Here is a 71085-nt window from a genome sequence, read left to right as displayed (position 1 = left end):
GTTGCTGTAGGTGTTTCATACTGATTGGATACCGTGACCCCTAGGGGACACATAATTTTTGTTATCTCTATTTTAAGAGGAGAAAACTGAGGCAAAGAAATGTTGAAGTTGCTTGAGTTCCCAGAGCAATTAAGGGGCAGGGGTGAGATTTGAAAAAATAAGAATTAACTTGACAATAGTTTGCAACTCAGTATATTTTTCTTAACGTCAGGGAATAGGTAGCTTGTCCCAAGTAGACAGGGGAGTGCCAGTGAGTGTTATCCAGGCCAAAGCCTGGTCATCCCATGATATGTCATATAGTCTTTGGCGCTTTGGAGTAACTTACCATTCACCAGGAGCAGAGGAAATGCAGTCCTTGGATCCTAAAGGCGATCAGATGTGAGGGACCACATAGGTGTGGAGACTGTAATTAAAGAGAGGAAAGGTCTTTGTCTTCAACTGGCTCAGATGGGTTTGAGCACTTGTACATACTTTATAGTTCAGATTCTTGAATCTTTCCCTTCACTAAGCACTTGTGCCTGGTCTTTGGTGAGCAAAGAGAGAACAGCTGAGGAGGGCAAAATTGGTTAGAGTGGAAATGATGAGATGCTAGGTTTTTCCACTAAAATATAAGACCCATCAAATTAGGAAAGTGAGAGTAGATAATATCCTATAAGGAATTAAAAAAAAATGACCCCAACTTATACATAAAAGCACATCTGCAGAAGTAGGAAGAAAATCAGGAAAAAGAACAACCTCTCAAACCAAAGAAAGAAAAAGGAGGAGAAGGAGGGCGGTTAGTTCACTCTTCCTTTCTAGGTCACAGGATGCTGGCCGGACGAGTGTTCGGCACAGGGGAGTCCTCTTTCCACTGTGCTCTGTTTGCGTAGAGCTGCTTTTAAGGGAGCTGTGCATCAGCCAGCAGGTGCTGGGAGCACCATGTCCCCTTGGATGTTCAGAGGTCGTCATTTCAGGACACGCAGCTCTGGGCTGTGGGCTGAGAACTGCTGGTAGCCTTGAGCCTTGTTCTCCGCCTGAGCCCCAGTTGACTCCCCGGAGTTTGCACTCTGTGGTTCTTTCTTTTCTTTTTAATATGTATTTGGCTGTGCCAGGTCTTAGTTACAGCATGTGGGATCTTTGATCTTCAGTGCTGCAGGTGGGGTCTAGTTCCCTGACCAGGGATCAAACCTGGGCCCCCTGCACTGGGAACATGGAGTCTGAGCCACTGAACCATCAGGGAAGTCCCCAGTCTGTGATTCTTCAGCGTCTGAGTGCCCTGATGCAGAAGAACACAATGGGTCTCTGTCTGGAGCCAGTCTGGTGGTAGGAGAAATGGAGTTGTGCTAACACACGCGGAGCTAAAATTACCCTGCCCTTATTTCTGCAGCTGAAAGACACATACTGTGAAAGTCATGGGTATTATGCTGTCAGTCCGTGGATGGCTTCAAGCCCCTTGTCTGAACCCTGGTTTCATCCCAGGGTGGGGGAGCCCAGGCACGCCTCCGTGGAGACGGCAGCTCTTTGGCTCAGGGCTGACAGCTGACATGTCAGTCTCTCCTGCATGCCCCTCCTTGAAGGACACTGTGGGGCCCAGGCCAGGGTTTTCTTTCCACCACCTCCTGGGAGGTGGTGTGGGCAGAAACTCTGTAGTCAGGTTGCATTGATTAGGGAAGAGGCTGGAGTGAAGACACACGAGCAACAGAAATAAAGGGCACAGTAAATGTAATGTGCTTGAATCAACCCCCAATCACCCCCCACCCCTCGCCCCAGTCCATGGAAAGTTGTCTTCCATGAAACCCATCCCTGGTGCCAGAAAGACTGGGGATCCATGCTCCAAGCCAGGTGGGGTTGTCATGTTCTTTTCTTGTTCTTACCAATACTTAGTTTTAGAACGGGATCTGAAACAAATTCACACTGAGATGTATATGACAGACAGTCTAAAGTGTTACCTCTTCAGGGGAATTTGGCTTTGGAAATAAAATACTCCCACATTAATTGTAAGAGTAGAGAAGGCATTTCTGGGGATATCAGGTCTTCCTACCTAGGTGGTTAATTACCTGCTCAATCTTGGTGTTCAAATCTCCACCTGCTCAGCTTAGCAGGTTGCATTGGTTAGCACCAGTTATAAAGAGGAATCAGAGTCTTTATAAGATGTACTTTTGAAAAGTTTCTCAGGGACCCTGGGGCACTGAATCTCCTGTCCTCTCTCCCTCCCTTGCTCCCAAAACTCTTCAGTTATAGGAGAAGCTAGAAAGTAGGTGTCTGCTTTTCCCTTGCTGAGTGATGCTTTACAAGAGGCCTTTCTGGGAAACTCATGCAGGAACTAGAAGGGTTTCCAGTCCTCCTAGATATGGCCTTGTTTTAGAAGGGACTTCACTCTCCACATCTCTGGTCCTTTTATTTATGCTGTCACTTGCTTGTTCATGATGCAAACATTGACTCTTACCTTAGTATTTATTCCATGAATACTAGGGGATAATTTCTAAGGCTTTGGCTTCAAGTCCATCCACATGAATGCAGAATGTCCTAAAGTAGACTTTTTTTAAAAAATTGTGATACAAAGTACGAATATACCTAACATATGTGTCATTTCACATAACAACCCTTACTTCCACTATGTGTAAAAGATGTTATTTGACCTCTGAACCGAGCTCAGTGGTTTCCTAGGTCACCTGCAGTGAGGAGGCACCTGGCTGGCACGTGTACAAGTGAGCCTGTGCTGGATGCCTTGGACCTTGCTGCTGATCGTGACCGGGTAAGCCTGGCCAGAGGTGCCTTCTGAGAGTCCCTCGCTCATCCCTAACAGGGGGCTGCCGTCTCTCCCACAACAGAACACGGACAGCCAGGGTGCTTTCCCAGGAGTGGGGGCAGTGAGGATGGGTCTGGGATTCCCACGTACACACAATCCACTTTACCAGTTCCTCTGGCCATCATGGAAACAGCAGCAAGGGGGTAGAAAGGAATCTGTTTTACTAGGAGAATCTGGGTGAAGGGCTAGTGTTATGGAGTCACAATTTTGTCCCACTTTGCATATGCGTCCAACATGGCTCCTGGCCCTCACTGCGTTTCCCATGTTGGCACACTTTTCTTCCCTGGATGATTGAATTGAGGAAGGCTCCTGCCCCCTGAAGGTGTCTCAGCGGTAAAGAAGCTGCCGGCCAATGTGGGAGATGCAGGTTTGATCCCTGGGTCAGGAAGATGCCCTGGAGAAGGAAATGGCAACTCATTCCAGTATTTTTGCCTGGAAATTCCCATCAACAGAGGGGCCTGTTGGGCTACAGTCCATAGGGTCGCTAAGACTCAGACATAACTTAGTGACTGAGCTCGCACGCCTGTCCTTCGAGGGACAGTGTCACAGATTTCAGGCCTCGGAATGTAAACCAAAAGGAAAGCTGTGACTGTGATGGGCCTGCCAGGAAGCGCCTGGAGTGAGGACAAGTGACACATCGAATGTTTGCTTCCTCAGTGATGAACTCATCAGTAAATTCTGACACGCCGTCTCAAGGGGAAACCTCTCCAACCCATGATTGTGAACGCCCGTGTACCCTGGGAAGTGATTCCTCTGCTGTCTTCTACAGGCCGAAAAACGTGTGTTTTATGCAATCAGAGAAACAAAGAAAATCATAGTATAGTTCCTGGAGGAATCCCTATTTATCTGAGTCTCATTAGATCAAAAGCCATTTAGGGTCTGCTGATAATTTGGGTTAAAATCAGTGCTATTTAGGCTCATATTTAAAGCTGTAGTGAAATCTCAATTGTATGAACACCAAATGTGTATATACCCTTCCTGAGAAGATGGCAAGCTTCTTTAAGGCAGACCCTGTTTCTCACACTTACTTTCTAACTCCTGCAAAGCCAAGAGCTGTGTGCCATCATTTGTGGCTGCTCAATAAATATTTGTTAAATGAACGATGCAATTTATGGCTTAACTCTTACAAATTTTAATCTCAAGCCTGCTTTTCTCAACACTCAGCCCACTCTCTGAACCCCGCCCTGACTTCCCAGTCAATGTGTGCTGAGGAAATGCAAACAAAACGTCATTAGGAAGGTAAACCTACTGCGGAGTGCCCACACACAAACAAATGTAGGCCAAAAGCAAATTTAAATGGTTTTTCCAAATTGCCTGCGTTTATTATCCCTGACCCTGCACTGGCCCAATTTTTACAGATAATCAGGTTAGAGCTGATATTGGTTCTGTATTTCTACTTCAGAACAGAGCGGGAAGGTGGGAGGATGCTGTGAGCATGGATCAGGAGAAAATAAAGTTAGAAAAACCCCAGAGTTGTGTGGAGTCAAAGACACAAAAACGGAAGGGATAGCATTTTTCTTAGCTGAAGTCTATGCCAATTTACATTTCGTCTTCCCCTCCACAGACTCTAATTCTATTTTGTGTCTTATAGGGTTCGCTCAGGGTTGGGGCAGGGGGAGTGGTTGGCAGGTAGGGTTTGTGAGACCAGAGCAGTTTGTTATCCAGACTAGTGTCATCTCCTTTGGGGAAGATAAAACTTCGCCAGCCTCCAGGGAGCAGTTCTGGTTTATGCCTTTGCTATCACCCAAGCATCTCTCACAGAAATTTGGGTTGTAGGACAAAGTGCCCCTCCCCCTTCAGAGGATGCTCTGTAGAGGTTGAAGCCTGGAGGGCAAGGTCAGGGCTCTGACTGGGAATTGGATACTCAGTCTGGACCATTCAGAACCCCTCTATCTTGTCCAGCCTTGCAGAGTGCATGGCACTTGACAGGTACTGACGATGAATGAATGAACAGGTGAGTGCATGAATGAACTTGCTGGAAACAAGTACTCTTGCCCTTTGTCATGGATCTGTACATCTCAATGACCCAGTGCACTCCCATTTAGCACAGGTAACTTACTGGCCATGTACTTGTGCTTAGTGGACTGTGCTCTAATGTTAGCTGGCTGTCTATTTGGTGTAAATCAAGGGACAAAAGTTTTTAATCTCCTTCAAAGTATTGGGTCATCTCCCACTGATCCATTCCTTTGACCTGGTCTGAAATTCCTATCATGATTATCAAAAGGGTTAGGAAACAAAGCTGAAGAGTTGAATTTCTTTAGGAAGTCACTGGAAAACTGTAACATTTATTTAGGAAGACACAGATAATGTAAATATTTTATTTAGGATTGGATTTTTAACTCTCTCCCAGGTTAGCTGGTTGATCCCTTTGCTAACAAGTACATGAGATATAAGGCAAAAGCTTTAAAAGCAGAGAAACCAGCAGTGATCAGGAAGGATGTAAGGACAGAGACAGCTCAAGGGTTTCAGCTCAAAGGTTGACTGGACTCTGAAGGGGAGACCTCTGCCTCTGCCTCTTTAGATAGAGTGTCCTGCTTTCTGATTTTACCCAGACTTTGCCCCCTCCTCAGCTGGAAGTCAAGATCCTTTGTAAGTAACATTCAATTTTCCAGGCTGCTAGACAGGAGGAATGTTTCTAAGAGTATTCTTGAGGTCAACCCTGTAATCTTAGCTCCTCTGAGGAGCACTCCCTCCCTCCAATGTAAGCGTTGCAGGAACCTCTTTTGTGGTACACCCAGACGGGCAAAAAGCTGCATTTGTCGCAAGGGAAGATTGGAAGATGGCCCGAGAGAAGTGATAGCTCAAATTTGCCTTTTCTTCTGACACCTGGGTGAAGTTTTCTAAACGCAGCTGTTATAATATTATAACATAACAGCTCAAAGACATAACATAATTCTGCTCAAAGACACCCAATGTTTGTTTTTGTCAATCAGCTCGAACTCCCACTCTTCTACTCTATGCCTCTAATGTCAAACTTATGTGTCATCTTATTTGGGTTAGAGCAACAGATAGGGGGAAGAAGAGGCCTGAAAGTCATGTGGGATATATTTAATAGATTTTCAAGAAAATTGAGTACATGTACATGACAAATTTCTGACATTCACAGTATTTATTAATTTATTTATTAGAATGGGAAAGATTGGAAAGAATATTTGACTGGGATTGGGGAAACTTGCATATGAATCCCAGCTCTGCTGTATTTCTCAACAAATTCTTAGATAATTTCATTTTCTTCTGGTGTCTCAATTTCTTCAAAGTTATTTACTTAACCTACTGGATTGCTGTAGTGATCACAGAAGATGAGTGAAGAAGAGTCCTTTCAAGTGATAAAATTTCAATTCAAAGTACTTTCAAACACAAAATTACATCAGTTAACAAAAATTAGAGATTTCATTAATTTTTAAGTGGAGTGCTATTGCACTTTTTTTTTGTACTTGATAAAATGAGAAATCAAATAAAAAGTATTCAGTCTTCCTGAGACACCTCTGGATCCAGAAATGCTGCTATTTTATAGAAGCTGGTGGCTCAGACAGTAAAGAATCTGCCTCCAATGAAGAAGACGTGAGTTTGATCCCTGGGTTGGGAAGATCCCCTGGAAAAAGGAATGGCTACCCTCTCCAGTATGCTTGCTTGGGGAATCACATGGACAGAGGAGCCTGGTGGGCTACAGTTTCTGTGGTTCCAAGGAGTTGGACATGAGTGAGTGACCAAACATACACACACATGTGGAACTTAGAGGGTGAGAGAGGCATCTTGGAGCTTCTGTAGGCAGAGTCCACCTGAAGAGGGCCCTGGGGTCTTAGCTAGAATATCGCCCAGGACTGGCACCTCTTTCTCTCAAAAGGGAAGCTGAAAAGAGTGATGCTCTTGGTTACATTTTAGCGCAGAAATGCTAAGGGGTCAGAGATTAGTGTGCTTATTAAAATACACAGGGACAAAGTGACGCGATGATTTGTAGGGTGAGTGTGGGGAGGGGGTTTCGGAGGGTCGGGTTGGGGTGAGTGGTTACATCTGCTTCCTTCCATTTTCCAGGGCAAATGACTTCAGCTGCTGCCCAGCAACAGCCGGTTCATCAAAGCCTTTGAGAACAGCTTTGAAAAATGTGTCAGCCAATAGGCAGGCAGGACCGGCCTGGCAGCTGAGGGACCCCCTCGCTGGAGCAGAGACTTGGGTAGGAGCAGATGGAGGCCTTCCTCCCCTTGGCTGGCTCTCAGGGCATGCAGGCACTCAGAGCTCAGAAGCTCAGACCAGGGCAGATTCTTGCCCTTGGCCCACAGCTCCAGGAGGAGCTTCTCCTAAGCCCCTCTGCAGTTTCCTCGGTGGGTGTGAGGCACCGGATCTTATCCAGGGCAGGCACCCTGCAAAGGTTTGCTCTCCCATTACATTTGCCTCGAGTCCTCTCACGTGTCATTAATCAAGCTGCTGAACCGAGCCGTCACTGCTGGAGCACGGCATTCATTATAGTCCTCAAGGGATTCATTTCTCTAGATTCCAGACCTCATGGCTCTTGGAATAGCGATATCTGTGCTGCCAGGAAGGCCCCAAGTCTGCAGCACACTACAGGCCACTCCAGGGACTTTCCCCGCATCCCCATCCCCAGGTTCTGTGAATCCCCTTCCGATTCTCAGGGTCCTCATGGCAAGGAAGCTGGCTTTGGGAAGTGGCAGCGCAGGGAGAAGGGCCTCCCGCAGGGATCTGTATGGGAGTTTCTGTGGACACAGCCGCATGGCGGAGATCTAGCCTTGTTTTGTAAAAGGTTTTTCGCTTTCCCCTTGTCAAGTGCTGGGACAACACTGTCCTTTTCTTTTTAAGGACTGGTGTGACTTTGAACACTGGAAAAAGAGTCTGCTCAGTTAGCAGACTCACCCTCACCTAAACAATACTGCTGATTCTTTACATCTATAAAAAGGAGATATCTTGGGGAAAGGTATATATGGCTTTAATTTTAGGGAGAAAATAGTTACACATCAGGGAAGGACTTAGGTTTCTTCTTGGACTTTATGGAAATATTTTTTGGCTTTCCAGAGAGAAGGGATCATCTGCTCTTCCAGGAAAATTCAAGGAGATTGTAATAATAATAATAACTTTATCGAGCATCTATGTTCGGCAGGCATTACTGCAAGTGTAACCACTTGTGAGAGCTGTTTTATGGATATAAAAACTGAGGCACAGGGACTTCTCTGGCTGTCCAGTGGCTAGGACTCCATTTTCTCAATACAGGGGGCCCAGGTTCGATTCCTGGTCAGGGAACTAGATCCTGCATGCCACGACTAAGTGTTCTCATGCTGTAGCAATACTGCATGCTGAAAGACCCAGCACAGCCAAATAAATAAATATTTAAAAACAAAAACAACTTGGGCACAGCAGGGTTAAGTCACCTGCCTAAAGTCACACAGCTTTTAATTGGTGGAGCTGGGATGCAAACCAAAGCAGCCTGGCTCCAGAGTCTGCCCTCTTAACTCGTATAACGAACACAGTTAAACAAACAAACCAAAAGCAAAGAAACAAACTATGTAACGATCAGATGATGCAGCTCTTTATTCAAAGGCTATCCACCCATTTGTAGGTTTTCATGGGTTTGGCTTCTCCTTGATTTTATATTTTTCTCCTCTCTGTTGTCCAGCAGCCCCTGTACCAGAGGGTAGCAGGGCAAAGGAGAGACAGGGGAACTCGAATCCATCACTTTCAATGATCATTAGTCATTCTAGCAAATGTCAATTGAGAAAAACAATTAGTTAATTTGTATCATCCTTTTCAGTAGTACCTCTAATTCCCTTAATTAGAGACAATAGCAGGCTGAACTTTTTGGAAACCCTACCAGTTCTCAGGCCTTACTTTTCTCTGATTTCATTTGGATCATTTTCATAAACAAGGTGGTGACCCACAGCAACGCTTTCTCAGTTACAAAGCTCCATCCATCAATTGAGAAAGGAATCATGTTTCAATATATCTATTTTTTGAGGGGCGTTGGTGGGAGTGGGGGATTACCAGTCTTACCCCATCAGACATACTTGCTGATTGTAAGACATCTTAGCTATAGACATGTTAAAATGTGAGCAAGAATGTGTTTTAGAATTGAAAAAATAGAGTATTTTATTCTTATTGTTCAACAAGGAATAAACCTTGTTAAGGTAGCATTTTGTAAAGGTTCTTCTTATGTGGTCTGCCCTCTCTGGGTATCAGAATTTTGATTACAGTTTTCAGCTGGAGTTCAGCCTGGTTCAGATATCTATTTTTAGCAATAGCTGAAGGGTTTTTTCTTTCTTTTTTTTTTTTTTTCATGACAAGAGGAGGATTACTTAAGAATAAGAGAACTGACTCGTGGAAGGGATCTGAGTTTCTCTCTTGTTAAGAAGGGACTGGCTTCAGGGGTTGCCTTCCTAATGAGCTAGAAGTTAAGTGGAGAGTCTTATCTGAGGCAGAAGAGTTGAAAACCTCAGAGAGGTGAGCCAAGTTTGAGATCAGGGAAAGCAAAGATTCAAATTCCAGAAATAAATTCAAGTACCAAGAATGTGGTAGATTTGTCATAAAACAGCCCCATTCCTCAGCCTTTCCCTATATTCGTGCCTTTATGATGTGGCTTGTAGCCCTTCTCATCAAGCGTGGTGTCTGTTTATAGAGTCTTGAATCTCTCTGGCCTTATGACACTTGGTTTGGCAAATAAAGTATGGCAGAGTAAGGTTGTACCAGTGCCAAGCCTGGGCTTCAGAAAGTCTTTGCACTTCTGGTCTTTTCCTTGGGACCTTACCTCTGCCAAGAAAAGTTTGGCTAGCCACATGGTTGATGAGCGACATGTGTCCCTCACCATAGCCAACAGACCTTCAAGAGCCAGGCATGCTGGTGAGACCATCCTAGACCAACCAGGCCCTGCTGACCCACCAGTTGACTTTGGATTCATGAGCCAGCCTAACCAAGATCAGCCAAGCCTGGCCCAAATCATCAGAACCAGCCAGATGACCCAGAGATCCGTAATCAATAACCAATGGTGATTATTTTAAGTTGCTAAGATAATGAGTGGCTTGTTACACAGCAGTAACTAACTGACGACAAAGACCAAATATAGGATTGAAATTAGGGCATCAGATCTAAGGGTACTTAGAATAACAGAGACTAGGTTTGGAGCAACAGCTGTTCAAAAACAAAAGATGGGCTTAGAGGGTCATTGTTGAGAACAACCTTGCAATATATATGACTTCACTTCATAAATAGCAGGTAGATGATTAAATTAGATAAGTTTTGACACAGGGACAGAGGCAGGGTAGGGAGAATGAAACCCAAGACAACCAACCAAGATTGCTTTGTTTATAGAAGTATGCCTAACATTGGTATCCTTAGCATAATGCCTGACCCTAGCAAATGCTAAATAAATATAAATTGATTAAATTAATAAGTAAATCCTCTTTCTAGTAGAAATTTCACTTGTTCTTTCATTCATCCTTTCAATGGATTTTATATTAAGCACCATATATGGGTGTACATGCTCATAAGTGAGCAGACATATGGGCACGATCCTATATAAGTTTTGAAATTCTGTGTCTACCACAGAATGTATGTAAACAATTTACTAAACGTTCATCTTAAGCATGTGCATGTGTACATCAAGCTGTAATGGGTTCTGATATTTACCTCCAGAAGGGCTGGGTGTGGACTAGGAAATGTCTCTTCTATTCAGGCTGTTGTTTTGTGGCTCAGTCATGTCTGATGATTTGTAACCCCTTGCCCAGTAGCCCACCAGGCTCCTCTGCCCATGGGATTTCCCAGGCAAGAATCCTCAAGTGGGTTGCCATTTCCTTCTCCAGGGGATCTTCCCAACCCAGAAATCGAACCCGCATCTCCTGTACTGGCAGGTGGATTCCTAACCACCGAGCCACAGGGGAAGCCCCTCTGTTCAGGCTAGAACTCTCTTATTCTTTCTTTGACTTCTGCAAAGCCTGTGGACCATACCTGGGTCCCAGGATACTCATGTCAGATATTAGTCTGGGACGTAGCAAATGCTTTCTTAAATGGCTGTTCAAGAATGATTGTAGGTAGTTTTGCAGTTGCTCAAAATTCGGATAGGATTCCTAAGCTCCAAGAGCTACACAGTGCTGAGTGAACTGAAATGTAGGAAAGTTTGTTTGCCTTCAAAGTGCTCTATAAAATGTGAATTGTGGCTAGTTATTGCATGTTTATTTTTGTGATGTTGCAAATGTATCTCACTGGGATCTACTGCAGTGATGGGAGGGGTTGGGACCTGCTCCTGGGCAGGTTTCCAGAGTCAATATGGAAAAGGACTAATCCCTTTAGCAAAGTTAATGGATGCTGAAAGACTTGATGCTTTTGAACTGTGGTGTTGGAGAAGACTCTTGAGAGTCCCTTGGACAGCAAGGAGATCAAGTCAATCCTAAAGGAAATCAGTCCTTGAATATTCATTGGAGGGACAAATGCTGATGCTGAAGCTCCAATAGTTTGGCCACCTGGTTTGAAGAGCAGACTCTTTGGAAAAGACCCTGATGCTGGAAAAGATTGAAAGATTGAAGGCAGGAAGAGAAGGAGATGACAGAGGACGAGACAGTTGGATGGCATCAGTGACTCAATGGACATGAGTTTGAGCAAACTCTGGGAGATGGTGAAGAACAGGGAAGCCTGGTGTGCTGCAGTCCATGGGGTCTCAAAGAGTCAGACACGACTGAGTGACTGAACAACAACAATGAACGCTCAGGTAGCTCCTAGGTGTTCTTATCAAGCACCTTCTCTGATTATGGCCTTTTATTATTCTACTGTTTCATGCAATGATGCAGCCCATCTGTAGGTTTCAGATTCAACCCATTTAAGCATGCCTGTGTGTTCAGTTACTCAGTCGTGTCCAACTCTTGTGACCTCACGGACTGTAGCCTGCCAGGCTCCTCTGTCCATGGAATTTTTCAGGCAAGAATACTAGAACAGTTTGCCTTTTCCTCATCCAGGGGATCTTCCCAACCCAGGGATTGAAACTGTGTCTCATGGATCTCCTGCATTGGCAGGCAGATTCTTTACCACTTGGAAAGCCCAATCCATCTTTGATTGTATCCAGTCAAAGGTACAGTTATCACTCATCACGAAAAATGAGAGAATAATCTAATGATCCAGTGTGTATATGCATCCATGCGTACTTGTGTGTATATATGTGTATGTGTGTATGTATTTCTTCATATCAGCTCCTAAGTACCTAAAAGTGGATTAAAAGTTTCCAGTTGGGCTTTCATGGGAAGAATTATCCTTCATTCTAAGATGATGTCCTTCATAATTTTTTGGCAGTAAGATTATTTTTTAAAATAATGGTAATAGCAGATAACCACTTTTGATGTTTTCTTCTTTGGAAAAATAAAGATGGATGATCCTGTGGTTGCTGCCTGGGAATTTTATAAATTTACCAGGACCATGATTTACCGGTCTGGAAATCACTTAAAGGCTACACTAGGCAGTGTAAAAGACACAGAAGGATGACTCCTTGCTCTCTGTGTGAGTGTGCTAAGTCACTTCAGTCATGTCTGACTCGTTGCGACCCTATGGACTGTACCCCACCAGGTTCCTTTAAGGGATTCTCCAGGCAAGAATACTGGAGTAGGTTGCCATGCCCTCCTCCAGGGGATCTTCCTGACTCAGGGATTGAACCCACTGCTCTTTGTGTCTCCTGCATTGGCAGGAGGGTTCTTTACCACTAGGGCCACGTGGGAAGCCCCTCTTTGCTCTCTAAAAGCAAGCAATCCCTGTGAGACAATTAGACATTTGAACAAAATATTGAATAGCTGGCAAGAAGTTAACTTCCCAAGCTACACTCAGGAAATGGACTATGTCATGATAGGTGAGTAAATTAACATACTTTTTATATTCAAGAAAAAATATTAACTGATCTGAGGTTAAAAAAAATGGTTGATGAAGATTTCAGAAGAGACTAACACGAATCACCTTTGTCATAAAACCTGGGTTTCATTAGTTGCCAATGTCAATTTTATTCATTAATATTAGAAATGAGGTTGGGGTAGTAGATACATTAAAATTGGCTGATGTGCAAGGAAAGGAGCTGGAAATACCTAGAATGGGTTTGAAATCTGGGCTACTCCATGATGTATGAGTGAGCTTTTGCTGTGTAATATAATATCCTAAAACTAAACCAAAATGGCTTAAAACAAAAATTCCTTATTGGGTCATAATTACATGGGTCAGCTGGGCAATCCTTCAGGTTTGTGCAGTTTAGTCAGCCTTGGTTGGGCGTGTTCATGTATCAAGTCAGCTGTGGGTTGAATGATGGCTGGATTATCTACTATGGATTATCTGCTATCTACTAAGACCTCACCTGACTGATAGCTGACTGGCTGTTGGCTGGGCCAGCAGTAGTGACTGGATCACATGTTTCTATTCATCCAGTAAGCTCTTCACATGAAGACCATAGGAATCCAAAGTAGCAAGAGAGAGCAAGCCCCAGTTTGCAAGTGTGTTCGAAACCTCTATTGCATCCTATTTGTTTCATCCTCTAAGCAAAATCTTCCCAACTTGTTTGCCTAGTGTATATTTCGATGTGCTCAAATATTTCTTCCCTCAACATTTGGGCAGTGTGGCAGGGCCGTGGACCCCACTTTCTCCAGTGTTCCATATAAATTTTTTTTGACAACCAAAGTAAATATATTTATATCAAATAACCTAGAGAAATTAATCAGAATAATACAATCAAAGAAGAAATCTCTCACAGGTTGGAGATGCTATTGGAACTTTGCAGAAAGGACACCCAAGAGAAAAGGGTTATATTTTGAATGCAAATGTGATTCATTGTTCTCATAAATTGCTATTCAATCATGCAAAATCTGAGATTCAGAAGGAAAAAAAATCTTGAGAAGGTTATGAACTCTTTTATCGATCTTTTTGCTAAGTAGATCCATATTTTTTAAAATTTCATTGCAATATAATTGACATGTAACACTAGTTTCAGATGCACAGCATACTGATTCGAAATTTGTACGAATTGTGAGTTGATTAGCACAGTTGCTTCTCCTGCTGCTAAGTCGCTTCAGTCGTGTCTGACCCTGTGCGACCCCACAGACAGCAGCCCACCAGACTCCCCCATCCCTGGGATTCTCCAGGCAAGAACACTGAAGTGGGTTGCCATTTCCTTCTCCAATGCATGAAAGTGAAAAGTGAAAGTGAAGTCGCTCAGTTGTGTTCGACTCTTCACAACCCCATGGACTGCAGCCTACCAGGCTTCTCCGTCCATGGGATTTTCCAGGCAAGAGTACTGGAGTGGGTTGCCATTGCCTTCTCCAGATTAGCACAGTAAGTCTAGTTTAAATCTATCACCACATATAGTCATAAAATTATTTTCTTGTGAGTAGAATTTTTAAGGCTTACTCTCTTAGCAACTTTCAAATATACAACACAGTGTCATTAACTATTGTCACCATTAGTCAGTTCAGTTCAGTTCAGTTGCTCAGTCGTGTCTGACTCTGTGACCCCATGGACTGCATGCAGAACACAGGCTTCACTGTCCATCACCAGCTCCCAGAGCTTACTCAAACTCATGTCCATCAAGTTGGTGGACTCGGTGCATTCGATATACAAACAAATATCAAATCAGTACGTTGTCCACTTGAAACTAGTGTTACATGTCAATTAAATTGCAATGAAATTTTTAAAAATATGAATCTACTGTCACCATGGTGCATAGTATACATTATATCCCATGACTTGTTTATATTATATCTAGAAGTTTGTACATTTTGACTCCCTTCGCCCGTTTCACTTAACCCCCAATCTGGTCACCACCAATCTATTCTCTGTGTCTATGAGTTTTTTTTTTTTCCAGTTTCCATATAAGGTTACGTGGTATTTACTCTTCTCCATCTGACTTATTTCACTTAGCCTAATGCCTGTTGTTGCACTGTTGCTGATCTCTGTGACTTATCCATCCTCTTTCACCTAGTTGTTGTCTTTTAGTCACTCAGTCGTGTCCAACTCTTTGCCACCAGGACTGTAGCCCGCCATGGGATTCTCCAGGCAGAAATAGTTCAGTCAGTTGCCATTTCCTTCTCCAGGGGATCCTTCTGACTGAGGGATGGAAACTGCATCTCCTGCGTTGAAGAAGATTCTTTTTTCCTCCAGTCCTTCTCTACAGCATCTCCTCAAACCTGGATCTGATAATGCAAATGATTTGACCAACATTGCTTTGTTTAAACGTTTCTCTCTCTCTCTCTTTTTTTTTTTTTTACTATCTGTTTGCAATGTACCCATTAATTTATATCCTCCTCTGCGGCCTCCTATCACACGCTACTTTCTACTGCAGCCTTCCTTGAAAGTGCTCACGGTTCCCCAGCCCCCTGGGGGCACCTCTAGACTCTTTGCCTTTGCCCAGGCTGTTCCTCAGCCTTGAATCTCCTCTCACTAAACTCCACGGGTCAAAATCCACTGGTCACCTTCATCATGCAGATCAATGAGGCTTCCTGGGAGAGGACCTGGTGGACTTGGTCTCTTTCTGCTCCAGCATTTCTGTGTCACCCTTTGAAGTGCTTAGCCCCCTTATCTATGAGTTAGCATCACTTACTTAAGTCTTTCTCTCCTCTGGATCACCTGAGACATGACAAAGACGTCTCAGTCATGTTTGCAACCCCCACGGCGCACAGTCGGCGCCAAGGATTGTTGGCCGAATTGACCTGATTTTGTTGAACTGGGGCAATGTCTGACGCTGCAGTGAACCGGTTGGTGATCATGATGGATCACAGTGACACTGTCCTAACGAGAGCAGCTGTCCCCTGGGGGTCATCTGGGGCGGTGCTGGTCAGGGCGTGTGGACGCCGGCCTGAAGGAAAGGAACTAGCTTGTAGCGGGAGGACGGGTCCCTGGAAACCTGTCGCAGTTCTTGGCCCCTGCATCCCCCTCCCCGCCCTCCGGAGAAGGTCCTCATCTGAGATCTCTCTCCGTTCATTAGCTGTGCTCATCGAGTGTCCCCAGCTGCACTTCCTCTGGTCTTTTCTGGCTTTGCTGTTTATTTATTTGTTCCCCGTCAGCCTCTTTCTCTGGCTCTGCTTGTAAACAGAGCCGATGACTGTCAGCTCCAGGGCCTGTGTGGTGAACCTGGTGCCCCCAAGTGGGGGCAGCAGGTCTCATAGACTCTAGAATCCGATGCCAACGGTTATTTATCCCTGACCCTCAGAAGCTGCTCCAGGCACTGGCCCAAGCTGTCCACAAAGTTTTTCTCCTGATCATCCAAATGGAACTTTACAGACAGAAGCATCACATGACATGTTCTCTCTGTCCCCTCCTAGCCCTCTCTCTTGGTCCTTGTTCTTGCCACCATACCCCCATCACAGGTTGGGCAGCTGGCCGGGGGGCACCCAGGCTGGCCTGTGGTGTGGAGTGGCAAATAACACGAAACGTTTCATGCATTACACTCTTCCCTGGCTGATTTTTAATCCTCATTAAGAAAGTTAGAACTGGGCTTCCTCTACCTTGCCCAGCCATCCCAAAGCCAGAGTATCCTTGCTGGTTGGCTATGGCAGGAGAGAGCTCTTTGAGGCTGAGCCTTTGTCTTTTGCATCCATCCCGGTCTGTTTTTGAGGCGAGGCAGGTTCTCCTCTCTCTCCTGAGGCCAGTTACCCTGTTTCACCCCCTTCCCTGCTGTGCAACCCTGGGGGACCCCCTCTGCCTCCACTTCCACCCTCAGACCCCTGGGGGCTCTGCTTCTCCCTGCCTTCTGCAGCGCACTGGCCCCTCGGAGGCAGCTGCCAGTGAGCTCGCTGTCAGCAGGAGAGCCTCATAGGCAGTGCCATTCTGCTCGAGTCTGCGGTCCTCCCCCGACTCTGCGTGGCAGCGCGCATCATCTGTCAGAGTGCCCCCTCCCCTCCCTCCGCTTCCCCACCCCCTTCCCCGGGCGCTTGCCGCCTTCCCGGTTCATGAGATGCAAAGCCCGTCAGGCGGGTGAGGAGCCAGCAGGAGCCGCATGTTACAGCCGCCCTGCTAGGGGCACCCCCCTACCCGCCGAGGTGAGGTGAGCCGCCCCTCGGCAGCCCTCTCCCATGTACCAGGAAGTGGCTGACTCGGTCACTCTGGGCTTCACCGAGCCATGCCCAGCTGGTACCGGCGCCAGCCAAACCTTCCCAGCTGCACTGCCCTTCACCAGACAGGTAAGAGAGAGCTGCTGTTCCAGCCGGGCGAGAGGGTCCCCGAACTGGCCCTCCCCAGCCGGCCATCCTGAGCCATGAGTCTTGCTGGGAAGTGCAGGACACCTCAGTGCAGAAAAGGTGCTGTCTGCCTGTCATAACCCTACCCTCCCATTTTCTAACAGAGCTCCTTAGACAGACTGGGTTAAGCCAGTCACTCTTGCCAGGAGCAAGGGTGCAGGAACATGCCCATTCTTCCTGGTCAGTGGGTGCTAAGCTGCCAATATCCTGTTTTTGTTCTTTCTCCTCCCCTGAAACCTCCTTTCTGGTCCAAGGGGACGCAGTATCTCCCCGCAGATCCCTTCGGGGGCTCTGTGATTATGGTAGATTGCTGCCTGGACCGTGACACTGTTTCTGTTCGTTTCATTCATGTCTTTGCTGTTGTGTTCGGCGGATCGCCGGCACAGCAGTCTGGCTGCCCACAGCATCTGTTCTGTTTCCAGACAGCGTGCAGGTCCCCTGTGCTGCTGGTGACTAATGCTGGTGACACATTCTGATGCAGGAGAACTCACGATCACAGTGGGTTCAAGGGAGATCAAAGTACATCGGAGGTCACTGATTTTTTTGCGTTTTCAGCTTTATTGAGATGTAGTGACAGATAACATTGTAATATGTTTAAAGTGCCCAATGGGATGATTTGATACATGTATGCATTCTGAAAGGACTCCCACCATCGAGTTAATTAACACATCTGCTGGCAGGTCACCAACTTCTAGTTTCAAATATTTTCCCACATTTTTATTATTGCATATAATGTTGGAAGAATATAATAGAGTTTTGTTCACATTCCGGATTGTTTTCTTAGACATAGTCTTAAAATGAGACTTTCTGGGATGGTCTTTTTTTTTTTTTAACTGATACAAGTGACATCTAACATCGTTTTGGTTTCAGGTTACAGTGTAATAATCTGATATATGCATGTATTATGCAAAGATCACTGCAGTTAAGTCCAGTTAACTTCCATCACCACACGTAGCTGCAATTGTTTTTTTGAGAGGGCAGGTCACCAATTTCTAAGCAGTGAGTTGAGGACACAGTAAACGTCTATAGGAGGTGTTTTCTTGGCATCAGCTTCTCAGAGCTGTCTAGGGGGGCGTGGAGGAGAGCGGCTTTTCTCTGTGCTAGAGTCATTCCATCTCAGCCTATTGTTTCACTCCACACTTAAAACCTGGCTGAAGGTCCTCATAGGTGTTTATCTTGGGATGCTTTCAAACTAATGAAATAGGAAGGAAAGCCTACCCCTTCCTGCAACTTGGGTTATTTTTGGATTATTTGTTCCCACAGTTTTGGAAAACTCCAGGTGTTTTGGGGAAGATGCAGGAGGTGCTGGAAAGTAGGGGAGTGAGATAACCGTTAACGAGAGAGTATCTACGTGCTTGGGGGAAAGTTCAAAGCTCTAACTGGCAATGTGTTATTATGCTGATGATGGCTTTTACTTTTAGTTTGGGAATGGTATCCCTGTGAGCACTCAGTCAGTCTGGCAAACTGTTTTTATTAACCATTTGCTCCTTGCTCAGTCCTTAAAATAGGTGTCCTAGTAGAAGATTGATGGGAGAGGGGTGAATGGGGATTGGAGAGTGTTGGGTGACCCCTAGTCCACCGTGGCCTGGCCGAGGTAAGCTGCTCCTGGAGACCCTGTTATTTTGGCATTAAAATTTTTTCTCACACAGTGCTTTATGCACAAAGGAATCTTAAAACTTTCTCATGTTCTTTGTCCATTTGAATTAGACTTTCGCTTGAAGCCAAGGTCTTTCTCCTATGGATCAGTGAGCTTCAACCACAAGAGTCATTTCACAAATGCCAGGGACTCCCAAGGGATTGAGTAAGAGGTAGATGGTTGGCTGCACAAGATCCATCATATTACCATTTAAAAAATCCTCCAAATGTGGGTCTCAGGGATGAGTCAGCAGCAGCAGCAGTACTGAATGTGATGCAATGTTGTATAGAGTGGAAAACGCCCTGGGGGTCCTGGGTTCGAGTCTCCCTAGGGTCATTAATTGAATTACCCTGTGCCCTTCACTCAGGGATCCTGTACAGCTTTGCTTTTATCATCTGTAAAATGGGTACAATAACAAGGGCCCAACTTACCTCCAAAAGTTTTTATGAGAATCAACTAAAAAATGATGATAGCTGCCGGTTATCAAGATGTGCTGGGCAACTTTACTAGGTATTTTCCTTACATGATGCTGTTTAATCTTTCCAACTTCCCTAAAACTTAGTCTCCAGGAGCTTAAGAAACCTGATCAGCTAAAGAAGTGAAAGCAATTTTTAGGTTTTGGCAGTGCCATACAAATATAAGTTTTGTTGTGTATCACGACTTCATGGCTTAGGATATTTATCCTGCTAATCCTTTCCTAGGCTCTCCCGTCCCATATGCTTGCTCATTTCATTTCTGTCCAAATACTTACAGCTCCAGAGCCACTAGAAACGCTCCTTGCTTTTCCTGTCTTGAAAATTAGAATACCTTTCACTGTTCAAGAAGCATCAACATTCTCACCAGAACCTTTATCAGGACCTTTATTCTCTGTTTGGAATTTCCAAAAAGCTTTTGAATCCTTTAATAAAAGGTCCTAAAAAGAAGAGGGTCTCAGAAAAGCTGAATGGCTTAAGGTAGATTCCTACCAGGGCCTTGTCTCTCAAGGAAAAGTGTCAGAATTTGCTCAGCATCTTTGTGCATCAGAGCGCACCCACACAGCCCTGGTCCCTCCTCCCGCCCCCAGTGCAGACATGCATGTGCGCCCGGCACAGGCCTGAAAGCAAAGCATTTCATTTTCCAGGGGGCTCTGTGAAGGTAGGAATAGATCCCAGCAGGAGAGCTGCCGCCGGTCTCCACACCACCATTTCGTGCCGCAGTTGGTGTGGCCAGCCTGGGTCTGATGGCTGTGGAGCTTCCTTTTTGCATAAATCTGGCTAGCTGGCTGGACTGGACCTGGCAGGGAGGACATAAAAGCCATTGGCTGAAGTCATTAAAAATGGAGGATTAGAAACAGCTGATTTTATATTCAGAGGAGGGGGAGAGTCCTGAAGCTGCTTTTTGCCCACAGCTGTAGACCCTGATGGCAAATGGTAAAACTTTTGTTACTGTCTATGAAGGGGAAGGGAGAAGGCAATGGCACCCCACTCTAGTACTCTCGCCTGGAAAATCCCATGGACGGAGGAGCCTGGTGGGCAGCAGTCCATGGGGTCGCGAAGAGTCGAACACAACTGAGTGACTTCACTTTCACTTTTCACTTTCATGCATTGGAGAAGGAAATGGCAACCCACTCCAGTGTTCTTGCCTGGAGAATCCCAGGGACGGGGGAGCCTGGTGGGCTGCTGTCTATGGGGTCGCACAGAGTCGGACATGACTGAAGCGATTTAGCAGCAGCAGCAGCATGAATGGGAAGAGATTGATACCAGCACCCTGGCACTGCGAGATAGGAGAGCCACACTCCTGTTGTTGCAGGGCCTCGTGCACTCACATCTCAGCCCCAGGGCCTTGAAAACTAGGGCCCGCTGCTTCTCCATCTCCTGCCCTGATGCCCCATCCTCTGCAGCCTCCCCTCTACCGCTGTGTGCCGTTGGGCCTCTGTCTTCTGTGACTCTGATGCTCTCAGTGTGACTTCATGTTTTGATAAGGCTGAAGAATTTACAATCCATGTTTGCTTAGATATTATTGAATTCTTGCAGTAGCTCAGGAAGTTGGCATTGCTTTAGTATTCTGATTTCAGAGAGGAGACAGCAAGGTCTTAAGCCAAGATAACTCAGCCACGAAGGGGATAAGTTGGAGTTTGAACCCTTTTTACCAGACCTGATAGCTCATGCCATTTCTGTAATTCCTTGCTGCCTCTTCCAGTCATCATCCTTGCTCCAAACAGCCTCCCTCACTCACCTGTTGTCTGGTTCAGTTAAGTTCAACAAACATTTACTGAGCATCTTCTTGGTGCCAGGCACTGGGCTGTGTGTCAGAGATGTAGAGAGGAAAAATCTTTTACCTGTGTCATCTGTATAGGTCATGAAATGGACCTATGCTGCCTGGTACATTGCTTGGAGCATCAGTTCAGTTTAGTTGCTCAGTCGTGTCTGACTCTTTGTGACCCCATGCATTGCAGCACGCCAGGCCTCCCTGTCCATCACCAACTCCCAGAGTTCACTCAAACTCATGTCCATCGAGTCGGTGATGCCATCCAGCCATCTTATCCTCTGTCGTCCCCTTCTCCTCCTGCCCCCAATCCCTCCCAGCATCAGCGTCTTTTCCAATGAGTCAACTCTTCACGTGAGGTGGCCAAAGTACTGGAGTTTCAGCTTTAGCATCATTCCTTCCAAAGAACACCCAGGGCTGATCTCCTTTAGAATGGACTGGTTGGCTCTCCTTGCAGTCCAAGGGACTCTCAAGAGTCTTCTCCAACACCGCAGCTTGGCACATAGGAGATACTTAAGGGTTAGCTGAATAAATGAATGAAAGAGTGGATACGGTTTCCTGTCCTTGGTGAATTTAAGAGACTGGGTAGGAGCTGAGGCTTGTAGGCACTTAATCATGCCAAGTGCTGAGGGAGAGAAGTATGTCCAGGAGCGTAGGACACTCACAAAACCTGGCTGTAAGGGGGAGCCTGCTTGGAGGAAGTGGTCCTGAGTGCAGCTAGAAGGGTGAGGAGGCAGAACAAATTGCAGAAACAAGGCCTAGAGACTTGGAACCATGATGTGTGCTCAAGACTGTGAGCAGTTTGGAGTTACTAGAGCATGAAGCATCAGCCACTGGGGTGGTGGGCAACTCTCAGGTAGGTGGGACCCAGCTCCTGAGGACTTTATGTGTCAGAATCTTTATTAAAGCTTGAACTTTATCCCGAGGCTTGGGCTTATAGGTTGTGAGGTGAAGGGACCATAATCATGTTTGTGATTTAAATAGGTGATTATGGCTGCAGACTGGAGTTGAATTTAAGGAGGTAGGCTGGATCACAGAGCCGGAGAACAAGAACCAGGAACTAGGAGCCAGGAGGTGAACCAGAGCGATGGTAGTAAGGAAAGAGAGGAGGCAGGTGTAAAAACTGTGAAGGAGATTTAATCAGTATGGTTTGGTAACTGCTTGACTATAGGAGATGAAAGAAAAGGTGTCATCTCTAATTGCTTCCCTATTTTTGGCTCAAGCTACTCAGTGGATGTTAGTGCCAGAAGCTGAAACCAAGGATGGCAGAGAAAGCCAAGATTTGTAGGTATTTGGGGGAAGGGTAGGGGGAAATGGGTCAGGAGAAGAAGCGGAATGATGTGCTCAGTTTTTAGATAGATCTGCATCTGTTGTGCCTGGGGAATATCTGAGAGGTATATTCAGCAACCATGGGCTATAAGAATGTTTACAATTGGGAAAAGAGCCAGAATTAGAGGAAAGTATTTGGAAATGGTCAGTCTATCTGTGTAGTTAGGAGTGCGGACAAGGATAAGATTGCCCAAGAAGCATTTAAGGAGAGGAGGTTAGCAGGAAGCCAAGGTTAGAAAGCAGGAGAATATAAATATTTATGCTTTGAGAAGGGGAGGAGCTAGCAAAGAAGACCAAGGGGAAGGGCAGTTAGGACAGTGTCAGGTCGAGGAGGTTAAGGGAGTAGGAATGCTAGAAGTGAAGGGCCACCGTGGTGGATGCAGTGAAGAGGTCCTTAAAGACTAGCGTCATTGGACTTCACAGGATGGGGGGGTGGTCCCTGTTTCAGGGCAGTGGTGGGGATGGAAGCCAATTGTGAAGGACCGAGGATGGGATAGGAAGTGGGGAAACGGGAGATGCTGTCAGACAGCTTTGCTGACAAAGGGAGGAATGCCCAAGGGGGATTTTTTAAAACGAAAGAGTACTTTTATTTATAAGTGTAATGGGGGAGAGAAAGAATAAAGATAGAGAGCTGATCAAGCAGGGAGGGTTAAGCGGGGAAGCAGGGCCTCGAGGAAGAATGTGCCCTGATAGACACTCCTGCGAGGGGTGGGTGTGCATAGACTTGCAGATGAGGAGACAGGAGAGGAGGTCGTGGTTGTTTCGTACCTGAGGGCTTGATGATCACGATGAACCAGGAGATGAGGCTGTGGACCTGTGAAGGATCACATTATAGAGCCCTCTCTTCTCTATGGACTTCCCAGGTGGCTCAGTGGTAAAGAATCTGCCTGCAATGTAGGAGCTGTGGGTTCAATCCCTGGGTCAGGAAGATCTGCTGGATGAGGAGATGGGAACTCACTCCAGTATTTTTGCCTGAAAAATGCCACGGACAGTGGAGCCTGGAGGGTTACAGGCCCTGGGGCTACGAAGAGTCGGACATGACTGAGCAATGGAGAAGGAGCATGCACGCTCTTCCTTACTCCCTGGCTTCCTGCCCTTTGACTGCCTTTGCAGAAGCCAGCTGGCCACTGGGAAGCTAATTTGTAAACAGTGAGTTCACTGTGTAAGGCTCAGGTCACAATAGGGGCAGGGAAGGGTTGGTGATGTAAGCGAACAGGTCATCCTTTGCATCCTCATCCAAGGTTGACTTGTGGCCCTGGATTCTGGATGTTTGGGCAGCTCAGAAGTGGGAGGAAAGGAAGTAAGGAGCTGGATGCTGTTCTAATAGCTCTGCGCTGAGTCCTGACTATGGCTCTAAGCAATGTGACTTTGGGCAAAGTCTTTAAAGTTTAGGTTCTGTAGGTGATATCTGAGAGTCAAACCTGCTCTAAACCTCTATGAATTTTAGCTCTTGCTCCCTAGGAGTCAAATAATAGTTGTTTTGTTTTGTTTTGTTAAGTTGATCTATCCATGGGGAAGAAAGCTTACAATGGAAAATAAACAGGAAATCAATTTCTATTCCAGTCGCATCTTTCATATTTTGATTTCCTTGCACTAACAGGTTACACACTGTATGCTCTTTTTACTAAAGCATATCTTGTCACACTAAAAAAAAAAAATTAGGCGTACTGTCAAAAATACACAAGTCAAGAAAACAGGACAACTCAGCTTTGACCCCCTTGCACTCACCACCCTGGATGATTTTTAAGCAATTTCCAGATAGCATATCATTGCAATGTTAAATATTTCCAAGTGTATTTCTAAAGAGTAAGATTGCTTAAGGAAAAAAAAAAAACCCTCAGTGTTGATATCATATTAATAATAATATCTAATCAGTGCTCCCACTTCCCCCAATTATCTCATAATATTTTTTTATGTTTTTAAATTAAAATCAGGGTCCAAGTTAAATTTCACACACTGTATTTGGTTGATGTGCTTCTTAAGTTTTTGTTTTGTTTTTTAACTGAGAATCAGACTCTCTGAGAATCCTGTAATTCCACAACAACTCCTAATTTCGTGTCATTTCTCCCAGTGTAGGTCTGCCATTTAATTTTAGGAGCTCTAGGGAACCACTGCAGTTTAGACAACAAAGCCTCCAGAGATTCATTTTAAAATTCCTTCTAGACACACTTAGAAGGAGAAGTGTAAAAATAATGAATAAAGAAAAGAGGATAGAAAGAAAGGCTGGAGGGAGTCACAAGGAGACACATGAAGGTTCAAGGCGGACAAAAGAAAAGGGCTTTCGTATCAGGGACTTGAGTAACGCCCATCCACCAAGAAGCTTGAAAATCCTTACAAATGTGTTTCATACTTTTTTTTTTTTGCTGTCACCTGGCTTAACAAGTGGCAAACATGAATCTTTGAACAATAACATTCTATTTATTTAGCGTGTTTTCCCAGAGAGCTTATCAAATAGCTGAGTGGGTATCATTGAAGTCATCCTCTATGTAAAGCAGGGAAGGGTAGGAATTCTAATTCCCATTTTACAGATGATGAAACAATTAATATAGCTAATAATAGTGGCTCACAGTCATTTGCCGTTCATCAAACATTGTGCTGAACTTGATGATGTTATCTAATCGGATCCTTTTAACAGGCTGATGACATTGGTACTAGGATCGTTATAATCTTTATTGCAAACTGATGACATGATGAAAATAACACTCAGAGAGGGAAAATAACTTGCCCGCAGTTACAGATCTGGGGAAATCAAGAAGCAGAGATGGAAATTCAGGGCTGTCAAACCCACTGTTCTTTTTTTCCAGGTCAGTCTACTCTCTACTAAGTCATCAATCTTGTTCTGCATAGACTTGCTCACTGGCAAAATTCCATTTACAGAGTAGCACAGAGCATCACCAAATATAATAACAGGGTACAGTGTGCTGGAATTTGCAAAGCATTTTCCTTCCCACAGACTGTCTCATTTCTTTCTTATAACCACCTTGAAAAATAGGGCAGGTGTGTTAATTTGTGTTTTATAGATGAGGAAATTGAAATTCAAAGCTCTTGGTTATGTTAGTTGGTAATCATGCAGCTAGTGAGGGCAGTGAGTGTCACGGAGCTAGTTTGCAGCAGAGTGAGGATCAGAGGCTCTTCTGGTTCCAGAGCCCGTGTTTCTCGGGTCCTCTTTGCAAACCTCCTGGGCCCACACCTTTAGCTGCTGACTTTTTTTCCATGCCCCCTCTGATGTTCCTTGTGCAAAGTCGAGTAGGCTTATTACAAATTAAATATCAGGAAGCTCGAACTGATGAACAGGAAGGAAATGAGGCTGCTAATGCTCAGAGGAATGGAATCGAGATGCATTTTTTTTTAGCAGAATTTTGGGCCAACTGGCCTCTTTCTGTCCTTCCCTTCCCTGTGTCCTTCCAGTCTCCATGGAAACCCCAAATCAATGTGGCATATGTTGATTCATGTTTCTACTGTTACTAGGAAGCTACGAACTGGAAATTGCTTTTAAAAGATTTGTGGAAGAGCTTTAGCATGCTGACCAGAATTCAAATCTAATATCCAAATGACTGTTTTATTAAAAGCTTTTAATGTGGTCCTATCCTAGGTGGTATGTTGATGAAATAAGCACACAGGGGGCATTTGGCAATAAACCTCCACTTCCACTATCGTGGCTTTTAAAAATATTATATTGCAGTCTTTAATTCCCTTTATCTTCAATGTAATTACATTTCTGTAGCCTGTGTGACAATGCCAGGTGTCCTTTTGCTCTTGATTAATTCCACTCTGCCCCGACCAGGCAGTTGGGAACAATAGTTTGCAGATGCCGTAGGTACCTGGACGGCTGCCCCTGGGCGTCATTAACATTAGGCTGACTTCCATCTTGACCTGGAGACTGCAGAAGTCTGGTGTGTTTCTGCCATAAGGAATCCTCGGTGATTTTTCACATTTTCTCATGAACTGAAAATCAAATGCAGCTGACATTTATTAAACACCTGCTCCATACCAGGCAATGAAAATTGATAGCAGGGGGAACAAGTCAGAGAGTCTGTCTTTGTGGAGCACACAGTCATTTGGGAGGATCCGAAAACATAAATCACAAGGATAAACTACAGGCTGTGATGCGGGCTGTCAGAGAATCGCATAGCACAGCGGCGATGTCGGGATGGGGGGATTCCTCCCGATTGAGGGAGCTCTGGAAAAGCTTCGGAAAGGCGAAGTTTAGCTTGGAGATATTGGGTTTCAGGAAGGAACTGGGAGTTAAGACACAGACCCAGAGTGGAGACATTCAGAGAGACTAGCTGAGGAATCAGGTGTGTGCTTGCATGCCTGAGTGTACAACGGGATATGAGATGGGATAAGTAAGTGAGACCAAATCATTGAAGTATCAGGCAGAACAGGGAGTTACCGTGGAGCCCATTATCCAGGTGATCTGCTTCGTTGTTGGTTGTTGCCGTTTAGTTGCTGAGTTGTGTCCGACTCTTTGCAACCCCGTGGACTGTAGCCTGCCAGCCTCCTCCGTCCATGGGATTTTCCAGGCAAGTACACTGGAGTGGGTTGCCATTTCCTCTTCCAGGGGATCTTCCCGACCCAGGGATCAAACCCGTGTCCCCTGCACTGCAGGTGGATTCTTACCACTGAGCCACCGCGGAGGATTTGCTTTATTCAGTAGGTTACTCTTGCAGTAGTGGAGTGTGCCAGAAGGCTTGTGGGGGAATGGAGGTGATGAAATAGGGACAGGAAGATCAGTTATTTAGGGGAGGTGGAAGGGCATGCATCGTGCTGGGTGCTGATAACCTCTGACATGGCAGCATCCATGGATGCGAGATGAGGAAATTCAGAAATAAATCAGAAATACAATGACAAGGTTTAGACATCAATTCAGCAACAGGAATGGAGGTAAGGAAACCCCAGATACCTGCTTTTATTACCTTAAGGGTCTGAAACAGAGTGATGTCATGCACGCACACAGGAGCCCAGCAAGAATGGAGGACTTGGAGGGGAAGGTGGTTTTTTTGGAGACAGTTTAGAGTCTGCAGGGTCTGAGAGGGGTGGGGCTGTCTAGAAGACCTCTCGAAATGCAGCATGGAGCTCAAGAGAGCTAGGACCAAAGGCCTGATTCTGGAGAGAAGCCGTGCATGGTGCTTGGGAGGATGGAGTTCCACAGAGGAGCAAGGGCAGAAAGGGACGATCATCGAGGTGCCCGGCAGCCAGAAATGCTGAGAAGCCGGAGCAGGGCTTGCAGTGACTGCTTTCCCAGGAAAAACCATGCTTCGCAACATGAGATGCTGTCCTATGCCTAGTTTTCAGCCAGCAGCTCAGGAGCTGTAAACAGAGATGAATCCAGAGTTCTACGTCCCTGGACTGGAGTCCAAGTAGCAAGGGCTTTTCTCATTAGCCCTCCAACATGCTTGCCTTTTCCTGTCTCTCTCCTTTGGGAAAGAAAACCATGCCAGGACACATATCCCCTCGGTTCAACTTAATTTCCCACCTCCAAATTCTTTATACACCTGCCTCTACAGGAAGGAAGATAAGAGTCCTCCCTTAAAAAATTATTTATTTATTTGACTGCACTGGGTTTTGGTTGGGGCATGCGGGATCTTGGGGGCTTTTCAGGTGTGCTGGTGGTAAATAATCCATCTGCCAATGCAGGAGACTCCAGAGAAGTGGGTTGGATCCCTGGGTCGGGAAGATCCCCTGGGGGCGGACAGAGGAGTCTGGTGGGCTACAGTCCATGGGGTCGCCAGGAGCTGGGCACGACTGAGCATGCACACCCACACCACTTGGGATCTTGAACCTGGGCCTGCTGCACTGGGCCACCAGGGAAATCCCTAGAGTCCTCCCTTGGGAGGGACCTGTCCTAGGTCTGTGCTGCTCAAACTGGGGTGCTGTGAGCTTACTCCCTGGTGTTTAGGAGAGTTGATAAAAAAATAAAAAGTTTGCAGTGCTTTTAATTTTCTTTTTACTCCTTCTAGAGTCATGTCTACACACCCTCAACCCTCTGCTCTTTATATTCCTTTCTTTTAAAACTTTATTAATTATGGTATCTCTCCTTAAATGTTTGGGTTGGCTTATTGACTTGCTGCAACTGTATTAATTCTCTAAAGACTAATTGAAGATTCTGATGCCTGGTGAATATGGGTCAGCTTCCACTTGAGAGTTGGGCTCCCGTACAGCACTCCCTTGCCTCCTCAGTGCCTTTAAATCCTGGATGCTGGACCGGGCAGTGTAAGACTTGGAGGAGGCCTCCAGCCCCCTGTGTTAGCACTGGTAGAGGGGTCCCACGCTAACCCTGCCTTTGTGTTCAGGCGAAAGGTGGAATAGGCTGGAGGCACTGAGTTTGGTATCAGACCCCCAGTTCTGTTGTTTATAAATGGCTTTTCTCTGTTTTCCCGTCTATAAAACAGATGATAAAGACATTGGTCTTGTAAGTTTGTATTAGTCATTCAGTCATGTCCAGCTCTTTGCGACCCCATGGGCTAAGGCCCACCAGGATCCTCTGTCCATGGAATTCTCCAGGTAAGAATACTGGAGTGGGTTGCCATTCCCTTCTCCAGGGGATCTTCTGGACCCAGGGATGGAACCCAGGACTCCTGCATTAGGCAGATTCTTTATCGTCTGAGCCACCAGAGTAGCCTATATGTTTTTGGTGAGAGTTTAATAAGATAACAAAGTGCAGTGTTTAGCACAGTGTCTGGCACATACTAGTCAGTTCAGTCACTCAGTCGTGTCTGACTCTTTGCGAAGCCACGGACTGCAGCACGCCAGGCTTCCCTGTCCATGACTAACTCCCGGAGCTTGCTCAAACTCGTGTCCATTGAGTCACTGATGGCATCCAACAATCTCATCCTTTGTCGTCCCCTCTCCTCCTGTCTTCAATCTTTCCCAGCATCAGGGTCTTTTCCAATGAATCAGTTCTTCTTATCAGGTAGCCAAAGCATTGGAGCTTCAGCTTCAGCATCAGTCCTTCCAATGAATACTCAGAACTGATTTCCTTTAGGATTGACTGGTTTGATCTCCTTGCAGTATGAAAGGAGTATGAACAGTATGAAAAGGGCACATACTAAGTGCTCATTAAACATTAGCCCTGGATGAGGAATCCAGGGGTGGATCCACCTTACAGTATAAACTTAACCTCGGGGGCTTCCCTGGTGGCTCAGAGGGTAAAGCATCTGCCTGCAATGCGGGAGACCCAGGTTTGATCCCTGGGTCGGGAAGATCCCCTGGAGAAGGAAATGGCAACCCACTCCAGTATTCTTGCCTGGAGAATCCCATGGACGGAGGAACCTGGTAGGCTACAGTCCACGGGGTTGCAAAGAGTCGGACACGACTGAGCAACTTCATTCATTTACCTTGGATTAGGGAAGTGCTTATCGCTGGGCTTTTATTCACCGATTTATCTGTGTGCCTCTTTCTGATGGTACAGTTCACCAGGAAAATGCCCAGAAGTGAACGATTCTCTTTATGCTTTAATCCGAAACCCCAGTTTGCCTCGGGGTTCAAGACAGGAATTCGGAGGGATAGAAAACGCTCATTTGCATCTCCTTTTATAACGCGAAGTTCCCTTTACCTAACAGAGGGGCACTGTGGACATTTTCAGAGAGAGACTATGAGTCACTGTGGAGGCAGCCTCAGAATTTTTATTTCATCCTATCATCAGTGTGGTTGCGGCAGAGTCATTGCACTGCAAGGGTCCAGGCTCTGCACCAATAGATCTGTCTGTAAAGACTGGGTTCTGGCGTGACGTAGTAGGAAAAGCTCTGCTCTAAAAGTCATAAGGAAGCAAGTTCTGGTCCTTGAAATGCCTCTGACGTGTGGTGTCACTTTGAAAAAGGCAGGTCACCTTTTCTACCCTCAGCTCTCTGATCTGTGTCACAGGCATGAAAATACTGTCTCTTGACTGTGGCAAGGGGTTGTTGAGTGACAACATATGACCATGCTTTCTACATTGGGAAGGGGTCAACAAAGAGAGTCTGGTATCTTTAGAATAAAAGCAGCATTTTCCATAGTGATATCTGCTGATGTCTCCAGCGAGTGCTGCCTTCTGGGTTTCAGGAATGATTTGCAGCTAAGTCTAGGCGCATTGGGAGCCAGTTCCTGGGCGGGAGCAGGAGGCGGTGCCTTAGAGACCTGCAGTGGAATGAGGAGAAAGAAGGTAAGTAAGCTTTACCCCAGGACAGCGGTTTGCAAACTTTAGCATGCATTGGAATCACCTGGAAGGCCGGCCCCATCCCCAGAGTCTCCAGTTCTGTAGGTCTGGGGGTGGGGCCTAAGACTTTACATTTCGAATACATTCCCAGGTGCTGCTGACACTGCTGGTCCAGGGACCACACTCGGAGCATTACTGTACTAGGGCAAGCAGGAAGAGAGAGTCCTACTTGTGGAACTGAACCGGGCAGTGTGAAGATCCATGTGGGTAAGGTGATTTGAAAGGAAAAAAAAAGACTGTAGAAGATAGAAAAATAGAGATAATGTGTGGATTGGGCAGAACAAAGGGAAAAGTCTCATTCCGTGACAAATGCAAGTCGGGGGAAGTTGCTAGGTGATGGATGAGAGAGAGGGGTGAATTTCCAGTGTAGGGAAACCCAGGTGAGAGGCAAGAGCATCGATTTGGAAATGTACAAGTCTGGGGAGGTGGAGAATTCTCATTAAGAAGTGAGGAGCGGTGTGGTTGGTTCTGGGGACTGGGATGGGTTACAGGGGACCAACGCCGCTGTGGGGTAAGAGGGACAGCTGAGCTGTGGCAGTGGGGGGTAATTTCAGCACTGTGCGGTGTGGCTTGGCAGTGTGGCACAATAGAAATTGGGAGAAAGGGGGTGGAATTTAGATGTGTGACCTGCCCCATAGCTTTCTTGCTCTCTGCATTTATCACATCACATCACACCCAGCAAGACAGCCCCCCTCCTCCTGGTTCATTAGGAGATTTGATTCGGCTTGGCTCTGCTGTCAGCAGCTGTCTGGGGGCAAAATCTTTATGCTTCCTGCTCCCTAAGCAGCAACCAGCCTTCAGCCAGCAGCAGGGCTCATTAGAAGACGCCCCTCGCCCCGCACCCAGACCCTTGATTTTCAGCTCACTGGTGGCGGGAAAGAGTTAATGCCTCCAGCTTCGCTGCCCCCCTGGGCAGCCTCTGGGTGCCGAGGGAGGCAACTCTGGGCTGTGGGAACTTCTCCCTGAGCTGCTGAGCCGCAGCCAGAGAAGCAGCGAAGCAGGTTATGAGGCTGAAGACGGAGGTGCGGGGGGAGTGCCAGGCGAGCTCCGCTCAGGGGCACCTCCTTCATCCTGCCAATGAGGATGGGCGTGCAGCCTGTGCCCGGGAGCTGAGCCACCGCCCGCTGGGTGTAGGCTGCTTCAGTATTTACCGAATGTGACAAGCAGAGAGAAGAGCTTTCAGCGGGGCCGCTTGCTGCCCGGCTCAAGTGGTGGGAGGTGTGCTGTGCATGCAGGCGTGTGGATATGTGTGTGTGTGTGTGTGTACGTGCGCAAGTGTGCCTCCGTGTTCATGCACACATGCCCTTCACCCGCCAAGGATTTGACTGCTAAGAGAAAGATCTACTCTTTCCCCAGAGCTCCTTACCCGCAGCCTCTCTGACCATCCCGTTGGCAAAGACCCGCAGGCCATGAGGACTGGTCAAAGACAGTGAGTATCGCTTGGGTTACTCTCTTTCCTCTCTGGGGTGCCCGTGTGGGCTGATTGCATTATCCATATTTAATTAACCTGCCTCTCCATGCATATTGATTGCTTTCTTCCCGCTGAGGCTCTTAGTTCCTCTTCCCCTCTTTATAAATCTTTGCTCTTCGCTTTTAACCTTTTTTTTTTTCTTTCCCCTTGAGTATCCTCACTTTCCAATATGTCTCAGCCTGTCTGCCCCAGAGTCACCTGTAACTTGATGCCCACTTATTAGGGCACACGGAGCATGGTACCATCATACCTTTGACCTTCCTGGGCTCTGGGTAACCCCAAACTCTTCTTCAAATCGAGGGCCAAGTAGGGTAAGAGCCCCTGGGTGCTGGGATGAATGAGAAAGGTGGGGTCAGGGTATCCTGCAAACTCTTACTTACTTGACTCTAAGCTGATAAAAGGGGCGGTGGAGGGGTTTAAAGGGCAATAGCGGCCAGTGTTGGATGCGGGGAGAGAGGCAGACGTCTAAGCAGCCCTGGGAAGCAGGCATGGATGGTGGTGGGACCGAAGAGCCACAGGGCAGGGACAGAAAGCCAGGTAATACAGCCCAGGTGACCTTGCCTGCTGTGAGTGTGGGTGGTACCTGATTCTGCTCGGCCCCAAGCTAATAAAGGCTCCTGGCCTGGGCGTCCCCCTCCTCTGGGGCTCTAACCCACAAGTCAATGAAAACGAGGCTAAGATGCCGCAAGTAATGATTCCTGGTGACCCTTATTGCTGTGAAGGACTTTGATTTCCTGACTTCTGCGCAAGCAGGTATACGCACCATTAGGGCAAAGATTGAGGAAACGTCCCTGCCAGGAACACAGCCCTAGCTCAGTCCCCTGCACACGAAGTCTAATTCTTTCCCCCCTAGTTTTAAGAAAGTAGTCTTTTAATTTGATTAATTATAGTAGTATGAAAGAAGGTTTTTTTTTTTTAAGTATTGGTGAAATGTTCCCGGTGATATCAAAATAATTTACCCTGCGCAGATCTTGCTGGAGCCGTCTCTATCTAAATTAGGTTTCTTTGAAAATGGATTCTATGTTTGGTGTCAGGGTTCCCAGGGGAACCCTTAATGGATAGGCTGCTCTCCTCACGTGTTTCTTCCTATCAGTTTCCTATCTGTGGGAACAAAGGATTTGACGCCCTGAGAGTGGGACCCCCAGGAGAGAGAGGGGATCAGTCAATCAGCCGTCTACCTGGAGACCCCCATTCCCCTGATGCGCTTCCTGCTTCAGGTCAGGGACAGGCCAGTCCCCAAAGTGTGGAAGGTCAGGCAGTCTCCATCTGGGCTGGAGAGAGTGACTTGCATATTCATTTCTTCAGCCTGAGCCTGTGATCCCTGCAAAGGAGCAAACCTGAGTGGTGAAAGTGCCTGATGAGCCTCCCTTGGAGTTCTTCCAACCTTCCTCCCGCTCACGCCCTCCCCGGGCTCCGGCACTCCCACCACCTCTGGGACAGGTCCCCTTGGAGGGAGGTGAGAAACAGTCAATCAAAGGATTCTGGAGCAAGTGCTGACCCCTCCTCCCTCACCCAGGGCTGGCTGGTCACTTGGGCCCCACTCGAATAAGACATAGGGAACAGTCATTTTGGGCTTGCTATGCCGTGCCTTCCTCCCCAAGGAGGGGCTCGCGTCCCACTTTACGTTGATGGTCAGTAGCCAGGGAAGCAGGGACTCCTGACCAAGCAGTGTGAAGCCACCCAACACCTGGTCCTCGTCCACCCTGGTTGGTCACCCTCGGTCAGGACTAGCAGATGTTCGTGGGGACGGGGGTGTGTGGGGAGGTATCTCCTTGGCAGACGGTCACCTGTGAGGACTTGCAGAGCAGTGGGAGAGGGTGGCCCCTCTTACAGCACATTCTTTGATTTTAGGTGAGGACGTGAAAGGGTAAATCCCTGAGCCCTGCAGTCTTATCTCCCGCCCTGTCGTCCCTGCACATCAGCCAGAGGGTTAACCATAAGTGGGCGCCCGTATGGCCGCTTTACTGATGCCACGCAGGTAACTGATGCTAACATGTCTTCTCATCTTTCTTTCCTCTTTTTCCACTTTCCCACCTGCCCTGCTGTCTGAGCCGGCCCCAAACCTTCTAATCCTGTGGGTGGATCACTGGCCTCCATCCCCCAGGCCTCCTGTGTGGACTGTGCTGTGTTTGCCTGAATGCTGCTTGCAGAGTTGGGGCCTTGCAAGCAGAACCTGCCTTAGCACCAAGCCCTGCCCTACGGGATGGGACTCAGAGAGTGGGACTGTGCATGAGCTTGTATTGAACCATTTAGGGGGTCTCTCTGTGTTACTGGGATAGAGAAGAAAGATGAGGGCAAGTCCTTTGTTTTTAAAGTAGCCTTAACCTTTGACTCTCGCTTCTGCTCCTGTTATTTCAGACCTAGTGAAAAGGTTAAGTCTCAGTTAGACAAGATAGAAAGTCAGAACTATTTTGCCCCAAAGGATATTTTATGGAAGATTTTTGCAAACTATTTGGGAGACTCACTGTTGTCTTGGTAACAAGCAGCACCCTTTACACTGGCCCCTGCTAAACTTTGTTAGATGGTTTGCATGGATTTGCCATTTATTGAAATCCTCTTAATTGCTCTTTTGGGGGCATTGACCTGACTATTCACTGACTGATGTTTCTGAGGCACCGAGGAATGAGCCAACTCACTCTGAGTTGGTTCTGGCCTGTGGTGCAGCCTGGGCAGGACCTGCACTTGAATTCATGGAATGTGATGATTCAAGGGCCCTTAATCAGTTGCTCCAATAGCGTGGTGCTAGGACACCCTGTGATTTGTAAGAGCAAGTGGACATGACATGCTCACTGTTGAGGGAGAGAGAATGGCTGTAGCCAGTGTTTTGAAATGCAAGGAAATCAATGGCTGCACAGTGAGCCTGGCTGAGATGAGAGCTGGGGGCACAGGACATGTAGGAGAGGAGATATTTCTGGGGCCTTGGACGTTCTGGCCTTAAAAGGCTCCTCGGAGATGGGCTGTGCACATGTTGTCTACCCCCGCCAAAGGTAATACCATCCCCTTAGAAGTTTGCTGGATGAGATTTCTGTGAACAATGACCAGGATCAGAGATGAAAAGCCATTTGAAGTAAAAGAGCTTGAATTGGATCTCACATCTCTGCCCAGGTCCAGGATTTGTGAAAATGAGGGAGGGAAACCAGAATGGAAGAAGTTCCTTTTAACAAGGAGAATAACGTCTTCTTGGACTATTTCCACGGCAAATTGTCACCAGTGTGTACGTGGCGGTCCCCTTTTATCAGTCACTTTTAAGTCCTGCTCATCCCAAACTCCTCCCTCTTGCCTTTGCCCTCCACCCTAGGAGTGGTCATAGTTAGAGGTCAGGGGTCAATGAACTTAATCTATCAGGAACCAGGGAGTAAATATTGTCAACTTCATGGGCCATACAGTCTGTCCTTAACCACCCACCTGTGCCCTTATGTTCGAAAACAGCGTCAGACCATATATAAACAAGCAAGGTGTTTCCAGTAAATAAAGTTCCAATAAAATTTTATCTACACAAACAGGTATCTCTCAGGGCTGTAATTTTCCAATCTCACTGAAAGGTCAAAGGGGGCTAATATTGAGAGTCAGAGATATTAGCTTCATTTCTCTTGGAGCTGTCAAATAACTGCAAAGCGTCTGGTCCTTAAGAAAATAAAAAATATGAGAAATTTAAGCACACATGTTAAAATTTTAAATATGTTGATTGAGATTAGCCAAAATACAAATAAGTGTATGAGGGCTTAGTTAAGTGAAATTGCTGACAGAGGGTACCCTGGTTCTTAGCTGCTGGTTGTACCTACTGCTTCTGCTTCCCCCCTACAGGCATCAGTCCTCACTGGTCTGTCACCATTTGTGTGTATCCTCAGGTTTGTGGGATGAATGGGAAAGACCTGAGGTAGAATTGACCTGCCCTGAAGGTCCCTGCTTTGTGCTCTGAGATCCTGTGACAGGCATTACTGTATCCCTCAAGCATCTCTCTGCTCTCAATGGCTATCCCGGGCTCTGCAGTCAGGAGTTATTGCTGCTGCTGCTACTTTGTCCTCCTAGAGGGAGGGCAAAATGTGGACTGTTACTTTGTCATCACTGTATTTCCTTTCCCCACAGAGAATCCTAATTTAGAAATTCTTCCAAGCTAATGACCTTCATTGACTTACCATCAACTTGCATGTCAGCTTTAAAAAGCGTTAAGCCTCTAGGGCTAGGGGACCTATTACTATTCCGGTCGTCAAGATAGGGAGTGAGTATTGCCCTTGATCCTCTTGGTGTTTCTCCTCTTGCTCATGAAATCTTCAGGGGCCACCTGGGGAAGGATGGGAGCAGGGCAGGGCTGGCTTCTGCCACAGCAGCTCCCCTTTGGGGGCTGACAATATTTTCATGACAGTTCCCCATCTTTCTGCCCCTGTGTTTGTTGCAGGAATAAAGGGATGAGGACTCGACTGGGATGCCTGTCTCACAAGTCTGACTCTTGTAGCGATTTCACAGCCATTCTTCCCGACAAACCCAACCGTGCTCTAAAGTGAGTAATAGGGCCACACTGCATCCCCAGAGTGTCAGCCGTGGGATGCTCATGCTGGGACTATACAACCCCTTCTTCTCTGGTAGATGGCTGAAGAGATGAGCCGAGTGACAGTAACTTCCAGTCTCTTGGCGGCTTCTTTTCTATCTTTGAACACGAGTGAAAGAATATTTTCCTTTTCAAAGCATAGGGCTTCAAAATTCAGAATAGGGACCCTCCTTTTTCTCCTAAGAAAGCCATATTAAGCACCACTCTTATAAGGCTGCAGTGAAGAATACTTCTTTGTTCTACTTAATTGTCAACCTGAGCTTCTCAGTTTGGAAACACTCAAATCTTCTCTTAAAAATCTGCTTAGGTTGAGATGATCTGATTTCAGTGCCTATTCTCTGTGCAGGCTCTGTCTTAAATGACGTCACAGACAGTACCTCATTTAACCCTCATGGGGCTCTGTGATGGGTGCCGTTATCCCCATTAAAGAGGCGAGGAAACAAGGCTGACAGTAACAGATGGAGTCAGGAACTCAGCCTCACTTTTTTTGTTTCCAAGTCCAGCTTCTCTTCTTTGTGATTGTGATATGTTAATTAACTAATTTATTAAGGAGAGGTATAGTTGGCTTGGTGGCTCACATGATAAAGAATCCACCTGCAATGCAAGTTTTGATCCCTAGGCCGTTAAGATCCCCTGGAGAAGGAAATGGCAACCCACTCCAGCATGCTTGCCTGAAGAATTCTGTGGACAGCATTGTGGCAGGGGGTCACAAAGAGTCAGACACGATTGAGCAACTAACACTTTAACTTTCATAGCTGGTTTACAATGACATCTGTTTTCTTTATTTTTTAAATTTTGCTTTTAATTTATTTTGGCTGCCCTGTGCAGCTTATGGGATCTTAGTTTCCCTGCCAGGGATTGAACCTGGGCTCTTGGGAATGAGAATACTGAGTCCTTACCACTGGGTTGCCAGGGAATTCCCCTACAGTGGCATCTTTAGAGGATGTACTTTCTTAGTTTTGCCTTTTAGACTGAAAGCCAACTTGTTAAACTTATGGAATCCCAAATCTGAGATTTTTCTATCAGCTATTTAAGAATGTGTACATTTCTAGCAACAGGATTACAGGAGTCCAAATGTGGTCTTCATTTGCCCTCCATTGTTTTGATTTGTTCTCATGAGCAAATCTCAGTGGTGGCTGAGGGAGAGGAGGTCATTGCAGAAAGATTCAAGACAGATATTTCTTATTTCCTAGGAGACTATCCACAGAAGAAGCTACAAGGTGGGCGGATTCCTTTGATGTGCTTCTCTCCCATAAGTGTAAGTAAAATTCAGGCTTCATCATGTCTCGACAAATCATTCGTTTTGTAAAAGATGAACCCACCATGATCCAGGTACTGTGCCTGGTGTTCCAGACAGCTCCAGCCTCCACCCTCAGAGAGCCTGAGTATAGACAAGAAAACATAATTTAAATGCTCTGGGAAGAGGGCCCTTATTTTCTGTTTTCTGAGCTGAAAATTTGGTCTCAAGAAGCCTTCATGTCTCAGCGACTTTAGCAAGAAAGAATTTGACTTAGAGAGTTGGAGTGATGGGTTCATTGGGAATGAAAGTCTAGATTCCATGGAGATCTTGCTTTATAAAATTAAATGGCCTCCCCCCAAGTCTCTGGAGAGCCTGGTGTTACTCATCAGTCAAAAGAATATTTTGTGCATTTTGTTATTGACTTGGGTTGGCAGAATTTTGAGTTTTCTTATCCCTCCTTATTTGAGGGGTTTACTACCCCAGCTGTATTATACCCTCAACTTGGCCGTAAGTTTTATTAGTACACACTTCTGGTATCTTTCCTCTTCTGTTGCCCCGTTGCCTCATCTCATAGGCCTTCTGTTTGCCACAAAGACAGAAAGAGTTGTGCATTTTGCCATGAAGGAAGGGCATTTTGATGGCAGCCAGACTTTTCAGCTCTTGCTTTGTTTCTCATCGCAAGCAAGTCCAAGTTCATTGTTCTTCACATCCTAGTGGCGTGAAAAACAGGGAAGTGGGAAAACAGAGGTAAAGGAGACGGAAGGGTCCTTTGAGGAGAAAAGAAGGTTTTACACAGGTATTCAGTGCTCCCTGTGAATTTGTCTTGTTGGTATTAGGAATCCTGACTGATCTGGGAGCAGGAGGGAAGCTTTTGGCATGGAGTGTGGAACACGATTTTGCACCGCAAAGTGAAGGGCATTGGCTGGTATATACTTGTTTTCCGGATTCTGACCCAGCTCAGCTGCTAGATTGTTGATGGCCTTGATGGGGTTGCTCAGTCTTTAGAAAATGTCTTTAAAAGTGACTTCGCTTTCATCTAGAGGAGCAGTTCCTTCTGACCATATCCTTGGTCCTAGTACTAATTAACAAATGCTTTTGAATAGTTTTTAAAGTGAAATGCAAAATTTAAGAACAAGCACATATTGTAGCGAGTAATTTTGTGAGACAAATAGTCATTTTAGTGTTCTATGGATTATAGTTAGGAAGGAAAATAAAGCAGAGGAGATACAGCAAGTATAACATATGGCTGTAACCCCAAACAGCAAACTTCTGTGGTGAATATGCCAAGGCAATGGCGTATGCGCGATAATACTTAGGATTTGACAGTAACGGTCGTTTTTTTATGGGGCAATTCTGACTTATTTTCTGGAGTCACATTAGGCGGCTAAACAAGTGTCACGATCAATTTATGCCTTCTTTTCTGGCTGGATTTGATTCAAGGTCATCTTGAAGTTTGGTTTCTATTTCAGCCTCATGACTGACTCAGTTTAAGTCCCTGAGGCTGTTTCCTCATTCTTAAATGGGGATGGAAATACCTGTGTGCCACCTGTCACCCTGGTGTGAGAATCTTCACAAGAGGTCACCTTTAGATGATTTTGGGATTCTCTATGCAAAGGTGTTTTGTGAGAATACGGTGGAATTTTTTTTAAGAATGGAATTTTAAAAGAATTTTTCTCAAATGAGAAATAAACGTGCCTTGAGAGTAAGACTGCAAATTTTGCTGCCAATGATTAATGAGAAGCCTTTACAGACAGAGTTTATGGTACTAAAGCTAGTGGATGGATGCTCAGGGTATATTTGGATTGCTTTAGTGGTGAGACTCGGAGATTGAGAGATTTAATTGTATTTGTTTGATTCAATTACTTTTAGAGCTAAAGACACTTGGTTCTGCTCCTTTCACAGATACTTTGGGTTTCCAGGAATGAAATAACAATTTTCTGAGAGGGAGATTTCACTAAGGGGTTACAAGGTGACACCAGATTGCCTCTTTGTGTAAAAAAAGAGAAAAAAACAGTACAGAAATAGGCTTTTTGAACTTTGAAGTTCTGTGGTCCTTCTTGGAATCTGATGTTCCTGTGTGTGTGTGTGTTTTTTTTTTTACTACAGAAATAAAAAGCCGACAGAGTGAATGTCTTTGAGAAGCAAGGGACTTTCATTTAGGGGCCTCTGGCAGAATTTCAAGGTTTTAAAACTTGAACACTTATTCCCCATGAATCTGTGGCGGAGTCAGAGCCCAGCCTATCTCCAAGAGTGCAACTTTCTAAAAGTCTAATTAATTTGGGTTAGTATTATGACTCAATTAGGCCTGATTAAGCTTTTCCAAAGGGATTACATGTGTAGCTGGTCTCTTAGGAGGGACAGCAGTTGATCAGAGGTGTACAGGAATTTAAACAACAAAATGTCCTAAAAAGAAAAGAGAATGACTGTATGACTGGGCTCCAGGAACATTTGTGTTGGTCTAGAACACACTGGCTGGTAATTCGCCAGGCAGCTGCCCTCCCTGCATATTCTATTTCAGAAAACTCAGATAATTGTTCTTGTTCCCATTCTCAGTCGACAGAGCATCTCTGCCATCTTGCTCTGCCTGGATGTTTTCATTCTCTCCAAAAGGTGAACCGAGTCCTCATTACGGACAAAATCTGTGCTAAGTTGCTGATGGGCAGGGTGCTGCAAGATGAACCGGACTGTCCTTCCCTGGTGGAGAATGCAGTCTTCTGAGAAAACAGACACGCCTACAGACAATAAAGATACAGGCAGTATGCTTAGACTTGGGTGGGGTTGTGGGGGGAGTTCAAGATTACACATAGGATCTTGGCATCCAGTGTTCCTCTTAAAAGCTACCTAATCTGTGTTAGAGGTCCTTACCAATCCAGAGTAGAAGGGCTGCTTTCGGTTTAGAACAGCGATCCCCAACCTTTTTGGCACCAGGGACTGGTTTCATGGAAGACAATTTTTCCATAGACTGGAGTGGACGGATGGGTGGAGGGGTTGTTTTGGGGATGATTCAAGTACAGTACATTTACTGTGCATTTTATTTCTATTGTTATTACATCAGCTCCACCTCAGATCATCAGGCATTAGATCCCAGAGGTTGGGGACCCCTAGTTTAGAGATTTGTTCCATTTAATTGGGGAGCGTGTTTCTGCTCACACTAACTGGTAGTCAGACCTCTCAATTTTGACCCAGCTCTACTGCTAAATAGCAGGATGGCCTTGATGGAATCCTTCATTCTCTTGGAAAATCTGTTTCCTCATCTCTACAGTGAAGGATCTGAACTCTAGATGGCTGGATTGAGCTCTGCCCTGTTGTTCTAGGAGGCTGTCTATAGCAACCACCAGGATTGGCAATCACTCGTCACCTACGGCAGGTGGTTTGAGTCAGCACTGCCTGCAGGGTTATATAAAAATGCTTTAGAGGTGAAATGGCTTGAGCAAGCAGATGAGAGGCGAGGGCACCTGTGTTATGAAGCCTTCTCTCCTTGGCAGGATCCCACTGGACAGGATTGCACCTCATGGGCTGAAATCTCAGGCAAAAAAGAAAACAACTTTGCTAAATCTTAAACCGTAGAATAAAAAAAGCTGGGATGCAAATACCTGAAGCAGTTTTATTTCCAATTACATTTGCTTACAAATGTAGTACAGAGCTGAAGAAGAACCCGTGGCAGTCTAGGAGATAACTATTTGCTAAGTGCTCTTTTTCTTTTTAACTAACAAATGAAAAATGAAATTGAAACTGCTGATGGCTTCATTAGATAGAGAGGGATTTCTAATGTGCGTTAATTTGGCATCTTTCTCCTGTTCAACCAGTGACAATTAGACTTGGTGCCTGTGAGTGTGCACGTAGTCTGTCCCTGGGGGTGTGTGCATGCGCCCACCTCTGCAGATGAGACCTGGGAGAATGAAGCCTCCCAGCTTGTGGGAAATCTCTGACAGGTTGCTGGAGAGTACAGAATTGTGTGTCTCCTGCTTTTCTTCCTCATGAGGTTTAGACATATGCTTATTATTTGTCAAGCTTTTAGTAGGACATTCAGTCCTTAACTCTGAATTGATTCTCTCTCCTTCCCTCTATCCCTCCCTCCTCTTTTTTTTTTGTTTTTTGTTTTTTGACATGAAAGTTGAAATTCATTCCAGTTTTAAGGTGAAGTTGGAGGCCACATTCCTTTCCCCTTCCTCTCAATTCTTTCACCTGATCCCCAACCTGGATGACAGAGCTCCCCAGCCTGGGTCTCCATTTGGCCCTTGTCTTTGTTTCATTGTTTGCAGAGCATGAAGGGTCCAGACTGACCTGTCCCCACCAGGCCTAGGGAAAGCGAGGTTCATGGAATAGTATAATTGAAAGCTCTTTTACATTTGCAGAGTTAGTATTCATCTCTGAGCAAAGGAGAGCAGTAAAGAAGCTTTTAGTTTAATGAAAAAATTAGCCCCTTTGGAATAATGATTGAGATACAGAAAAATAATGATGTGACCTGGTCACATGGCACCCAAGCAGAAAACCCCAAACAAGCAGACACTAAAATTATCAGCTCACGAAATTCCACACTTGTTCGTCCAAGTGGCCTTTAGCTCTAGAATGTACAGTTTAATAATCAGATTTCCGCTTGTCACATAGGCCTCCCCTCATTCCTCTCCAAGCCCTAAGGTTCTAGAATAGTGTTACTCAAAGTGGGATCCATGGAAGGCTGCATCAGCAGGGGATGATTCGATGGGAGCTTGTGAGAAAGGCAAATTCTTGGGTCCTGGCTCATACCTACTGAATCAGAATCTCTGCAAGTAGGGGCCCGTAATCTGTTTTTTCTCTATACACGTGTGTGCTCAGTCATGTCCAACTCTTTGCAACTTAGTGGGATTATAGCCCACTAGGATCCCCTGTCCATGGAATTCTCCAGGCAAGAATGCTGGAGTGGGTTTCCATTTCCTCCTTCAGGGGATCTTCCCAACCCAAAGATGGAACCCACGTCTCTTGCGTCTCTTGCACTGGCAGGTGGATTCTTTACCACTGTGCCATCAGGGAAGCCCATTTTTTCTCTAGCCCCCCGGTAATGTTGATGTGCATTGAAGCTTGGGCAACACTGCTCTCAAATACAAGTAGGGAAAACTATGAACCTGGGACATCTTGGTGTGGCAGGTGGTTAGTGCTTTCCAAGAGAAACACTAAAGACTGGACTTCAGTTCTCCAAGATTCTCAGGCAACACATCCATTTAATGGGGCAGCGTCCATGTGTTGCAGAGTCCTCATATATAACAGACATGGTAGAGGGTATTCACAATAAATAAATACGGCAGGTGTGCTTTCTGGATAAAGTGAGGATAAAGGTTAGAAAGAGATACTCGAACTAGAGATGGATGGAAAAGAAACTTCTCTTCCTCCTTACTACCCTCTCTGTTGTTGTTGTTAAGTCATTAAACTGTGTCTGACTCTTTTGCAACCCCATGGACTGTAGCCCGCCAAGCTCCTCTGTACACGGGATTTCCTAGGCAAGAATACTGGAGTGAGTCACCTTTTCCTTCTTCAGGGGATCTTCCCAGACATGTGGGATCGAACCCATGTCTCCTGCATTGGCAGGTGGGTTCCTTACTGCTGAGCCACCAGGGAAGCCTGCCACCCTCTCTACATTGCTATAATTTTTACTTTCACCCACCCAGGAGAATGGGTGCATTTAGCCTTTATAGAAGAAGTGCCAAGAATATATAAGGCAGCTATTAAAAGCTTACTGGAAAAGGTTTGGATGAAAGTGATCGGACACTCATTCTGTTGCTTACCAGCTGTGACTTTTGGTAAATTACGTAACCTCTATAAACCTCGCTTTCTTCATCTGTGAAAGGGGAATGCTTAGACTTACCTTGTAGAGTTATGGCGAGAATTAAATGTGATTGTGAAATGCTATGCGTGATGACTGGTGCATAGTGGGGCTCCATGAAGGATAACTATTACTATTTTTGTTATAACTCAACATTAAATTCACTGAGAACAAATGCATTTTATGACTCCTATATGCTAGAGATTGTGTAAGCTCCTTGATCCCATAGGCAGCTTGAGGTTGAACTCGGTGGGTAGGATGTGGGTCACGTTAGTATCACCAGTGGGCTTATTTAGATTTCATAATACCTCCCTCCACTTGCCACATGAGGTTTTGACATCCTTTCCTCATAGCGTCCCAATTTCCTCTCAATGTATGTGAGAGAATCTGACTGGAGATGTAGTTTTTTCTTTTTTAAATTTAAATAACATTTATTAACAAAAGTATTGATTTTATTTTTAATTTTATTGGAGTATAATTGACTTACAATATTGTGTTAGTTTCTGGCATACAGTAAAGTGAATCAGTAATATGTATGCATATATCTATCCTTTTTTAAGATTCTTTTTCTGTATAGACTATTACAGAATATTGAGTGGATTTCCCTGTACCACACAGTGGGTCCTTATTAATTACCTCTTTTATGTATAGTAACACGTGTATCAATCTCAATCTCCCAATTTATCCCTCCCCTCCTTAGCCCCTGGCAACCATTTGTTTGTTTTCTACTTCTGTGACTCTATTTCTGTTCTGTAAATAAGTTCATTTGTATCCTTTTTAAAGATTTCATATATAACTGATGTTATGTGATTTGTCTTTGACTTACTTCACTCAGTATGACAACCTTTAGGTCCATCCATGTTCCTGTGAATGGCACTCTTTTGTTCTTTTTTATGGCTGAGTAGTATTTAGTGTATATATGTGCCGCACCTTTAGTGGGAGGTAGTTTTTAAAAGCCCAGTAGGTGAATCTGCTGTGTTTCCTCTTTGAGAGTCTTTGCAGTATTGTTATATCAAACCAGCTAGACAAGCATTCCCAAACACTTAATTTTGGAAATCTTTTAAGCTGTGGACTGTGTACATGGGATGTGACAATATTTCTCTTGTCTTTACAGTTATTTGTGGATGTTAAACGTTCACTCTATTTGGGGCACATCTCCTTTTTCACATATTTAATAAAAAAAAATTCCTTGCTAATTTCTTATAATAGTTGCAGATACAGGTTCTATCATGTTCTGTTACTTGACTCAGTTTTTGCTTGATAAAATAAGAAGGAACATTGGACTAGAAGTTTCAAGACCCAGGCTCTCCTTTCTCTTCAGTGACCACATCCTAGGAATAAGAAACTGTGGGACCCAGGGCCTCACCATTTCCTAGTGTTCAGTGTAGGGCTGGATTGTAGTATCTCCCATGTCCTTCCTGACTGAAAGACTCTAGCAACTAAATCCTGCTACTTCATAATCTATCATCTTCCTATATATACACTAACAAAGTGGAGATCATTGAAGAAAATTACGTTAATCACAAGACTGAAGTACAATTAGCATACTAATTGCTTGCCAATAAATGTCAAGAACTGGAAATAGTTTGTTCTCTAAATAATCTTCCTACCTAAATCTTCTTAGCCAAAGTTATTTGCTTTAAAACCTTCATTCTGTAGATAACATAAAAGGAAGGCTTTGATCCTGGTGCTATTCTCATCACAAATTTCAAATTAGTAAGCTTGGCTCTGAATCAAAGAGGTTTTAATTTGCCGTTAGTGTATGTATCCTAGATTTTATAAATGTATATTCCTCTCCTCTCCTGTCTGACCTTGGACTCATGCGCGAGCTTATTTTTTCCAATTGGTCAGGGATGCAAGAGGACTCTGGTCTTTGAGACTACTACACTTTGGCAAACAGAAAGCTAAAAAAAAAATCATTCTTGTGATCTTGTATTTTTCCAAGCCTGGGGACTGAGTTAGGCTGCAGCCCACCCCCACTGACAGCTAAATCAGGACTCCTGGACCTTGAACTGTTACCTAAGCCCCCCTCCCCTCAGCACCAGCTGCACTGATCATTCATAGTGACCCAGTTTCTTTTCTTATGTAAGCACCCTGCATCAAAGAACTAGAGGGAGGGTGCCGGCAGCAGGCAATGTGTGCGGCCACGGGTGTGTTCTTGGAGATGCTGTGCATGCTTGGGAGGACGTCAAAATTCTGTCCCATGTTCCAGGAATTCTGGTCACCAGCCTTTCCTTTCCTGTGACTTGATAGACACTAATTTCAAATGTGTCTGATGTCTTTAGAACTTTGACTTAGAGGGTTGTACAGAGAAAACCCAGTATGAAAGGAAAAAGGAAAAAGGTGGATCCTCCTGTTTCTCATTTTCCTGAACTGTTTTTTACCCATCATCTTTAAGTTACCAGGGTTGTTTTTCTGTGTTAGGCATTTCTTTTTTTTTAATTGGAGGATAATCACTTTACAATGTTGTATTGGTTTTTGCCATGCAACAATGTGAATCAGCCATGAGTATACATCAGGCATGTTATGTTCTGTCCAATGAGTCCTTAAGCCAGCAAAGTACAGGAATAATGGTCACAAACATGTATGGAGCAATCACTGTCTTGGTGTCAGACTCTGCATGCTCTTTACGTGTATTAACAGTTTCACGGGGTAGGTACTATTAGCATCTGCATTTCACAGAGGAGAGAACTGAGCCTCAGAGAGTCTAGTATCTTGCTCAAGGTCACACTTAGCTAGTGTGTGTCAAGCCAGAACACAGTCCCAGGCAGAATAGCTTCAGGACTCAGAAGTCACTCTTTCTGGCTGCCTGGAATCTGTGGGGGTGGTGAAGGGGGGACTCTCTTTCTCTGGGTACTGGGGAGGGAAATGGGTCTGGGAGGCCCCAGGGAGGGGTGGGTAAGGAGGGGCGAATGTATGGCTGGGGCGGGAGTAGGGGGAGGGCAGAGGAAGCACAGCTAATAAAGCAGGTCACTCTCAGAAGCCAGTGGAGGCTATGAGCCTTTCAGAGATGAAGCGGCATCTTGCATTTTAACCAGCTGCAGTTTATGGACAAGCAGAAGGGAAGGAGAGGGTCCTGGTAGAGAGAAGGAGAAAGAGGGAAGGAGGATCAAAAAGGGATGGAAGACAGAATAGAAGGGAAAAGGCAGGGAAAGATGCTGAGGAATCAGGGAGAGGGCCAGACAAAAGACTTGCTGGGAGGAGGTGGGAGGTGATAGAAGGGGGAGGAAAGGATGTAGATGGGAAGAAGAAACCCTGCTGTAGTCCCATAAGCTTCCCTAGCTAGGTCACGAGATCAGGAAAGGTGGGCCAATTGGGGGTCAAGCGGTCTGTACACAGCAGGGAAGGGGAGGGGCTCCTGCAGTCATGGGGGTGGGAGGCTTCCACCTGCATCTCAGGGTCCTTTTTGCGGGATGAAACTTCTCTTAGCACAGTGACCCTCCTCCCTACCTTGCTCAGAGGCGGCCCTGGGAATGTAAAAGGGGGGTGATAGGCTGCGCTGAGAGGGGAGGGGAAGGAAAGGAGGAGGGCTGCGATCCCCAGGGTGGGTGCAGGCCTCTTTCAAAGACACTTTTCAGGACATCTTTGCTACAGTACTGCTGTTCGGGTCCAGACCCTCCCAGGCCTTTCTCTCTTCTTCCCCCATCTCTCGCTGAGCTCCTCCCTCGGAATGTCATGCAATTTTAAGTACCATATTTTGCTTTGGTTCCCCTCCCACGCCCTCTGAAGCCTCTGAAATGTAGGCAAACACATTTTGGATCAAGGTCACCTGGAAGGATGCACTCGACAAGGTCACTCAGCTGTGCTGTGTGATCGTGCCCTGGGGCCGGGGTGCGGGAGCGTGTCTGTCTGCTCTGTGAGGCACCCCTGCATCCTGGGAGGGACACCTAGGGCGGATATCGGAGTTCAGCCTGATTCAGGTTATGGCTGGTACCTGGTAGCCTCTGTGGACAACACAGAGGAGCTGGTGGCAGATGTTGTCTTGCTGGAGAATCCCCAGCTCTGTGGGCCAAATGGTGCCTTTGCCCTGGTGGAGCGTTCTTTCATCATACTGTTCAATTTGGGGTTATTGTTCATCCCACCTTTGGAGGAAGTGATAACATGGGACCCACCAATGGTCACGAGAGGACAACAGGCAGAGTGGGCTCTGAAGTCATGTAGATGTGTGTGTAAATCCACCTTCCACCCCTCACGGGCCAAATGACCACAGTCATTTCACTTAAACTCTCCAAGATGAGAAGACCTGGGCTTCAAGATGTTAAGGTGTTTTTCCAAGGTCTCACAGGATTCAAACCCAGGCTGTCTGACCCCAGAGCCTCTGGCTTAGTAACAGGCCTGGTGTAGAGGTTATGTGAATTGATAACTGGCCTGGACACCATAGAACTTGGCCTGGGCTAAGTTCTCGATGTGCGATGGTGAGGAGGAGGAGGAGGAGGATGGAAAGCCATCGACGGAGAGCTGTGTGTGATGCAGGCTGGTGATTGTGGTGGAAGCCCAGGGTGGAGCACTAGCCTACCTGGGAGCGTTCATCAGATCCACCACCCTCACTTACAGACCAGGGTGCCGAGGCTCGGTCAGGTTGAATGTGCTGATTACCAGCGGCCTGCCTGTGACCCGAACTGGTGCTCTAGCTGAGACTGCAGTGCTCTTACCCTAGGTGGGATGGGCGGACTCACTGGGCTGCCTGACAATCTGAGTATGAGCCCACCATGCATTTACTCCAAACCCCCCTCCCCATGGAGTCTGAGCTGCTGTAACTCCATTGGATTCTCCTACCAAAGCACATCCCTCTCTCCGTGCTGTTCTCATCTCTCATACCCTTCCGCCTCCCTTGGTGACTTTTTTCATCTTCTCTCCACCTCCTCTGTTGTCTTCACTCCTGGAAATGTCATCACCACCATGCTCTCCAGACCTCCTTGGCTTGCACTGCGGTGGCTGTCCTCTCTAGTCATCACTGGCGCAGGCAGGCATCCCTTGAGACCATCATACAGGGCTGGGGACTGGACCACCAGCCACAGAAGAATGCTGGCTCTGCAATTTGGCCTCCTTGCCACTTGCTAACCATGTGACCTTCAGCAAGTTATTTAACTTCCCTAAGCTTCATCTTTCTCTGTTGTGAAATGAAGAAACTCTCAGGACCTGTGCTGTTTATTTGCTAAGAACAGCAAATGCCATGAGGTGCACAAAGCATTTGGTGCTGTGTCTGGCCCAAAATGTGTGCGCAATACAATTGGCAGGGAAAAAGAAATGCAAAAAGGCAAAATGGCTGTCTGAGGAGGCCTTATAAATAGCTGTGAAAAGAAGAGAAGTGAAAGGCAAAGGAGAAAAGGAAGGATATACCCATCTGAATGCAGAGTTCCAAAGGATAGCAAGGAGAGATAAGAAAGCCTTTCTCAGTGTTGAGTGCATAGAAATAGAGGAAAACGACAGAATGGGAAAGACTAGAGATCTCTTCAAGAAAATTCGAGATACCAAGGGAACATTTCATGCAAAGATGGGCACAATAAAGGACAGAAATGGTATGGACCTAACAGAAGCAGAAGATATTAAGAGGTGGTGAGAATACACAGAAGAACTATACAAAAAAGATCTTTATGACCCAGATAATCATGATGGCGTGATCACTCACCTAGAGCCACACATCCTGGAATGTGAAGTCAACTGGGCCTTAGGAAACATCACTATGGACAAAGCTAGTGGAGGTGATGGAATTCCAGTTGAGCTCTTTCAAATCCTGAAACATGATGCTGTGAAAGTGCTGCACTCAATATGTCAGCAAATTTGGAAAACTCAGCAGTGGCCACAGGACTGGAAAAGGTCAGCTTTCACTCCAATCCCAAAGAAAGGCAATGCCAGAGAATGCTCAAACTACGGCACAATTGCACTCATCTCACACGCTAGTAAAGTAATGCTCAAAATTATCCAAGCCAGGCTTCAGCAATACATGAACTGTGAACTTCCAGATGTTCAAGCTGGTTTTAGAAAAGGCAGAGGAACCAGTGATCAAATTGCTAGCATCTGTTGGATCATCAAAAAAGCAAGAGAGTTCCAGAAAAATATCTACTTCTCCTTTATTGACTATGTCAAAGCCTTTGACTGTGTGATCACAATAAACTGTGGAAAACTCTTTAAGAGATGGGAATACCAGACCACCTGACCTGCCTCTTGAGAAATCTGTATGCAGGTCAGGAAGAAACAGTTAGAACTGGACATGGAACAACAGACTGGTTCCAAATAGGGAAAGGAGTACATCAAGGCTGTATGTTGTCACCCTGTGTATTTAACTTATATGCAGAGTACATCATGAGAAATGCTGGGCTGGAGGAAGCACAAGCTGGAATCAAGATTGCTGGGAGAAATATCAATAACCTCAGATATGCAGATAACACCACCCTTATGGCAGAAAGCGAAGAAGAACTAAAGAGCCTCTTGATGAAAGTGAAAGAGGAGAGTGAAAAATTTGGCTTAAAACTCAACATTCAGAAAATCAGGATCATGATCATTCAGAAAAATTCAGATCATGGCATCTGGTCCCATCACTTCATGGGAAATAGATGGGGAAACAATGGAAACAGTGACATTTTACTTTGGGGGGCTCCAAAATCACTGCAGATGGTGACCGCAGCCATGAAATTAAAAGATGCTTGCCCCTTGGAAGAAAAGCTATGACAAATCTAGACAGCATATTCAAAAGCAGAGACATTGCTTTGCCAACAAAGATCCGTCTAGTCAAAGCTATGGTTTTTCCAGTAGTCATGTATAGATGTGAGAGTTGGACTATAAAGAAGGCCGAGCACCGAAGAATTGATGCTTTTGACCTGTGGTGTTGGAGAAGACTCTTGAGAGTCCCCTGGACAGCAAGGAGATCTAAACAGTCCATCCTAAAGGAAATCAGTCCTGAATATTCATTGGAAGGACTGATGCTGAAGCTGAAATTCTTAATACTTTGGCCACCTGATGTGAAGAACTGACTCATTGGAAAAGACCTTGATGCTGAGAAAGATTGAAGGCAAGAGGAGAAGGAGATGACAGAGTATGAGATGGTTGGATGGCATCACTGACTCGATAGACATGAGTTTGGGTAAACTCCAGGTGTTGGTGATGACAGGGAGGCCTGGGGTGCTGCAGTCCACACGGTCACAAAGAATCAGACACGGCAGAGTGACTGAACTGAATTGAACTGAGGGGTTATTTTAAAAATTCCTCCTCTAACTTCAAAAAAGTTTTTTCCTTTTTAACCTTCTGCTTAGCCTCTTCCTTTTTAAGTGTCCCAACTGCTAGTTCCTTTCTGCTCTCCAGGTTCCAGCCTGGAGCTGATGCTCCTGTCCTTGAATGATGGGCACACCCCAAAACTAAAAGGTCTTACTCCTTTCCCGGTGCATCATAACCTTCTCCAGGAACTGAGATCTATGTCTTCACAGTAGTTTGCTCCTTGGAAGAAAAGCTATGACAAATCTAGACAGCATATTCAAAAGTAGAGATATTACTTTGCCAACAAAGATCCGTCTAGTCAAAGCTATGGTTTTTCCAGTAGCCATGTATAGATGTGAGAGTTGGACTATAAAGAAGGCTGAGCACTGAAGAATTGATGCTTTTGAACTGCGGTGTTGGAGAAGACACTTGAGAGTTCCTACCAGATTCCTACTCTTTTTTCCAAAGTAGCTGTTCTAAACTCTTTCTACTCTTATCGGCATTCCCACTTCAGCACACACTACACTTGTAATTATTCAATTGATTATTTTGTTATTTATTTACTTATTTATTTTTGGCTACCCTGGGTCTCTGTTGCTCTGAGCAGGGCCTACTCTTCGTTGCAGTGTCCCGGCCTCTCATTGCAGTGGCTTCTCTTGTTGGAGAGTTTGGCCTCTAGAGTGTGGGCTTCAGTGATTGCAGCGCCCAGGCTTAGCTGCTCCAAGGCATGTAGAATTTTCCAGGACCAGGGATCGAACTCATGTTCCCTGCATTGGCAGGCAGACTCTCAACCACTGGACCACCAGGGAAGGCCCTGAATTAATTATTTTAAATGATTGCTTAGTGTCTGTTACACCAGACTAACTTGGAGTTCTGTGAGGTTGTGACGTTATCTGATTTGCTTCTACCATATCTCCAAAATCTAGCGCATGGAGGCAGACCTCCTGCAGGGCTTTCACTCCCCCCCCCCCCCAAATTAAGAAGAATATCAAGGCTGTTCAAATCGATGCATCTCAAATATGTCCCTCCCTAAACTGTTTGTCTCCTTCGACCCCTGCCCCTCTTTCTCTACTTTTGACTCTTAGGAAGTCAAGTTCTTCTACTTCTTCTTGATCCTTCTCCTTCTCTAGAATTTGCCTTTACCAGATACTATGCTTTTCCCCTTTAATTGTTCTCTTCCCTTGTTCTTCTTTTCCTTCTGCCCTCAAACACATCTGGAAAGATCCTGCTTTGGAGCCATATGGACGGTAGGGAAACTTGGCTCTTCTTACCAACTGTGTGACTGGGAAGTTTATCTGATTTCCATACGTTTTAATGTGGAAAATGGAGAGTGGGTCATTTGTGCTATCTGTGGGTCAACACTGCTGTGAAATTACACTGAGCTGCTGTGTGTGAAATCTCTAGCCCAAAGCATGGTGTGGAGTAAATACATGAAACTCTGCCGCAGATCCTAGATAAATAAGTAAGAAACTTATCTTCAGTTCATACCACTTTTCCAGCTAACATCAGAAAGGACCTCCTTCTGTATCCTGCTTCCAAACTACAGACGTCCCTGCATCCACACACAGCTTTTCTTCTTTCTCTCTATCATGACATTGTTCTCTGGCCTTTCTCCTGCCTTCCTGGAGACAACATTTTATCAATTAGACACTTTCTTTAAAAAAATTATTTATTTAGATTGCATCAGATCTTAGTTGCAGCACATGGGATCTTCATTGCAGTATGCGGGCATCTCCTTAGCTGCGGCATGTGGAATCTTAGTTCCCTGACCAGGGATTGAACCCATGTCTCCTGCACTGGAAGATAGATTCTTAAACACTGGGCCACCAGGGTAGTCCCCTCAATTAAACTCTTTTTGTTAGCTTCAATTCTTCCTGCTCAACAAGTATTTTCTGGCCAGATCAACATTTAATCATACCCAAGACAGCAGCAGGCTCTCTTGGAGAAGGAAATGGCAACCCATTCCAGTGTCCTTGCCTGGGAAATCCCATGGACAGAGGAGCCTGGAGGGCTCCAGAACATGGGGGTCTCAAGAGTCAAACATGACTTAGTGACTAAACCACCACCGAGGCTATCTTACCAAAACCCCAACAGACAGACAGACAGACAGACAGACACACACACACACACACACCCACCCACCCCCACCCCCCAGAGCTCTTTCCTGACTTCCTGTTTCTCTCCAGCTATGCTCTCTGATCTCTCTACTCCCTTTCTTGGAAGAGGCATCTAAATTCATTGTTTCAACTTCCTCCCCTCTCACTCACCCCTGTACTTAACCACAATATGACTAGAACTGTCACCGTTCCTGCCAATCGTTGCTGAATCTTGCTGCTGAGTCTACCAACCACTGCTTCTCAGAGCATCTCTACCTTGGTCTCGGGGTAGCACTGGACATGGTGGCTGCCTTCCCCCTGAAATGTTGACTCCCCAGGTCTTTTGGAGGGCTGTGTCATCCTTCTGTTACCAAGTGCAAGTTTGCTCTGCACATCACATGACAGGCCAATGAACCTGAGAGACAGTGACTGAGGCAAGGAAGAGACTTTAACTGGAGAGCTGGCTGACGGAGAAGACGGCAGTCTAGCACCTCAAATGACCATCTTATGGGGGGGTGGTGGTGGTCTGGAAACCAGTCTCTTTTATAGATCAGAGATGGGGGAAGTGAGGAAGCAAAGCAAAAAGTCCATTAATCTTGCAAACATCTCCCAGAAATGCAAGGCAGGGGATGTGTTCTTTTCTTCCTTCCTGCCATCCACAGGTGGACAAGGTTCTGAACAAAGGCACTTTAAACAATCAGGCAGAAGGGCAGGATTCTCGGGGACAGACCATTCTGTGTGGTTATGATAATAAAAGGAACAAAAAGCAAGTCAAAGAAACAGTTCCAGTGTGGAGTCAGAGCTGGCTGCTTCTCTGCAGCACTTCTCTTTCTGGCTCCTTCACAGGCCTCTTGGTGTATGTGTATCTTCTAAGTAGGCTCAATAATTTTAGCATTAGTAGTAGTAGTAAACATTAGTCTTAACTATTTCTGGTTACTCTAACGATGTTTCTTAACTGTAGGCCTCTGCTTGTGTGACTCGCCTTTCCTGCCAGTCTCTTTCCCCTCTTCCCCTCCTGCTTTCACTTAACTTCCTTCTCAGCTTCACATCTCAGCCTAGAAGCTTCTTCCTCCTGCAAGACTTCCCTCTTCTCCCCAGTCTGGCACAGGCACTCTTCCTGGGTACTTTCACAGCAACCTACGCTTTCCCTATCATATCACTTATCGTCTATACCATAATTACCATAATTATGTTATCTTGGCTCAAATTGCTCTTTTACTGCAAGTTCCGTGAGCGCTTAACTGTGCTTATGTTTTCTGCCCAGGCTCCTAGCAGAATGCCTGGGTCACATAATGGGTGCAAGAATAAATGAGCCAATGAGTAGAGATGGTGTTACTGCTGTATTAGACTGGAAGTTAACCTATCTTATATTTTTTAAAGCTGCATGTTATTACTTGTGTGAACTCAGTCTAGCCACTTCTCTAAGCATCCATTTCCTCATCGATTAAGTGGAGAGAAGTAAAGCAATGATCCTGAGAATACTTTGCGAGTGTTATCTCCTTTAATCCACACAAAGACCCAGCAAAGCTGAACTCTGATGTAAGGAGATAAGGTCTGTATCTTGGGTAGTATGAGGCCAGACAGTTTCCTTGGGAGGGCGATTCTCACTGATACCGTCGAGGAAGGTGGCGAGGTAATTTTCTTTATCTCTGCTTGCTCACAAGCACCTGTTCTTGCTTGATGAAAAGCAAAACAAAATCTAACAGGAGCCACAAACTTTTCAATTAGAAGAATTTAGCCTCTTCTGGTTTAAAGACAACAGGCTCTTGAGAGAGTAGCATTGACATATATACCCTACCATACGTAAAATAGCTAGAAGGAACGGGCTGTCCAGCACAGGGAACTTGGTGCTCTGTGATGACCTAGAGGGGTGGGATGGGAAGGAGGTTCGGGAGGGAGGGGACTTAGGTATATATATATATAGCTGATTCACTTCAGTGCATAGTAGCAACTAACACAACACTGTAAAACAATTAGATTCCAATTAAAAAGAAAAGAAAAAAACCCAGGCCCTTCCTAGTCACTCTTCTGAGTCTCTTCACATTTGCTCCTTTTGATCACTGCAATGTTTTAGGGTCCCCCTAACTTTTTCCTTCCATACCCTGACCACAGTGGGAAGGCACAAGGGCAGGGCCTCTGGCCTGCGTCCTCCTCATGCTATGGATAGGGTCCCTGGCTCTGGTCACATGTGGACTGATCTCTGCTCCCAGGTCACTTTGCTGGAGCAGACCCCCCACCCCCCACCCCTCGCCTCTCATGGGCACTGATTCCCCACCGCTGCTCCCCGCCCCCCCAGGCTCCCACTGCAGCAGGTGGGTGTGGAAACCTCTTGAACACCTCTTTGAGACCTTGGAGGAGACAAGATATGGCAAAGAGAGCACCCACAAGGGATATTAAGGACAGGAATTTTATGATTTGTTCTCTAACGTATCCCAAGACTTTGAATAGTACTTTGTACATAAGTAGTTTTTTAAAAAAGTTGTTGAGTCGAATGAATGATTTTTAGACTCTCTCTCTGCCTAATCATTGCCAGGCCACTGTTTCACATGCACTTTGATCCTCAGGTTATCTCGCATTTTTATTCCCTCCTCTCAGGGTTTTGAACCCAAGGCAGGGATAAGGGTGAGTGGAGCCCCGAGTAGGCCTCTTACATGGCTCTAAACTGTGTGTTACTCTCCTCCTGCCTGGCACAGCAACAGTTTTATTTCCATCCTGCCTGATGCAAAACAGCCTTATCTCATGTTCTGCTTTCTCTAGGCTCCTTGTCTTACTGTTAAGGTGACTGTGTGTCCTGGTGTTTGCCTATGGCGGTCATGGTATATGCCCATTCTTCCTGTGTAGTTAACAAACGTGGTCCCCTTCACTCTCAGAAATGTCCTGGCTAGGTGATAAACATCATGGCCAACCCTACCTTTGTTAAACACTTTAAGCTCAGGTGTCCAAACTTATATTTCTTTGTGATTTAAGGTTTAGGTTTGGGAGTTTCATCGAAACCCTTTTCTCTCCCAAGTTCCTGGCTCTTAAAATTAAAAGTTTGGGTTTTTATAACTATGGTTCTAATGTGGGCAATAAGATGTCTATCTTGAAATAGACATTTTAATTAGAAATAAAAATGTTTCAGGAAAGTAAAACAAACATTTAAATATGTCACCCACGTGGCTGGTGCCACTGGTCCATGGAATGAAGCTGGGCAGTGGCCAATCCTAGTACATAAGCCTGGACCTAGGCTGCTCAGGGGAGTCCACGGGTACCTGTGGGGGAAGCGGGTGTGAAATGAACTGGGAGATTTCAAGCAGTATATATATACACTGCTATGTATAAAATTGGACTTCTCTGGTGGCTCAGGGATAAAGAATCTGCCTGCCAGTGCAGGAGAGTAGGAGATGTAGGTTTGATCCTTGAGTTGGAAAGATCCCCTGGAGAAGGCAGTGGCAACCCACTCCAGTAATCTTGAATCTGGGAAATCACATGGACAGAGGATCCTAGTGGCTACAGTCTGTGGGGTCATAGAATTAGACACTGTTTAGTGACTAAACAACAACATGTATAAAATAGATAACTAATGAGAACAGATTGTAGACCACTTAAACTTGTCCTCAATGCTCTGTGGTGACCTAAATGGGAAGAAAATCCAAGGAAGCTGGGATATATGTATATGTGTGGCTGATTCATTTTGCTCAACAGCAGAAACACAGCATTGCAAAGCCAACTATAATAAAAAGATTATAATACTATATACTATATATAATACTAAATAATAATCCAATTAAAAAAAACAACTAAAAACTGGAAAAAAAAGAGTGAATAAAAACTTGTTAACATATTGTCCTTCTAGTAAACTTTAGAAAAGAAATGAACATTATAAAACATTATAAAACATTATAGCCAGAATCATTTTTTACCAAATACAGTCTCTCCTTTGTTTTCAGTTGTATCTGCCCTTTCTCTGGGGACAGTTGGTAGAAAGCAATAGGTCTTATTTGATTTGAGGAGTGTGCGTTAAGGGTTAGGATACTTTATAAAAACTCTTTGAAGATGAAAACATCAGCCGAATGCATAGGCTATCAATGAATGTTGTTTCTTTTTCCAAATCTGTGTGATAACACTGCTCTGATTCTGATCAGAAGGTCCATTTGGCAATATGCATGACATCAATTAAGAAAAATTAAGAAAGGCTATGTTAATCATTAAACCATTTGGTAGAAAAATTATAATTGATCTTAATTAAAACATATAATTTGATAGGCAAGCTTTTTAAAGATAAAGGATCCATGGAATTAATCATTAAAGTATGGGACCTCAAAAGTTTGTAAAAAGAGGCTGAGCACCCCTTCCATATAATAGGATGGTTTTACTGACTTCACGGCAGTGGGGTGTTTATTTTCAGACATTTTTCTGATATTAATAAAGGATTTGCCCTGAGGCATTCACACACCCCGACCCACCCAACTTGTCTTGTGACAGATTGTGTTTTTCAGGTTGGTTGACTTGGATTGGGTGAGAACGAATTCCGTATATTACTTTGGCCTCATTAGAAACACAGGCTCACCAGTAGACCCAAGGGACAGCCAACTCTGCGTTACGGGACAGGCAGTGACCACTGAGGGCTGATTAGAAGTGACCAGGCCTTCCCAGAGTCGTTATTCCTGTAGCAGCCTAATCAATTCTCCGGAACATCCCGGTGATCCTCTAATGCGGAGCACGGCTTGCCTCTGAGGGTGCCTGTGTGTTTAAGAGAAGAGAATCTTCAGGAGGATGTGGAGGAGGATCCATGGGGGCTGGACAGTGGCCTAGCTAGGGCCACTCTTGCATTCTGACCACCTTTCTTTCTTTCTCCTGCAGTTCTTGAACTGAAGCCTCTCCCTATTTCTCTTCCTTTCCACACCCCTCCACATCCACAGATGGAGTGGCTGCCTTCCGCGCCTTCCTGAAGACGGAGTTCAGTGAAGAGAACCTGGAGTTCTGGTTGGCCTGTGAGGAGTTCAAGAAGACCAGGTCCACTGCCAAACTGGTCTCCAAGGCCCATAGAATCTTTGAGGAGTTTGTGGATGTTCAGGCTCCGCGGGAGGTGCGTTGGCGGTGGGGTCTTCTCAGACCTCCATCCATAGCCCTCTCTCTTTGAAGGGGTTTGAGCCAGGTTTGACGGGGGCTTTCTTCTGAACTGAGCCTCACTGCTCTGATGGCTCTTGATGAAAAAAGGGATCACTTTTAAGGTGCAGAGCCCAGGGATTCTATAAAAAGGAGCTCTATTAGGAGTATTTTAGCTGTCTATCAGTTAAATGTGTGCCAGCAGGAACTGTGTTTCTATAGGGATTCTGCAAGATAGATGCCAATAAATCTGTGTTCGTTTTCCTAGAGGAAGGCAGCATGGCTTGATGGAACAAGCATGTACTTTGGAATCTTGTTGCAACATTAGCTCCACCACTTACTTGCTGTGTGATCTTGGTCAACTTACCCTGTTTCTCTGAATCACATTTTCCCAAATGTAAAAGGGTATAATATCACCTCCCTTTCAAGATTACTATGAGTATTAGGGGTCAAATACCTAGCCAATATTTGCCATTGCTTATTAATGAGTGATTACAGTCACATATTATTTTATGGTATTTCATGTATTATAATTACTTATAATGGTAATATGAATTTCTGTGTACTGCTATTCTGAGTTATAAAACAGGGTTTTACCTGGGAGGGTTTTATAGAAGAAAAATATTTGCTGTCTATGAATTTAGATGCATTATATATGTAGAAGTCTTCAATTATGTTTTGACTTGGGACTCAGGAGGTCTTTGGCCAATGGCCAGAATACAGCAGGCTTCTTATAAATGTTGGTTGGATGACAGATGTACATTCTTAACATAGTCTTTCTCCCCAGGGCATTTGTTTCCTTAGTAGCTGAGACAGGACAAATGGGCAAGTTTACTTTAGGGAACCCACATTAATGCTAGTCTCTGGTTTAACTCTTGGCCTGACATTGGGAAGACTTCCGGATTGAGGGTTGAGTAATTTGGGCTTTTTTTTACCTTGACTGTTACTAACTTTCCATAGTACATTAGACCAGCTTTTTTTCTTTTTTAACATTACACACTAAATTTTAATAGTAACAGGGAATAAAAGTGGGGAAGTGAGTGGGAAAGGAGAGTGTTCAGTCGCTCAGTTGTGTGTGACTCTTTGTAACCCCATAGACTGTAGTTATCCCACCAGGCTCCTCTGCCAATGGAATTTTCCAGGCAAGAATACTGGAGTGGGCTGCCATATCCTACTCCACAGACCAGCTTTGATAACTCATTTCTTCAGTATCTTTATAAATTGGAATGAAGAATATTTGGTCTTTAGACCTTACAGGACTCTTCCTGGGGTCAAAAGGGATGACTTTCATGAAAGCAGTCTGAAAAGTATGAATAACCTTAATGTATTTAAGATGCTGTCATGAATAATTATTAAGTAGGACCAGCTGCCAGGTGCCTTGGCCCTTGAGGGCCTGTGATGATGTTCTCTGCTTGTGTCTCCAGGTAAACATAGACTTCCAGACTCGAGAAGCCACGAGGAAGAACATGCAAGAGCCATCCCTGACTTGTTTTGACCAAGCCCAGGGCAAAGTACACAGTCTCATGGAGAAAGACTCTTACCCCCGGTTCCTGAGGTCCAAAATGTACTTAGATTTGCTGTCCCAAAGCCAGAGGCGGCTCAGTTAGAACTCAGATGGGGACTCTTGGAGATCACCGGCTTCCCCCTCCCCTTGCTGCCAAGACCATATTCTAATGTGAAGTGTTGTAGGTGTTCAAAAGCAGTGGTGATTAGGTTGGGAGGCCAGGAGTGAGGAACAGATGAAGGGCCATTCCAAAGTCTGATCCAGCCACCAGAGCTCGGACTCTGTCCTGCCCCCTTTACCTGTGTTTGTGTTTTGGTTAGTGGTCGTACTTTGTCACCCTTCTCTGGGTTGGCAACTTGCCCTTCATAGGGCCTTGGGTCATCTCCACCAAGAAGGGAGATTTGCTGTGTTGGGCTAATCTGTAAATAATGCAAAGGCAATTTCCACCACTTCCACATGCTCCTCATTTAGGATTCCCAACTCTTTGAACTTGTCCTAGACCCCTGTGAGGAAGGGCTAGAAGACTCTGGATCACATTTGTGATTTGCTGTCGTAATGTAATGGCCAGTCCTGGGTGCTGAGACCTCAGTGTTATCTGGGGTTTTCAGCACTGTCACCGACAGGTGGCCTCTGAGGAAAGGGACAAACTCCATGAAGCTGGCTATTTCTTCCATTTCCATAGGACCAGTATGAAAGGCCGTGACCACTGCCCATCTCGACCTAGGAAATTCACAAGACTCCTATACACTTGCAAATCCAGGAAGGATCTTGGGAGACATCCATCACCACTTCTGATATAGAGCTGCTATTGAGAAATAGTCAGCTTGCAAGTCTTCCTCAGTTCTACCAAGAAGTTTTCCAGAATTTGAATGAGCAGGGAATGTAGCACCGGTAGACTTTTGGGCAGCGGGGCACCATATAACCTCTCTGTTGCTTGATGTACACTCTGCCCTCGCCTCCCTGTGGCATCACACATCATTGACCCCATAGAATGATGGACGGCTTGGTAAAGGGAAGTGAACTCCCCTAGCATGGACAGCTCTCATGTGCCTAATACTTTCCCTGTCTCCCTTTTCCCCCCTCCATGCAGGTCATGTAATTCTGATGGGGGAGAATGGGAACTTAGCCTGACACTCTCTTTCCAGCTTGCTTCCTGAGACTATGCTTTCTTAGAAAGGTCCCTCTCATGAGGGCCATTCTTGGCTGATCAGCAGCTTCCTTCTTGATGTTTTGGGACTGAACATGGAAGCGAAAGTGAAGCTGAGAAGATCACTGTGAACATCTGGTTTATGGAGAACCTTCCTTCAAGATGACTTCATGGTACCCTGGCACTGCTCTTGGAAGTACATCAGGAAACTCTTCCTTGGAATGGTGAGTGAGATGCAGGAAACCTTTTTCCGGCTGCCCAGGAAGAAGCTGACTTTGGCTCAAGATTGTGGTGCCAGGGAGATGAAGCCTCTGCAGAGAGACCAGAAAGTGGAAGAGGAGCCTGGGAGGTGCTGGTCTCCTGGTAGATTGAATCAGAGAGAACGGGCCGGAGGTCGCTCGGGATGATTGACAGCTGATGGATTTGGATTCAGCGCAGAGTTCCAAAGCTTTCAGCTGGACTAAATGAAGCTACACAGGTGTGGATTCTGCAGTGCAGGTGACTGAGGCCTTGGTGGAAGCTGTCTCCTCCTGGGGGAAGGATGGGCCTCTTTAAATGTGAGAGTGTTCCACGTTTGCATCCTCGTCCAGCAGCTTCATAAATCTCTTCCTTCCTCAGCTACAGCTACAACAGGCAAAGAAGGCTCTTGAGTCCCACTGGCTGTTGGGGTCCACTGCCCTGCTGAGCATTTGTGAATGAGAGTTGATGTGTCTGTATAAACAAGGAGAGAAAGAACACAGGACTCCTGAAGAGACCTGTGGAATTTCATGTTCAAGGACTCTGCAGCCTAGTGTGGGCGTTCCTAGTTAGATCGGGTAGTATTCCCCCATCCCCATTGGTGAAAAACCATCCTTAGCTTACGCTGCCAGAATTAATTTAATGATCAAATTCTCAAACAGGGTATTTCCAACGTTGTTTACATACAAAACGTGCATCTGCTGCCAACTCTACTGTCGAACACAAAGGGCATGTAAATTGGAACAGCACAGAGTTATGGAAACACGAAATGTTCTAAGAGGGGCCTTTTTACCACTTCCACTGTCCCCAGGAGAAAAGTCTGAACAAGAATGTTATACGGGGGAGCCTAGGGTTCTTGCCAAACTATTGGTAGAAGGAAGGCAGCAGATGGTGGTGTCATGGAGCCTGGTGACTTCCTCTCACGATGGGGAGGTGTGAAGGACCCAGCTTGGGTATCCCGAAATTTGCCACTAAGTGAGGGTGGGTGGGTTTGTGTTTGTGTGTAGAGGAACGTGATAGCTATGTTTATGGTACTCCCGTGGAGTGTGTGTGTGTGTGTGTGTGTGAGAGAGAGAGAGAGAGAGAGAGAGAGAGAGAGAGAGAGAGAGACAATTAAGAGCACTAGACTAGTACACCACAGAGATGATCTTCCCATGGGTGGAGCTTTCCTCACACCCTTTATGTTCTGCTTCCCACAAGAAGCACAGAGCTCTGCTCTGATGCTACTTTCAGGCACTTTGGTCATGCCAACCCAGATTCTGGTCTGTGACGAAACAAAGAGAAATGTTTACAACATCTAGAGCAATATCCGAGCATACCTCATCCCTGACCTTCCCCATCACCCTGTCCCACCCGCTCCCCTGCCCTCTTCACAAGCCCTCCTATGCCTCCTTAGCGGGGGCACCCCCAGGGGCCGCTTCTCCCATTTGCCGTCTTCCTTGGCGCCTTGTGCCGGGCTTATGCTGTGGACTGCCTTTCGGGTGCAAGCCGTGCAGTGGGCCGGGCAGAGCTGTGACATTTAGGGCTGCTCTCATCCCTGAGTGGCCTTTCAGCCCCACATGAGTAGTAACCAATCTGGGGGCTGGCGTGAGATTTCCTGTTGCCCTCTCTAAACCAAATAGAACATCATAAATGACAACCCTTCAGAGCTCTGGGCACCTCTGGGGTGAGGAAGGATCCCCGAGCAGCATCTATTATGAAAGCTGAGGATGTGCAGGGGTTACCCAGAAAGCCTGTTACAATTGCTAATTCCCAGCTTCCACACCCAGAGATGCTAATCTGATAGATCTGGGGTGGGACTCAAAAATCTGCATTTTTAATAAGTTCCCAGGTACGTAGTGGCCTGTGAACCATACTTTGAGAAAAGATGGTCTAAGACAGTGGTCTAAGACATAAGCTCTCCCCCTTGGCTGTTCAGTGGAACCACCTGGGGAGTTGCAAAAACCCAAATGTCCAGATCCCACCCCAGAACAGCTTGGGGTTGGAACTCAAGCGTCAGTAGTTTTTAAAGCTCCACAGGTGAATCCAATGTGCAGATGAGGTTGGGAAGCTGGACCCGAGGGATGGGGAGGGAGGGGTGGTGGTCTCCAGCTGGTCCCAGAGGGCTAGAGCACACCCAGCCACAATCAAGCACAACAACCAGGAACCTGCCAGCCCTGAATCTAACTCTTAGGGTGGCTGTCTCTATCCCCTCTCTGACTTGCTCTTTTGAGATAAAAATATTTCTGTCCCAGCTGCATGCACGGGGTATGCCACTGGTGGGGGCTGAAGGGGTCCTTGGGGTTTTCTATGGCTCCCGGCTCTTGTTCACAGGGCTTCCTCCAAGCTTGCCTGGTGGGCTGCTTCTCTGTTTTCTGTTTGTGTTCATGCACTCACGTGCTAGCTCATTTCGTGTTAGGCCGTGCCTCTGTACCCAAGGCTGTGACACATGGGAGCTGGGCTTAGGTAGTGGGTGAGGAGTGCATAGCAGTAATAATAGTGGTAGCACGACAACTTCAGATTCCTCAGTGGAGGGTGTCATACCCTCAGTACTGAAAGCTCTTTGAGGCTTTCTCTGCCAAGGCCGCAGTGGGGCTTGGGTTGTTGCTCTGCGCTCTCACCATTCCCTTGTTGGTCTCAAGCCGGGTGGGCAGCTGGGAAGTTCCTAGTTGAATTTACTCTCTGGTGCTCTCTGCAGAACTTGCTGCTCTGAATTAACCAAAGCTGTGAATGGCTCTCTGCCCAACCTGCAGGCCTAGCCTCTGGGTGCAGGCCCTGGGCGCTTGTCCCCAGCATGGCCGGGTGTCCAGGTGTGAGGGCAAGGTGTGAACTCACTGTGGTTGAGAGCAGCAGGGCTGCGGGTGGGATGAAGACAAGCTGCTCCTGTGGCATCTGCTTCTCCATAAACTGGAAAGGAGAGGTGGTGAGTGGTGAGTTCAGAGGCAGGATGTCTCCCCTCATCGAGAGCACCCAGACCTCTCCTGACCCCTGTCTGTGCCCACTTCTCAGCCTGGCAGAGGAATTAATGATTTTCCATCTGAGGCTCTCCTGCAATCTGCCAAGCATCAGCCCTCTTTAAATCTGCATCCTCTGTTTTGAAAGCAAAAGAGGTGGTGAAGTCACCCCCCAGCACGGGGAGCCTGTGCCACTTGGCATGAGACTGTGAAGGGAGAAGCCAAGCGCGGAGATGTCTTCCTGTCCCTGCGACCTCGCCGAATCATGCGATGCCATGGTCCAAGTTGACAGGATGGGGCCACTGGCTGTCCCAGCTGTGGGGGCTGGGTCCTGTCGATACACTGGTCCCCTTCCTGCTTCTTCCTCCCTTCTGCCCCTTGGCTCCCTCCCCTCTTCCAAAGACTGAAACAGTGGCTGGGCTTGTGTGCCCTCCAAGCGAGGCAGCGTTAGCTGCCGAGTCACGGGGCACGAGCGCATCTGTAGCAGCTCATCCTCATTGAATTGTTTCATTACCGTGCAAAGTGGAATAATGTCATTCACCTCTACTATAAACAAGGCTGTGAGAACATAATAAACCGAACCTGAACACGCTGCCCTTCGCTCTCTGCCCACATTTCTGGCCGGCTGACTCTTTTGTGAGGAAACGCTTCTCATAACACATGGACGCCCCAGGAGGGGGCACACAGCCTCTCCCTGGCAGAGGCTGGCACGGGGCCGGCCTTGAGGAAAAGCAGTGGTGTGGGTGAAAACAGGATGGGAAGGACTTGGGATGAGTGGGGGTGGGTGGAGAGTGACTTCGGGCTGCAAGAGTGGCTTTGAAACTGTAAAGTGCTGTGCAAACACGAGGTGGTATTTTTATTAGTGCCACCTACTGCTTGAGAATGCAGGGAGAGAAAAGACTGAGGCATGGCTTGTATATTTGTTCAGCTGGAGCTATCTGAGAATGGAGTGGGTTGATCTTGCCTCTGCCTATATCTCACTTTATACAATCGCTGTGCCCCTGAAAGGCCTGGGTGAGTCACTGAATCTTCCAGAGTTTCTGGTGATGAGTCCCATGGAGGGGACCCACAGGAGAAAGAGCTGGAGAACCTGCTCGCAAAAGCTCATTTTTCAGGGGAGGTGATGAGATAGAGATACACGAAATGGTAATCGTCTAAAATAATTAAAATGCACCAGAGGTGGTCTGTCTTTAAAGGAAAGCTGATGTTTCTTCACAGGTAATTGCTTTGGGTTAAATGAAGAAGACTTCTGCCTGGAAATGATCTGCCCCACCCCCCATCCTAGTTTTGTGGACTGGCCACGAGAGCTGACAGCCCAGCTGCTGTAGATGGGAATGCTACCCCTCGGGAGGGGGTGGGACTGACTCCTCTCTTGCCACTTTGCCCTGCTGGCAGCTTTCCTCCTCCTGCCTTGCCAGCTTTCCTACCCCAGTTGCCAGCTGGGTTTTCTGACCCTAATACCCCCAGGTAGGAGAAGAGCAGGGCAGGAGGTGAGGTGAAGGAGCAAGGGGCTCCTACCTGGCGCACATGCCTCCTGGGACAAGCCTCTGTCTCTTGGAACCTAGAAGACTCAGGTGGGACCTTCCTGGGCTCATGGGGGACCCTGTCTTTGGGGGATTCCTCCCCCCTGCCGCTCTCCCCACTAGGGTAATGGCTTGCGCCTTCCTAGGAGGTACCCCTGCGTGTCTCTGCTGCAGTCTGTTTGTCCCGCCAGGACCGCCTCTTGGGCAGCCTCTAGGATGACCCCATGGCAGTCTCTTTCCCTCAGAGACCCACACCAGCCGGGGTCCAGCCCCGGTGGATCCAGGGAATTCGAAGTGGGGACGGAGTCAGCGTCTAGGAAAGGACTATTTAATTAGAAAAGAGAGATTAGGAAAGAGTACTGTAGTAGGAAAATTAGTGGAGAAAAGAGGCTGATATTCCTTGGTTTACACGGAAAGCTAATAAAGTCTCAAGACAAGAAACTTGCACTGTCTACGTTAGGTCACAGGCACCCGCTTGAATAGCGGAGGTTGCCCCGCCTTGGGCTCCCTCTCGTGTGGGTCTTAGAAGCCCGGGCAAATAAGTAGACATGGAGAGCCTCCACATTCCAAGGGATCAGCCTGAAAAAGAGAGGGAGGGAGAGGGAGAAAGAGAGAGAGAGAGTCGACACGGGGGAGGCCAAGCTTGTGCAAAAACCCCATAACTTTATTTTGAAAAGGTGTTTATATACCCTAAGTTTTACATAATGGAAGATACAAAGTCATGCAGGGGCAGCAGTCCTGACCCTTTCTGTATATCTTTTTGTATACAAAAGGTCTCAGGTGATTTACATTAACTTCTGGCCAAGAGGCCTGTTAACACTTTATGGCTCTCTTCCTTAATGAATGTTAATCTCATTTCCCCTGAAGTGTTTTTCTTTAATCTGCATCACCCTCAAAGCACTAAAGTTACATCCCTATAGAACAAAGGTGCAGTGGGTTATAACAAAGAAGGTACTTAACTCAAAGATCTATGTTGCTACTCGTTTGTTTTTTTTTTTCCTGTATACCAACTATATCAACAAAAGATATGAAAAGTTGGCAGCAAGTATTGGCTCAACAAATGAAACCCTTGATCAGTCCTATTCTAATGATTTTGACTCCTCGGAAGCGCCTACATTCCTAGGATGTTTTAAGCTTCCTGTGCCTCTCGTGGTAGGGAGGCCGCAAACAATCACATGCGCAGCTGTAAGAGTCCTGTAGGCAGGCTAGAAAGCCATCAGAGGGGTTTTTGGATTGAAACACTCTTATTATGCCCAGGAGACTTATTATCTAAAAGCTCTAATTAAGCTTTTTCCAGAAAAAGGTGGTGGGGGGACAGCCCCCTGTTAATGTCAGAAAAGTAGGCGAAAAGCACGATGCAGTAAGGCAGGCAGACTCTGGTTTTGGGGGAAGATGCTCAAGAAAATCCAACAAGGCTCCCTTAAGGCCAGACTTGCCTTTGCCTGTCGGACCCCTTAACCTCACAACCTTTGCCACGGGCAGGACTCCTTGTGCTGGCTCCCAGCACACACCTGGCCCATTGGAAGCACCAGGCCCTTATGTGGCCCAAGAAGTACAAGGCAGCAGTTACTCTGTCTGTGCTCTGCAGCCAAAGCCTCCATCCAGCCCCCTGCTCACGTTTTCTATTTTCCAGGGGGGAGTCAGGTCCCCAAACATTAGGAGCCACGTATCAGGCTCTCCAAGGGAACCACTGTTCTTGGGGGCAAGGTGAGACAGACGGGCATTTAGCCCCATGTGCGTGGGGTAATACTTAGAGTACACCCACAGCTCTCTCCAAAAACCTTCACAGATTCTCTCTAGCCCTGACCGTTTTCCCTTGGAGACAGGTTTTGAGTGCCTGCCACTGGTTCGCCACTCCCTCCCTGCAGTGTTTGCTAGATCTGCAACACTGTGGATCTCAGATCTATCTCCTAGATCTTGAAATAAATCTCTTACAGATGGGAAACACTTAACTCTATGCCGGGCATCTCATTAACACACAGTAAGTGTGGGGGAAAAAGAAACAAAGCTCTTCTGGTCCAGTTGTCTACATCGACAAAGTGAGAGCCGTAGTCAGAGGGAGACAGAGCAGAGGTCCTTGAGATAACAGCCTCCCACAGATACATTTCTTATTTGGAGTCTGTCCTGGTCCCCTGCCCAGAAGCTGTGGGACAAAGCCCCCATGAAAGCTGGCGGGGAAGGGTGGAGATCCATCACGGGTCCTGCCTCCCCATCTATGACTCATTCTACAGCAGAGAGGGAATGAGTCACGGGGACCACCATGACCCTGAGGCTGCAGGGGGTAAAACAAAGTCACAAGCCTGGGAGAGCTTTCTTTGATCAGGGTGTTCTCATACACTCTTTCTCATATTTGGGACTCTGATGCAGATACTGAGTTTGAATCCCAGCTTTAACTCTTAGATGTTGTATGAGCCTAGGAAAGTTATGGCTCTGTTTCCTCATCTGTAAAATGTACCTAACAGAGCTGACTACGGGGCTGCTGTGAACATCATGTAAGTTAACATAGAAGAGTGTTTATTATGATGCCTGGCACATAGTAGGCACACAATATGTGCTGTCATCTTCTCTCACACTGGGATCACCAAGGCCCTAGCCAGCACCCCCTTTTTGATTGAAAAACCAAATGATACAAATTCAGTGGCTCTTGTGAGTGTGCTCAGTTGCACAGTAGTGTGACCCTTTGCAACTCCATTAACTGTAGCTCACCGGCTCCTCTGTCCATGGGATTTCCCAGGTAAAATACTGGAGTGGGTTGACATTTCCTACTCCTGGGGGTCTTCCCAACCCAGGGATCAAACCCGTGTCTCCTGCATTGACAGGTAGATTCTTTACCACTGCACCCCCTGGGAAGCTGTCAATATCTCTTCCCTCCCTGCTAAACCATAAACTCCCTGAGGGTAGAGACTCTATCAGCCCTGTCCCCCGCTCTAGTCCTTAAATATTTATTGAAAGAATATTGTACCTATAAGTGTTTTCTGAGCACCTCTTACCGGTTGTTGTTAACACTGTGACCCCATGGACTGCAGCACACCTGGCTTCCCTGTCCTTCACTATCTTCCAGAGTTTGCTCAGATTCATGTTCACTGAGTCCGATGGCCAAAGTAGAGCTTCAGCTTCAGCATCAATTCTTCCAGTGAACAATCAGGGTTGATTTCCTTTAAGTTAGGTGCTTACAGGTTAGGCACCCAGACTGTTTGGAGATGGAGGCAAGAAATGCACAACTTGGGCCGTCAAAGAACTTGAACTTAACCCTTCCCAAGGCCTAGAAGATAGATCTTAGATACCAAAGAACTTAACAAATGGATAGTAAAGGAAGTAAGTGGCTGCATAGTCACTGTGACAGTACTAATAGAAACCATCTAGGAGCCAAGAACTTTGAAGAGCAATTTAGATGCTTCATCTGGTTGAATCACAGCCATAATTCTATGAGGTAGTGTATTGATTTACTTGGGCTGCAATAACAAAATACTACAGGCTGAGGGATCTCTAAACAACAGAAATCAATTTTCTCATGGTCCTGGAGTCTGGAAGTCCAAGATCAAGGTGCAGTCATGGTTGACATCTTCCAAGCCCTCTTTCCCTGGCTCACAAGGGGCACCTTTGCACTGTGTCCTCGCGTGGCCATTCCTCTGTGCCTATGCCCTTGGTGTCCCTTCTTATAAGGACACAAGTCAGATTGGATGAGGGCCCACCCTAACAGCCTGATTTTAACTTACTCACTCCTCTAACTACCTATCTCAAAATGTAGTCACATGTGAATTTTGGTGGGGGGGCGTGTATAATTCATCCCATACAAATAGATAGTGTATTCTGTTATTATCCTCATTTACAGATAAGGAAACAGTTTAAGGCACACATCCAATGTCATACAACTTGCAGATGGCAGAATGGGGATTTAGAACCCTGTAAATCCAGAACCCCTGCTATGCTAATGGACCAGAGGGGAACGTGGGGATGGGGGGGATGGGGGTGGGGAATTGAGCAGATGCAATGGTGGGGGTTTGCAGGTGGGCAAGGAGCAGCAGTAGTGGGTCAGAGGGTGCCCTATTGATCACACAGATTCAGTTCAGTTCAGTTCGGTTCAGTTCAGTGGCTCAGTCGTGTCCGACTCTTTGCGACCCCATCAATCACAGCATGCCAGGCCTCCCTGTCCATCACCAACTCCCAGAGTTCACCTAGACTCGCATCCATTGAGTCAGTGATGCCATCCAGCCATCTCATCCTCGGTCGTCCCTTTCTCCTCCTGCCCCCAATCCCTCCCAGCATCAAAGTCTTTTCCAATGAGTCAACTCTTTGCATGAAGTAGCCAAAGTACTGGAGTTTCAGCTTTAGCATCATTCCTTCCAAAGAAATCCCAGGGCTGATCTCCTTCAGAATGGACTGGTTGGATCTCCTTGCAGTCCAAGGGACTCTCAAGAGTCTTCTCCAACACCACAGTTCAAAAGCATCAATTCTACGGCGCTCAGCCTTCTTCACAGTCCAACTCTCACATCCATACATGACTACTGGAAAAATCATAGCCTTGACTAGAAGGACTTTAGTCAGCAAAGTAATGTCTCTGCTTTTGAATATGCTATCTAGGTTGGTCATAACTTTCCTTCCAAGGAGCAAACATCTTTTAATTTCATGGCTGCAGTCACCATCTGCTGTGATTTTGGAGGCCTCCTCACCCCCCGACGCCCCCCACCAAATAAAGTCTGTCACTGTTTCCACGGGCTAGAGCTAAATGCTTATGGGATGGGAAAGATGCAGGCCAGGTAGTGGTGGAAATCTGGGCTCCTGGAGAAGCTACAGACCTGGTGGAAAATGATGGTGGCTGGAAGATGCTACAAAGCTCACTGGAAGTTGGATTAGCTGGTTTCCCTGGCAGTGCATTCAGGCGCAGTTTTGTGGGTTTGTTTTGCTCTTGGCCTGCCCTTTAACTCTCTCTCCGCTAGTATAAGTTCACTGTGGTCGGTCTCACCCCAGCCCACCACTCTTCCAGGAAAGGCTGAGTCACAGCCCTGCCCACAACTTCCAGACAAGCTGTGGCTCCATTTCCTACATCTGCCATAAGGCAAGCACATCCTGACGGTGCAGGCTCCAGACATGCCCTTCCAAGGAGGAAGAAACAGCTCATCTTCTCAAGCACTGAGACCAGGCTTGCAAGCATCAAAAGGGACAGAAAGTTATCAAGCCACAGCGTGGGAGAAAATAAGGGATTTGGACGTGCTGGCCTGACACTGTTGCTCACTCTGTGCACATGACTCTGGGAAATTTAGCCTCTCCGCCTCTGTTTTCTTATTAGCAAAAAGGTGTGTGTGTGTAATAATGCCTATATTTCCAGGTACAGTGGCTGTAAGGATTACAGGTAGAGCTTCCTGGTGATCCAGTGGTTAGGACTCTGTGCTTCCACTGCAGAAGGTGTGGGTTCAATCCCTGGTCAGGGAAGTTCTGCATGCCTTGAGGTGTGGCAAAAAAAAAAAAAAAAAAAAAAATTAAAGAATTAGAGGTGATATGTGCAAAGCACCTGAGGCAGGAGCTGATACGGGTTGGGACTCAAAAAAAGGCAGGTATAAGTATTAGTGATCCAGCCCTGAGGTTGTAGGCATCCTGGCTCTCAGGGTTTTTTTTTGTTTTTGTTTTTGTTTTTTTAGGTTTTCTGAGAGTCAGAACCTGTCATGGAGCTGGTGGCAGCAGAAAATCTATGGGGTGGGTTGAGTGTAAGTCACACTTGCAGGAACACAGGACCTCGGTTAGCTAGAAACAAGACGTGGTGCCTTTCATTGAGGAGGACGCTCTGCCCTGGCCAGGGTACCAGGACCATGGGTGCCATGGTGAACTGTAGCTGGCATCACCCACTTGTCACACAGGCTCTTCAAAGGGCACTGAAAAAGCAACAAACTCACCGGACTTTGAATTGGCAAAATTAACAAATCCCCGTGTCTTTCAAAAC

General features: G+C 46.1%; 1 protein-coding gene across 3 annotated transcripts; it reads left to right on the top strand.

Annotated features, from left to right (window-relative positions):
* The first annotated feature begins 16705 nt into the window (after nucleotides 1-16705).
* Nucleotides 16706-64219, top strand: RGS8 (regulator of G protein signaling 8). Of its 3 annotated transcripts, XM_069544937.1 has the most exons (8): nucleotides 16706-16917; nucleotides 30469-30584; nucleotides 31734-31806; nucleotides 33700-33826; nucleotides 36245-36346; nucleotides 37588-37652; nucleotides 57620-57786; nucleotides 59231-64219. In XM_069544937.1, the coding sequence occupies exons 4-8, from the start codon at nucleotides 33801-33803 to the stop codon at nucleotides 59411-59413; spliced, it is 543 nt and encodes a 180-aa protein (XP_069401038.1). In that variant the 5' UTR covers nucleotides 16706-16917; nucleotides 30469-30584; nucleotides 31734-31806; nucleotides 33700-33800; the 3' UTR covers nucleotides 59414-64219. The 3 variants fall into 3 exon arrangements, with proteins under 3 accessions (XP_069401038.1, XP_069401039.1, XP_069401040.1); XM_069544938.1 differs by lacking the exons at nucleotides 16706-16917; nucleotides 30469-30584 and adding an exon at nucleotides 31523-31595; XM_069544939.1 differs by lacking the exons at nucleotides 16706-16917; nucleotides 30469-30584; nucleotides 33700-33826 and having other exon boundaries at nucleotides 59231-59759.
* Nucleotides 64220-71085: the final 6866 nt, after the last annotated feature.

Source organism: Ovis canadensis, chromosome 12 (genome assembly GCF_042477335.2).
Source record: "Ovis canadensis isolate MfBH-ARS-UI-01 breed Bighorn chromosome 12, ARS-UI_OviCan_v2, whole genome shotgun sequence".
Classification (NCBI taxonomy): domain Eukaryota; kingdom Metazoa; phylum Chordata; class Mammalia; order Artiodactyla; family Bovidae; genus Ovis; species Ovis canadensis.
This window is presented reverse-complemented; position numbering and strand designations above follow the sequence as displayed.

Coding starts and splice junctions, on each gene's coding strand:
- RGS8 (XM_069544937.1), top strand. CDS start 33,801: ATGGCCGCTTTACTGATGCCACGCAG. Junction 33,827..36,244: donor GCTTTACTGATGCCACGCAG/GTAACTGATGCT, acceptor TGTTTGTTGCAG/GAATAAAGGGATGAGGACTC. Junction 37,653..57,619: donor TGTGCTTCTCTCCCATAAGT/GTAAGTAAAATT, acceptor CCACATCCACAG/ATGGAGTGGCTGCCTTCCGC.